Source organism: Nicotiana tomentosiformis, chromosome 2 (genome assembly GCF_000390325.3).
Source record: "Nicotiana tomentosiformis chromosome 2, ASM39032v3, whole genome shotgun sequence".
Classification (NCBI taxonomy): Eukaryota; Viridiplantae; Streptophyta; class Magnoliopsida; order Solanales; family Solanaceae; genus Nicotiana; species Nicotiana tomentosiformis.
Window position 1 is genome coordinate 125436501 of NC_090813.1, and position 72089 is coordinate 125508589.

Sequence of the window (72089 nt, forward strand, 5' to 3'; positions counted from 1 at the left end):
GCGTTCGGCCCGCTCCACCAGAAGAGAAGGATATTTTATAAGCATTTGACTTAAACATTATTTATGATTTATATCCAAGGTAATATAAATTTCATTAACTACCTCTCAAAATTTCTCTAACAAGTTCTAATATAATTTAGGCATTTTAATTTAACAAGTATAGTGCAAAATTCCAAGTAGTTCATGAATTGGGTCCTAAAACTACCCCGAACAATAGCATAATAGTAGCTACGCACGGACTCTCGTCACCTCGTACGTACGTAGCACCCACAATTAGGAACAAATATTTATTTACAATACCTAGGGGTAAATTTCCTCTTACAAGGTTAGACAAGAGGGGTGTTAAAGCCTCAATTGGTGCCAAAAACTCCGAAACTAGCCAAATGTTATATAATTAAATCAATAAATACTCAAAATTTTATAATTTATCTATTAGAGTAATTACTCAACCCAAATTGGTAAAACTCTTAAAATTCACCCCGGGCCCACATGCTCGGATTCCGAAAATATTCGGAGGAAATCGTCACCTATAACCTCAAGAACTCAAATAATTTTTATCCCATTCCATAACCATTTTCGTGGTTAAAATCTCATCTTTATCAAAACCTAGGTTTTTCATCTAAACCCTTGATTTCTATAATTTACATGTTATAATCTACCCATAATCTATGTATTTAACTCACAATAGGTAAAATTAACTTACCTCCAAGTTGCTAGGTGAACACCCCTCTCAAGAAACTCCAAAATCGCCCAAGAATGGAGAAAATGGGCAAAAATGGTTGAGCCTCGTTCTTTTAAAACATTCTGCCCAGCAGCATTTCCGCACCTGCGAGGAGCCCTCCGCTTCTGCGGTGGCCAACGACCCCTCCTCTTTCCTCTTCTGCAAGCAAGGCGTTGCACCTGCGGTTCCGCTTCCGTGGCTCGTGGCTCGCTTCTGCGAGCTCGCACCTGAGGCTGGCCAAGCGCAGGTGCGATTGCAGTAGAAGCTGGAAGCTTCAGCTCCTGCTCCTAAGTCCAAACTTTGTCCGAGCCTCTTTCGATTAACTCCCGAAGCACCGGGGCCCCGCCCAAACATACCAACAGGTTTTAAATCATAAAACGGACTAGCTCGAACCCTCGGAATGCGTAAAACAATTCAAAACTAAGAATCATACCCCAAACCAAATTGATTCGACTTAGAAATTTTAAATTCTTCAAACGTGCTCTGAATGCTCTGAAAAATATCGGAATGACAGTAAATTTTGCATGCAAATCTTAAATCACCATACGGATTCCCAAGCCCGGAATTCCGAATGGACCTCAATTACTCAAAAACTTACTCCAAACCAAATTTAAATAACTTTAAAACCTTCAAATAGTCAGCTTTCACTGTTAAGCGCCGAAATGCTCCCGGGTTGTCCAAAACCCGATTCGAACATATGCCCTAGTCCAAAATCATCATTAAAACCTATTGGAACCGTAAAATCCTGATTCCTGAGTCATTTTCTCAAAATATTGACCGAAGTCAAATTTAGCCTTTTTAAAGCCAACTAAGGAACCAAGTGTTCCGATTTCAACCCGAACCCTTCTAATTCCTGAACTAACCATCCCCGCAAGTCATAAAACAGTAAAATCACATATGGGGAGGCTTATCTAGGGGAACGGGGTTCTAGAAGGCAAACGACCGGTTGGGTCGTTACATTCTCCGCCTCTTAAATAAACGTTCGTCCTCGAACGGGTTTAGAATCATACCTGGAGTGCTGAATAAGTGTGGATATCGGCTCCACATGTCCTCCTCGGCCTCCCAAGTCGCTTCCTCGACTGGTTGGCCCCTCCACGGAACTTTTACCGCAGAAATATTCTTGGACCTCAACTAGCAAACCTGCCTGTCCACAATGGCAACTGGTTCCTCTTCATAACCCAGGCTCTCATCTAGCTGAACCGTGCTGAAGTCTAACACATGTGACAGGTCGGCATGATACTTCTGGAGCATAGATACATGAAAAATCGAATGAACTCCTGGTAGACTAGGAGGCAAAGCAAGCTCGTATGCAACCTCCCCCAACTCGTCTCAACACCTCAGATTGGCCTATAAACCTTGGGCTCAACTTACCCTTCTTCCCGAATCTCATGATTCCCTTCATCAGCGAAACCTTCAAGAGAACTTTCTCACCCACCATAAATGATAAATCATGCGCCTTCTGATCTGCGTAACTCTTCTGTCTGGACTGTGCTGTACGAAGCCGCTCCTGAATCAACTTCACCTTTTCCAAGGCATCCTTCACCAAATCCGTACCATATAACTTAGCCTCGCCAGGATCAAACCATCCAATAGGAGAACGACATCGCCGGCCATATAAAGCGTCAAATGGAGCCATCTCGATGCTGGATTGGTAACTGTTGTTATAAGCAAACTCGGCCAAATTCAAGAAACGATCCCACTGACCTCCGAAGTCAATCACACATGCCCTGAGCATATCCTCCAAGATCTGAACTGTCCGCTCTGACTGCCTGTCGATCTGCAGATGGAAAGTTGTGCTGAGATCTATACGGCTCCCCAATTCACTCTGTACTGCTCTCCAGAAATGTGAAGTAAACTGAGGGCCCCTATCTGATATGATGGAAATTGGCACACCATGCAACCGAACTATCTCCTGAATATAAATCTGGGCCAATCTCTCTGAAGTATACGTAGTCATAACCGGAATGAAGTGCGCCGACTTGGTCAACCTGTCGATAATGACCCAAACTGCATCAAACTTGCGCAAGGTCTGCGGCAACCCAACTATGAAGTCCATAGTAATGCGCTCCCATTTCCACTCCGGTATAGTCATCTGCTGAAGTAGGCCACCTGGACTCTGGTGCTCATACTTAACCTGCTGCAATTTAGGCACTTAGCTACATACTCAACTATGTCCTTCATCCGCCGCCACCAATAATGTTGTCTCAGGTCACGATACATCTTCGTAGCACCTGGATGAATAGAATACCGAGAACTATGTGCCTCCTCTAGAATTTATTCCCTCAGCCCATCCACATTAGGAACACATAGACGGTTCTGGAGTCGTAGAACACCATATTTGCCAATAGTAACTTCCTTGGCAACACCCCGTAGTACCGTCTCTCGAAGAACCAACAAGTATAGATCATCAAACTGGCGAGCCTTGATCCGCTCAAATAGTGAAGACTGGTCAACAACACATGCAAAAACTTGGCTGGGCTCTGAAATATCCAGCCTTACAAGTCTGTTAGCCAAGGACTGAATGTCCAAATCCAATGGCCTCTCCTCTGCTAAAATGAAGGCCAAACTACCCATACTCTCCGCCTTTCTACTCAAGGCGTCTGCAACTACATTTGCTTTGCCCGGATGATAAAGGATAGTAATATCATAATCTTTTAGTAACTCAAGCCATCTGCGCTACCTCATATTTAGACCCCTCTGCTTGAACAAATGTTGCAAGATGCGATGATCCGTGAAAACCTCACTGGACACTCCATAAAGATAATGCCTCCAAATTTTTAGAGCGTGAACAATCGCAGCCAACTCCAAATCATGCACCGGATAATGCTTCTCGTGGGGCTTCAGCTGACGAGAAGCATATGCAATAACTCGCCCCTCATGCATCAATACACAACCCATGCCAACGCGTGAAGCATCGCAATACACCGTATACATCCCCGAACTGGAAGGCAACACTAACATTGGTGTTGAAGTCAATGTTGTCTTGAGCTTTTTAAAGCTCACCTCACAATCATCGGACCATCGGAATGGAGCACACTTCTGGGTCAATCTGGTCAAATGTGCTGCAATAGATAAAAATCCCTCCACAAAACGACGATAATAACCTGCTAACTTGAGGAAACTCCTGATCTCGGTCGCCGAAGTGGGACGATGCAAATTCTAAACTGCCTCGATCTTTTTGGGATAAACTTTAATACCCTCGCTCGATACATTATGCCCCAAAAATGCTACAGAATCTAGCCAGAACTCACACTTGGAGAACTTAGCATATAGCCTTTGTTCTCGCAAAGTCTGAAGCACCACTCTCAAATGTTGCTTGTGCTCCTCCATGCTACGCGAGTAGATCAAAATGTCATCAATGAAAACAATGACAAATGAGTCAATATATGGCCTGAACACCCTGTTCATCAAATCCATAAACACCGTCGGGGCGTTAGTCAAACCTAAGGACATCACCAGAAACTTATAATGACCATATCTAGTCTAGAAAGCAGTCTTCGGAACATCCGAATCCTGAATCTTCAACTAATGATACCCCGATTTCAAGTCGATCTTAGAGAACACCCTAGCACCCTGTAACTGGTCAAATAGATCATCAATACGCGGCAACGGGTACTTGTTCTTAATGGTAACTTTGTTCAATTGGCAATAATCAATACATATCCTAATAGTTCCATCCTTATTCTTCACAAATAATACCGGTGCACCCCAAGACGATACACTCGGTCTGACAAACCCTTTGGCTAGTAACTCCTCAAGCTGCTCTTTTAACTCCTTTAACTCTTTCGGAGTCATGTGATACGGCGGGATAGATATAGGTTGGGTATTTGGAGCCAAATTAATACAGAAATCAACATCACGATCTGGTGGCATGCCTGGAAGATCACAAGAAACACATTAGAGAAATCCCGGACTACGGGCACTGAATCAATCTCCGGAGTCTTTGCAGTAGTGTCCCGAACATAGGCCAGATAAGCCAAACAACCCTTCTCGGCCATGTGTCGAGCCTTCAGAAAGGAAATAACCTGATTAGATGCAATGACAGACGAACCCTTCCACTCTAACCTAGGCAACTCTGGAATCACCAACGTGACAGTCTTGGCATGGCAATCTAGGATAGCATGGTACAGAGATAACCAGTCCATGCCCAGGATAATCTCAAAGTCAGTCATCTCAAGCAGTAGAAGATCTGCTCTAGTCTCATAACCACAAAATATAACAATGCAGGACCGGTAGATCCGATTCACAACAACAGAATTGCCCACATGAGTGGACACATAAACAGGAGTATCCAAGGACTCACGAGAAACACCCAAGAAATGAGCAAATAGAGATGACACATAGGAATACGTAGACCCTGGATCAAATAATACTGAGTCATTTATGTCGCAGACAGAAATAATACCTGTGATCGCGGCATATGAGGCCTCTGCATTTGGTCTGGCCGGAAAAGCATAGAACCTAGCTGGAGCGCCACCTGATTGGCCTCCATCTGGCTGGCCTCCACCTCTAGGACGGCCCCTTCCCTCCGCCTCTAGGTGATCGTACGGTCGGTGGGACAATTGGTGTTATAATCATGGGTTGCTGACCCTGCTGCACTGGCCTACCCCGAAGCCTGGGGCAGAATCTCCGCATATGATAGAAATACCCGCACTCGAAACAACCCCTCGGTAAGATGGACTGCTGACCTGAAGTTTGGCCCTGATGACCTGAATACCCACTGGAAGAACCCTGAATAGCTGGTGGGCGGTAAGAACTCTCCGGCATAGCACTGAAATAAGGTCGCACTGGAGCACCCCGAGGAGGCGGTGGTGCTGGGTATGGGGGGCTGCTGGACTGACCTCTCACGAACTGACCTCTACCCCTAGACGAGGCACCTCTGAACTCTCCAGAATATCTAAACCGCTTATCTCTCATAACCTGCTCTCGGCTACGCTGACGCACACCCTCAATCCTCTAGGCTATCTCCATAACTAGCTCATAAAAAGTCCTCATCTCAACCTCTCGAGCCATAGTGACCTGAATACCAGTGTGAAAACCCGCAACAAACCTCCATACTCTCTATGCATCAGTAGGTAATATCATAAGTGCATGGCGAGACAACTCAGAGAACCTTTCCTCATAATCGGTCACTGACATCTGACCCTGCTAGAGCTGCTCGAGCTGAAACTACAACTCTTCCCTCTAGGAGGGTGGAATATACCTATCCAGGAAGATACGGGTGAACCTGTCCCAAGTCATGGGAGGAGAATCTGTTGGTCTGCCAAGAAGATAGGACTGACACCATCTACGGGCCCTGCCCTCCAACTGAAAGGTAGTAAAGTCTACCCTATGGGACTCTAATATCCTCATGTTGTGCAGTCTGTCCCTGCACCAATCAACGAAGTCCTGGGTATCCTCATGTCGATCACCCCGAAAGATAGGAGGATGAAGCCTGGTCCATCTATCCAATAGATTCTACGACTCGCCAGGCACAGCTGGTCTGGGCTCAGGGGTAGCTGCTGCCACTGGCTGGGCTCTGCTAACGGGTAGTGCACCCTGGGTCTGATATACTACAGCTGCATGCCCATAAGCCTATGCGGTAGGTGTTTGTGCTCCCCCTCCCGCCTGAGATATGGCTAGGTCTGTCGAAAATAAACCGGCCTGAGTCATAGTATCCATGAACCGCAACATACGGCCCATAACCTCCTGAAATCCCGGTGCGGACGTGAAATCCACCACAGCTGGCTCTGCGGCAGTCACCTCGCCCTGCTCCTCAATAATAGGATCCTCTGCTGGACCTACTGGTGGCATAGCTGGAGTAACCCTGGGACATACTCGTCCCCTACTACGGGCAGTAGCCCTCTCTCGGCCTCTGCATCGGCCTCTAACAACAGGGGGAGTAGCTCTTCCCTGGTCTGGAACCTCCGTAGAGCGCGTTCTCACCATCTGTGAGAGAATAAAAGAAAGAAACTTAGTACTACATCAATTGCACGATAGGAGATGAAGAAAGGTAGTTTCCTAACGCCTTATAGCATTTCGAAGATAAGTACAGAGGTCTCTGTACTGATCCACAAGACTCTATTAGGCCTGCTCATAACTTGTGAGACCTACGTGAACCTAGTACTCTGATACCATGTTGTCACGATCCAATTTCACCTATAGGTCGTGATGGCGTCCAACATCACTGCTAGGCAAGCCAACTAGTGAATTAAACATATATTTCCTCCTTTAATAAAATTTTGAGTAATTAAACTTTCCTTACTTGCAAGATTAAAGAAAAATAGAAAGTTTAAATAGATAAAAACGAAAATAATAATTTCAAGACCACAATTCTACTAGTGTATGTGCCAAGACCCGGTGTCACAAGTATTTGAGCATCTAGCAGATTATACAAAATTTCCAAGTATTGTCTGAACATAATAGATAGAACACAAATACAGAGAGAGAGAGAGAGAGAGAGAGAGAGAGAGAGAGAGAGAGAGAGACTCTAGGGTTGCATAACGACTGAGGAAGCAGCTCACCACTAGGCCTCGGGATATCGGGGGTGCGCGCCGGAAGGACCACCTGAATCACCTATCTCAGATCCTGCACAAAAAGTGCAGCAAGTGTAGCATGAGTACGTAAACAACATGTACCCAGTAAGTATCAAGTCTAATCTCGAAGAAGTAGTGACGAGAGGTCGACTTGGACACTCATTATGGGTCATAATATTAAGATAAATACTTTTAAATAAACATGGTTTATGTAAATAACAATAATTTCCTTACCAAGAAAAAATAAATAATTCTTTCATAATTAATAATTCCCAATAATTCATTTATCTTCACAAGCTGCAATAAGATGTCAAAGCATCGTGTAATATTTTTATTATTAAGCACGATTTATGCCGAGGTCATACGGCCCAATCCAGAGTGACGTGTACACTACCGAGGGACGCGCGGCACGATCCATAGATGCTCTACTGCCGAGGCGTTCGGCCCGCTCCACCAGAAGAGAAGGATATTTTATAAGCATTTGACTTAAACGTTATTAATGATTTATATCCAAGGTAATATAAATTTCATTAACTACCTCTCAAAATTTCTCTAACAAGTTCTAATATAATTTAGGCATTTTAATTTAACAAGTATAGTGCAAAATTCCAAGTAGTTCATGAATTGGGTCCTAAAACTACCCCGAACAATAGCATAATAGTAGCTACGCACGGACTCTCGTCACCTCGTACGTACGTAGCCCTCACAATTAGGAACAAATATTTATTTACAATACCTAGGGGTAAATTTCCTCTTACAAGGTTAGGCAAGAGGGGTGTTAAAGCCTCAATTGGTGCCGAAAACTCCGAAACTAGCCAAATGTTATATAATTAAATCAATAAATACTCAAAATTTTATAATTTATCTATTAGAGTAATTACCCAACCCAAATTGGTAAAACTCTTAAAATTCACCCTGGGCCCATGTGCTCGGATTCTGGAAATATTCGGAGGAAATCGTCACCCATAACCTCAAGAACTCAAATATAAAAATTTTATCCCATTCCATAACCATTTTCGTGGTTAAAATCTCATCTTTATCAAAACCTAGGTTTTTCATCTAAACCCTTGATTTTTATAATTTACATGTTATAATCTACCCATAATCTATGTATTTAACTCACAATAGGTAAAATTAACTTACCTCCAAGTTGCTAGGTGAACACCCCTCTCAAGAAACTCTAAAATCGCCCAAGAATGGAGAAAATGGGCGAAAATGGCTGAGCCTCGTTCTTTTAAAACATTCTACCCAGTAGCATTTCCGCACCTGCGAGGAGCCCTCCACTTCTGCGGCTCTTCTAGCGCATCTGCGAGCTCGCTTCTACGGCTCGAGGTGTGCATCTGCGCGCATAGCCAGCTGCCCCATTTCCGTACCTGCGGACTCCTTCGCCGTAGAAGCGGGTTCGCTTCTGCGGACACTTCTTCACTTTTGCGGTGGCCAACGACCCCTCCTCTTTCCTCTTCTGCAAGCAAGGCATCATACCTGCGGTTCCGCTTCCGCAGCTCGTGGCTCGCTTCTGCGAGCTCGCACCTGAGGCTGGCCAAGCGCAGGTGCAATTGCAGTAGAAGCTGGAAGCTTCAGCTCCTGCTCCTAAGTCCAAACTTTGTCTGAGCCTCTTTCGATTAACTCCCGAAGCACCGGGGCCCCGCCCGAACATACCAACAGATTTTAAATCATAAAACGGACTAGTTCGAACCCTCGGAACGCATAAAACAATATAAAACTAAGAATCATACCCCAAACCAAATTGATTCGACTTAGAAATTTCAAATTCTTCAAACGTGCTCTGAATGCTCCGAAACATATCGGAATGACACTAAATTTTGCGTGCAAATCTTAAATCACCATACGGAACTATTCCCAAGCCCGGAATTCCGAACGGACCTCAATTACTCAAAAACTTACTCCAAACCAAATTTAAATAACTTTAAAACCTTCAAATAGTCAGCTCTCACTGTTAAGCGCCAAAATGCTTTCGGGTTGTCCAAAACCCGATTCGAACATACGCCCTAATCCAAAATCATCATTAAAACCTATTGGAACCGTAAAATCCTGATTCCGTAGTCATTTTCTCAAAATATTGACCGAAGTCAAACTTAGCCCTTTTAAAGCCAACTAAGGAATCAAGTATTTCGATTTCAATCCGAACCCTTCCAATTCCTGAACTAACCATCCCCGCAAGTCATAAAATAGTAAAAGCATATACGTGGAGTCTTATCTAGGGGAACAGGGTTTTAGAAGGCAAAACGATCGATTGGGTCGTTACAGAAAGAGTTCATGGCCTCTTGAGAAATATTCCAATCAGATTTGATACTTAGTAATCTAACTGCAACAGACAGCTCAGAGTGCGGACTTCCTTCATGTAGTGGACGACTAGCTTCCTCTAATTGTTCATAAAATTGTTTTGCATCATCATTAGGAGTTTATTCAACATTTTCATTGGGCTCACCCCCGGAGTGCATCCCAAAAGCATCCGCAACCATATCCTGAATTCTAGAATCATGATTTCTACTCTCCGCCAACCTACTACTTTCACCAACAACCATGTTATGAAATATTTTACGGCTACCATCGATCTCTCCATGATTAGTCCACACAAAGTAATTCTCTATAAACCCATTCCTATAAAGATGAAGCTTAACTTCCTCTAGTTTTTTAAAACTTCACACATTCACACTTAACACAAGGGCACCTAATTACTCCTTCAATTTGGTATGATGAAAGTGACATTGCATGTCTAATAAAGTCATCAACTCCTTCTACAAAATCCTCCCGCAATCCCCGCCGATTAGGATAATTCCTATTATACATCCAAGTATGATGTTCCATCTATACGAATAAAACAAATTGAGATATTTCCATAAGTATTACAACTACTTAATTTATTCTATAATTATAAATTAATTAAATTATTTTTAGTTAATTAAGATAATTAATTTTTAATAATTACACCCAAAATGTTCAACAATTATCCCTAAAAGTTCAATTCACATCCAAAAAGTTCAACCATTACCCCTAAAAGTTCAATTCATTTCCTAAAAGTTTAACCCATATACCCTAAACAATTCAGTTAATACCCTAAACAATTCAATTAACCTCACACAACATAAGCTCTATCCGAAAAGTTCAACACTTACCCCTAAAAATTTAATTCAAACCCTAAAAGTTCAATTCACAAGAATAAATCCTAAAAATACAATTCAATTCAAAGTTAAACATTCAATTCCTAACAAAACTACTCAGGTCAATACAAACTTAAACATTGAATTTACACCCTAGGTAATCAATTCAATTTTAACATGACCTAAACCCTAGATTTCAATAAAATTCAAATTTAAACAATCAATTTAAACAATAATTAACTAATTCATAACGAAATAACAAAATATTAAAATTATACAAACAATGTAAGTTCAAATCGAAACCTGGAATTTTTAGGAGGTGGAGGGGGAGCGGCAGTGGAGGCCGTAGCAACGGGCAGCGGCGGCGGCGACAGGGGGGCGACGTGGGGTGGGAAATAGGATTTGTGTGAGGGAAATAGAGAAGAAGTGGGGGAAGGGTGTTGTGTGTGTGTGTGTGTAAGGGAGAAGAGAGTGGGGAGTTAGAAAATTTTGAGAAGAGAGTAAGAGAAATGAGGGGGAAATCCCGTATTTGGGATCTGGAATTAGAATTACCGTCCAACTTTGGTCGGTAAAGTTGGTCGGTACACTAAGTGACCACGCGTTGACTGTGTTTGACCATTAACCAACCAACTTTGGTCGGTTATTTTTAAAAAAAAAAAAACTAAATTATTTTTTTGTGTTTTTATTTCTTAAAATATTACAAACTATAAAAAAAATTATTATAAACTATAAGCATTTATTTAATTCACATATATATATATATATATATATATATATATATATATATATATATATATATATATATATATATATATATATATTTACTATAAATAATTATAAATTATAAGCATAATCTTTATAAATAATTATATTAACTAATTACTTTTAATAAATTATAAGCATATATTTTATTCACACATATATATAATTAATCAATCATAATAAAAAAAATAAAGGTATATATATGAGACGTTTATTTTATTCGAATTCCACATTTCGTCTTATATATTCATTCATTTTATAACTAATTACAAATCACATAGATTAATAAATATCGGTCAAGACGTTTTACCTTTTGTATTCATCTATCTAAGTTAATTTTCCAAGTTATAATTAAGTATATGAGTAATTTCACACACACAAACACACACACACACATACATTATATTGTAATTGATGATCAATCACATACATTACTACGTACGAAAACTTTATCAATTGATGAATTGATAAACCAATATTATTCTATTTTAAATATGTTTAGTCGATTGTTATATTATTAACTCGTTTACTTAATGCTAATAACTTATTTTATTTCTTTAATTTGTGATCCATATATACATGTCAAAGATGTTTAGTATTAATTCTTCTATATTTCATTCATTCATCACTAATAATGCATGACATGGATTAATCGATATAGGTCGAGACGTTTTATTTTTAATATTCATCGATATAGGTCGAGACGTTTTATTTTTAATATTCATCGATGCATCTAAGTAAGTTATAAATCGATGAATCAATTTACAAATAGATATATTTGATGATGATCAATTATATATACTAATTAGATTATTGCTTCTTCACAAGTCTATCCCCAAAAGAACCCGACCATTGATCAATTATATATACTAATTAGATTATTGCTTCTTCACAAGTCTATCCCCAAAAGAACCCGACCATGTGGCCCTAGCGCTTCATGTTCTTAGATGTGGCTATACCTATATATACACACACACACACACACACACACACACACACACACACACACACACACACACACTCTCTTCGTAGTACTACTTTAATTATATATAGTTTGTTATAGTATATGTTAGTGTATTTATTATTTGTATTACAAAATAAAGTGTTAACGGATTATATTTATATTATTTAGATAGCAAATATTAATGTGATTCAAAAGTTTGACCATGTTTGACCTATGAACCGACCGAAGTTGGTCGGTTATTTTCCAGAAATTACATCTACCGACCAAAGTTGGTCGGTAAAATCTTTCCCTGCAATAACCGACCGACTTTGGTCGATAAATTTAACTATAAATTTTATAAAATATTTTAAATAATAATATAATTATTAAAATTTAAAATGTGGGTCCACATTACCGATCGATGTTGGTAATCAAAAATGTGTTTTGACTAAGCAAGTCTAACCATTGTGGTCAAATGTTTGACTAATATACCGACTAATTTCGGTCAGTATGTAATTTTAAAAAATATAAAATATTTTTTTGGTAGTTTTCGTCCATTGTGGACGGTATTTTGGTCGCTTTTGTGGACCGACCAACGTTGGTCGGTTTTCCTGGATTTCTAGTATTGTTCTAGATACGAGCAGAATGATTTAGTAGTAATAAATCTTGTATGTTGAGTGTAAAAATGAAGTGAAACATGATCTTTACAAACAGATTTGGCGACAAATACTTTCACAAACAGGTGAGTTGGAATTCACAACAGATAGGACTACTGACATGCTGAAATTTGCAACATCTTAATGAAATAGAGTGGAGAGTGTGGGGCTTATATTGAAGAAAACAAAAAGAAAAAGAAGAAAAATGGGATGGGAGGTGCCTAACTTTGTTGAAGAAAAATGGGATGGGAGGTGCCTAACTTTGTTGAAAAATTATAGGACTAAATCAACAACAAGCCATCTTCTTTGTAGTAGTTGGACGGCATCTCTTACTATAAATAGAGGCCTCCATTCTTCATTTCAATTACACACAAAAAAAACTAAGCAGAAAGAAAAGCAGTGAGAGTAATCCACAGATTATTGTTTGTGAGATAAATAGTGAGTGGTAGTAATATTATAGTGAGGTGTTTAAAATAAAGAGTGTTATTTCTTTCAAAATTATAGTAGTCTTTTGACACTACCAAGTTGTAATATTATAGCAGTATTATATTGCTCCGTTCGGGTATTGTATTTTACCCAATAAAAGATTTGGTGTTATTGTTACTCTCTTGTGTTATTATTTGCCGTGAATATTATTCTTGGGCGGGATTATTATTTTTTCAACAACGTGGTATCAGAGCCATGGCGAATAATGGTCCGCTATCTTTTCAGTACCCCCGTCTCACAAAAGATGATTATGAAAAATGGTGTCTACGTATGAAAGTCATTCTTGGCTCCCAGGATGTGTGGAAAATCGTAGATAGAGAGTATGTAAAACCCGATAATTGAAAGCTCTGCCTCAAAATGAAAAGGATGTCTTGGCAAAGACAAGGAAGAAGGATCAACAAGCCCTCACGCTCATCCACCAATGGTTGGATGATGCCATGTTTGAGAAGGTGGTAGATACTACCACCTCAAAGGAAGCTTGGGGGATTTTACAAAATTCTCTTCAAGGAGTTGACAAGGTGAGGAAGGTAAAACTTCAAACTTAAGGGCTGATTTTGAAGTTTTAAATATGAAAGAATCCGAATGCATTTCGGATTATTATTCAAAAGTAAAGGCTGTTGTAAATCAACTAAGAAGATACGGGGAGGACATAGAAGATGTCCGTGTGATAGAAAAGATCCTTCGCACTTTAACACCTAAATTTAATTTTGTGGTGTGTGCTATTGAAAAGTCTAAAGATTTAGACACTATGATGGTAGAGCAATTAGAGGGCTCTTTACATGCCCACGAAGAAAAGATCAAAAGGAGACAAGAAGTGTCATTGGAGCAACTTCTTAAAATTCGGGCATCCTTCAAAGATTATAGAGATGAAAAGAGCAATCAAGGGAATGGACGGGGACGAGGACATGGCGGTCATGGAAAAGGAAGAAGTAGTGGTAACAACTTCAACAATGAAGTTAAAACCCACCAGATATTCAGAGGTCATGGTCGTGGACATATAAGAGGAAGAGGAAGAGGACGTGGCTACTACCAAAAAAATAATGGAAAAAGGTATCACAAATCAAAAATTGAGTGTTATAATTGTCATAAATTTGGCCATTACTCTTGGGAATGTCGTAGCAATGTTGAAGAAAAAGCTAACCTTGTTGACGACAAGAAAGAAGAAGTTGCGTCAACGTTGTTGATGGCACTCAAGGAAGAAGACAGGGATGATTGCAGCTCGTGGTATTTGGACAATGGCGCAAGCAATCATATATGTGGATGCAAAGAGAAGTTTGTGGAGATCAATAAAACGGTGAGAGGTAATGTGTCCTTTGGAGATACATCAAAGATTCAAATCGAAGGGATAGGTACAATTCTGATCTCATGTAAAGATGGTAGTCACAAGCTAATTCAAGATGTTTATTATGTGCCAAAATTAAAAAAGTAATATTTTGATTTTGGGCCAACTTCTTGAAAAGGAATATGACATCCACATGAAAAATATGCATCTTTGGCTTATAGATTCAAGTGAAATTCTAATTGCTAAAGTGCATATGACAAAGAATAGATTATGTTCTCTTAATCTTAAGACAATTGATGCAAAGTGTTTGAAGGCTAATGTGCAAGATAAATCACGGTGTTCGCACATGCGATTTGGGCACTTGAATTTTGAAGCACTCAAATCAATGGGAGAAAAGAACATGGTGCATGTGATACCATCAATCAACCATCCCAATCAATTGTGCGAAGCTTGTCTTCTTGGAAAACATGCAAGGAGGAGTTTTCCAAAGGAGGCCATGTCAAGATCAACTAAACCACTTCAGCTTGTTCATACTGATGTGTGTGAACTAATCAATCCACCTTCCTTTGGTAAAAAAGTTATATCTTGTGTAGTTTATTTGAACAACGGGTCTCCAACAAGGAATGTTAGAGATCAAACCCCTCAAGAAGCATGGAGTGGAAGAAAGCCAAGTATCAAGCACTTGAGAATCTTTGGAAGCATAGCTTATGCTCATGTGCCACATCAAGGGAGAGCGAAGCTTGATGATCGAAGTGTCAAGTATGTGTTTGTTGGCTATGATATGAGTTCAAAAGGCTATAAGTTATACAAGCCAAGTAGCGGAAAGATGGTGGTGGGTGGTAAGTCGTGATGTTGAATTTGATGAAGAATTGACATGGAATTGGGAAGCTCAGGAAAAAACTTCATATGATTTTCTTCCATATTTTGGTGATGAAAAAGAACCAGAGACCGTGAAACTTGTGCAAGATACAACTCCACCTCCTTCTCCAACCAATGTTGCATCTCCTTCTTCTCAACAAATTTCAAATGAGCAACCGCAAAGGACAAGGAGCATTCATGAGCTCAATGATGGCACGAAAGAAGTTATTAATTTTGATTTTTTATATTGTCTCTTTGCTGATAGTGAACCAATGAACTTTGATGAAGCTGTTACAGACAAAAGGTTGAGACAAGCTATGGAGGAGGAGATCGAGTCAATAGAGAAGAACAACACTTGGGAGTTAACAACTCTTCCCAAGGGTCATCGCACAATTGGATTAAAATGGGTATACAAGACAAAGAAGAATGATGATGGAGATGTGGAGAGATACAAGGCACGACTTGTGGCTAAAGGCTACAAGCAAAGGCAAGACATTGACTATGAAGAAGTCTATGCACCTGTTGCCCGCATGGAGACGATTCGTTTGCTGATCTCTTTGGCGGTGCAAATGAAGTGAAAGATCAATCAACTAGATGTCAAGTCAGCCTTCTTGAATGGCTATCTTGAAGAAGAAGTCTATGTTGAACAACCATTGGGTTTCGTGGTCAAAAACCATGAAGATGAAGTGTTGCGGTTGAAGAAAGCTTTATATGGATTAAAGCAAGCCCCGCGAGCATGGAATAGTTGCATCGACAAGTATTTTCAAGACAATGGGTTTACTCGTTGTCTCCATGAATATGCTCTTTATCTTAAAGTTCATACTAATGGAGATATATTACTTGTTTGTCTTTATGTTGATGATCTTATTTTCACCGGTAATAACCTAAGTTTGTTTGAAGCTTTCTGGAAAGATATGTCCCATGAGTTTGAGATGACAGGCGTAGGGCTCATGTTATACTGCATGGGCCTAGAAGTAAACCAGATGGATGATGGAATTTTTATCTCTCAAGAAAGCTATACGAAGTAGATCTTGAAGAAGTTCAATATGCTCGATTGCAACCCTGTGAACACACCGATGGAAAGTGGGACAAAATTATCCAAGTTTGATAAAGGAGAAAATGTGGATCCCATATTTTTCAAAAGTCTTGTGGAAAGTTTGAGGTACTTGACTTGTACCAGGCCAGATATACTCTTTGCAGTTGGAGTAGTAAGCTGCTTCATAGAAGCTCCTACCTCCACCCATTTGAAAGTCACTAGAAGAATTCTTCGTTACCTAAAAGTTACGATTGACTTTGGGCTATTTTATTCTTCTTCTAGTGATTTCAACCTTATGAGATTTTGTGATAGTGATTATGCGGGAGATATTGATGATAGAAAAAGTACAATTAGTTTTGTGTTTTTCTTGGGTGATTCTGTTATTTTTTGGAGTTCAAAGAAACAATCCATAGTTACTCTCTCGACTTGTGAAGCCGAATATATAGCAGCAACATCATGTACCTGTCATACTATTTGACTAAGAAGATTATTGAAGGAGCTCAATTTGTCACAAATTGAAGCTACAGAGATTTGTATTGATAACAAATATGCATAAGCACTCGCCAAGAATCCGGTGTATCATGATCGAAGCAAGCATATAGATACAAGATATCACTTCATCAGAGAGTGCATCGCCTAGAAAGAAGTCAAGCTCAAATATGTAAAGTCTCATGATCAGGTTGCAGATATCTTTATAAAGCCTCTTAAGTTTGAGGATTTTCAGAGATTGAGATCAAGTCTTGAAATGAAAAAAAAAAATCAAAATTAAGGGAGAGATTTGTGGGGCTCATATTGAAGAAAACAAAAAGAAAAAGAAGAAAATGGGATGGGATGTGCCTAACTTTATTGAAGAAAAATGGGATGGAAGGTGCCTAACTTTGTTGAAAAATTATATGACTAAATCAACAAGAAGCCATCTTCTTTGTAGTAGTTGGACAGCATCTCTTACTATAAATAGAGGCCTCCATTCTTCATTTCAATTACACCAAAAAACGAGAGAAGCTAAGCAAAAAGAAAAGCAGTGAGAGTAATCCACAAATTGTTGTACGTGAGATAAATAGTGAGTGTAGTAATATTATAGTGAGGTGTTTAAAATAAAGAGTGTTATTTCTTTCAAAATTGTAGTAGTCTTTTGACACTACGAAATTGTAATATTATAGTAGTATTATATTGCTCCGCTCGGATATTGTATTTTACCCAATAAAAGATTTGGTGTTGTTATTACTCTCTTGTGTTATTATTTGCCGTGGATATTATTCCTGGGCCGGATTATTATTTTTCCCAACAGAGAGCATACTTTTCCGCGAAGCTATTCTTTCAGCTAAATATGGCACATCTATTGACAATACTTCCTAGCCATGAACTACAGTGAAAGATGAAATACATATGTGGATTTTGTGAGTTATTCAAACTTTCATTGCCTAGCTCAAAACACCCATCAAGATGGAAAGACTTGAATTGTATCGATCCTGTCAATGGAATCAGCATAGACGTCTTTAGGCATTACACTGCAAGTTCCGATATGGTTTCTCAGCTTTTTGGCTAAAAAATAATTAACTGGATAGTTTCATTTCCTATAGTTGCCTGATCTACAATCTATTTTTCTTTGACAGAGGTCCCTGTATTTATGTGTGGGTTAGCTATTGCAGTACTTGGATCCTCGTGTCATGCACCAACTGTGTTCTTGGCCAACTTCATTGCTACTCCAGTTGAGTTGAGGTACTGAACAGAGGGGCTTTGACTAGAAGTCTAGAATAGTTCTTATTTTTCTACAACCCCCCCCCCCCCCCACCCCCCACCCCCCAAAGTTTAAGTAGTTTGTTCCAAATCCATTTTAACGATTGAACAAATATCACCTGACCCTGAATTATGAGATATGGATTCCTATTACTTCCCTCCCTTTCAATTTATGTGGTAGTATTTGATGAAACACAATTTTTAAATTAAAGTGACATTTTGCATGAAAAGGTTTGGATAAGTGCCTTGCCACTTTGTCATGATTAAAAGGCTACTTTTATCCGATAAATAGCTCTTATCATTACATTTAACTGCTTTTCTGTTATTCTCCTTTTCTGACTAGCTGGGTTGTTATTTAAATTTTGATGTTCATGATCCCTCTCTCCTCTATGTTAGAGGAAGGTTTGTTTAATCCTGAGGAAACTTTCACATTGCTGAAATAATTTCTTAGCCAGTGCCTAGCATGACTCAACCAATTTGTATATCTGCTCATAAATAAATAATGTAGTAATATTGTCTTTTCTCTCAACATAATATTTATTTACCTTTTCCCTTATATTTTCCAATAGTCATTACGGGTAAAATTGAAAATTTAAAAGTTAAAATATCTCCAAATATAAAAAAGTATCATTCTTTTTTAAACAAACTAATGGAATAGAGGGAGTATATCTTTTAATATTTGGTTCTGCCAGAGCGAAGTTCTTGTTGCTCAGACTTCTTTTCACCATTTTCTGAGTAGATAGACACGAAGAGTTCTGTTGCATTTAAGAGATTAAGGAATAAAATAAGTCAATGCATATGTATCTGCACTGTCACACATTTTGCTTCTGTTTCACTATGCCTCATGTTTGAATAGAGCATCTGCAAATATCTGTTTGCTGTTCTTCTTTTATATACTCCGTAAAAATGCAAGACGTTCTTTTCATGTATATGAATTTTCTACCCATGTGAGCAACCACATAAATTGCAGGAGAGATTTTTGTCTTTTCTGTTTATAAAACTTGATGTGGCAATGAAGCAATTTCAGCTCTTAACTATCAAACAGAATACAAATCTAAGCATTCAACTTAAGGAAACAAAAAATATGAGCATTGACATTCTTATGTAGGTTCTTTTGTATGCTCCTTGTACATGGAGTTAGTACCTGTTTGTCAATAAAATTTGCATGACAAAGAAGTAATGGGGACAAAATGCACAGACCTTATTATTTGGCTTGGGCGGAGGGATCATTATTCCTGCCTGTGATGTTTACAAGGGGTATGATCAACTTCTGTTCTCAAAAGTCTGAACCTGTGATGACTTCTTCAGCAGGATGTTCTTGGCGGATTCCGTTATCTCTTCTCTTCTTTTTAGATAAGGCAGGAAAAAGATGTTCTTCTTCTGCTGATTTACAATTTCTGAACTTATGAACTATTTTACAGTTGTTGGGCTGGCTTGTTGCTACACCATCCTGGCAGGGCTTTATGTACTGTTTTTACCATGTTTCACATTGTTGGTTTGTAAATTCAGTAGCGGTCAACCAATCAAAATCAATAGTATTTCTTCAAGTCTGAAGAAGATTGTTTCTTCAAGCCCAAAAAAGGCTGTTCAACCCCTTACAGAAGTCAGGGTTAAAGTGAGGAATGTATAATGTTCTTTGAAACTAATGTATTAGCTTCTCTTTAGTAGTTCTTGTAATGGAACATCAAGAATTCGGGCATTTCTGTACATGTATCAAGTTTAAAATTCCAGTCTCAGAGGAATTGGCATTGAAAACTGTTACCAGTGATATTGAAATTATGGTGTCTATTTTGGTTATCCTACTACAGTAAGCAAGTATTTTCTGTAAATTTAGCAATATATTTAACGAGCATTTCTTGCAATCTATATAATATTTAAAACTACCCTCTATAGCCCCTCAAAATTTTAATAGCCCATATTTTTTTTAACTTACATGAAATGGCCCTTCGGCCCAAACATTTTATATTTAATAGCCCGATATGTCTATTTTGTATATTTTTTGTATAATGATAGTGTATTTTGTATATTTTTTGTATAGTGACAGTCTATTGTATATAAATTATACAGTGACAGACTATTTTGTATATTTTTTGTATAGTGACAGTCTATTTTGTATATATGTTGTATAGTGACAGTCTATTTATTATATTTTTTATAGTAAGAGTCTATTTTCCATACTTCTATGCTAAGTATTGACTTTAAACACTGTTCAAACTTAAACGTATCTTTTTCTTTTTTGACTCTTCAAAAATCTAACCCAATCACAGAAATACCCAAATAATCTCCATAACATTGGACCTTCAAGAATCGATCAGCAACCAAACAGGCGTATCCTTAAACGCAAAACAAAAGAAGCCACAATCAAACTCAACGCAAAACACAAGAAGTCACATCGTCTATTCCACTATGCACTATAAATCCTCTTTTTTCTTTTGGGTAAAGTGGGATTGGAGAATGAGCTTCGACTAATAATGAAGAATCACAGTACATCTCCCGCAGAATTACAATGTTAACTAAAGGGGACAACAACATGGTCTTTTTCCTTCGTTGATCCAATAGTGTTGGGTCTAATCGCAACGAGTTCAAATGGTCCGACCCGTGACCAGTTGCTCGTTTTCCTCAAATCCAAATCTGCCGATGAACTCAACTCTCTTTCTTCTCAGCTTGTTGATGTTGTGGCTAGCCACTAGAATTACTTTTGGGTTATAAAATGTATATTGCAATTTTGGGCTACCGGGTGATATATGTTTGGGCCGATGGGTTATAAATGAATTTTGCTCAAAAAAGATATGTCAAGAAACTATAATGTTTCGCAACTTCTTTTTACCTGTTTTGAATTTGTTAAAGAAAGAATTACTACATGAAAATACAGTTGACCCAACATTATAACCAATGTTGGCCCATAATTATAAATCTTAACCTACTTCGTATATATCTTGAAAGCAGGGGCGGACCCATGTGGAGAGGTAAGGGGTCACTGGTATCCTATAGGCTCGGAAAAAACCATGTATATATTACTGTATATACGTCGAGGACTCCTATAATAATTTAATTGTGCCCCCAAAACAACAAAATGCCCCTTGGTTGCACTGGTTCCGCAGGCTGCTTAGTTCCATTCTCTCACTGTCAGACCCAGGATTGAGACCCAACACCAGCATTACTTCACCATTTCTTTCTTTTTGCCTTTTTTTAATTGAACGACCAGCATTACTTCACCATTTCTTTCTTTTTTTTCCTTTTTTAATTGAACGACAGTTTAGTACTCCATATTTAGTAATCAACTTGGCTTATTTATTTTTTAATTCAAACCTTAATTTAGTACTAGTACATAGAAGTCACTTAGTTTAATTTTTTTCTTTTAAAATCTCTCCATCTAAGCTCCAAAACTCAACTTCTCTTCACGATTAGTTATTTGTATCTTCTACACAAAATACTCAAAAAATCTATTGTAGATACATCTTTCTAGACTTTGAAAAGTTAATAAAGAGACAAAAATAATGATTAAAGACAGTAGGAAAGGGGGATAAAATATTTCATTAACTAGTTTTATTAGTCAATAATCTTTATCTCTAACTAATTTTTATTATTATTTCATTTAGAAAAAATAAAAACAACTAAAACCCTTCTCCCTTCAACGGTTTAGTACTAGTACATAGAAGTCACTTAGTTTAATTTTTTTCTTTTAAAATCTCTCCATCTAAGCTCCAAAACTCAACTTCTCTTCACGATTAGTTCTTTGTATCTTCCACACAAAATACTCAAAACTCTATGGGAGATACATCTTTCTAGACTTTGAAAAGTTAATAAAGAGACACAAAAATAATGATTAAAGACAGTAGAAAAAGGGGATAAAATATTTCATTAACTAGTTTCATTAGTCAATAATCTTTATATTTAATCAATTTTTATTATTATTTCATTTAGAAAAAATAGAGACAACTAAAACTTTCTCCCTTCAATATTTACTTAGGCAAAGTAGCAAGTATTCATTTATTCTGGGACTTCGATTGAGGCTTTTTGGATTGCTTACAGACTTTTATTAGTCATGATTTTAAGTTTTTTTATGTTTTTGAACATTCTTTCAGCCACGAACTCATAATTACTAAGTATTCAAAGAGTTGCACGCCAAACTTTATTGTAACTAATGTTATTTTCATATTTACGTTAAAGATAATAAGGCCCCGCGACGTTCAAATCCTGGGTCCGCCTCTGCTTGAAAGTGCTTCCGCTGGCGTTGATAGAAAATTCAATTTTCGATCGATGAGTGTCAAAATTTGGACTTGAAGTTTTTCGAAATCATGATTGTTTGTTGGATGAATACATCTGGGTTTTGTACTACAATTGGTCTATTGTTGTGGCGAGACTCAGAACACTATTGAAGGATACTCGAAGTTCAACTCAGATCTGGATAACCTTACTCTAAAACGACTAGGTGAAGTTAAAAATTATTGAAAAAGCTTGTAGTAACTTGAATCAAGAGTGCTAAGTTGATTGGCATAGCTACGCCGAGTTGCTACGGCCGGCATTTACCGACAAACTTCAAACAAGACTGACATTTATGTGTAGGAAAAACCTTAATACCACTAGATTATAAAGCTTTGGTTTTAGGCTGGCATTAGGTATTAATTTTCAAACAAGACTGCAATTCGAATTTGATCTAAAATAGGTTAAGAAACCTTTCTTTGTTGTCAATTTGATGTCAACCTCTTTATTTTCTAAGTAAGATTTACATATTCAGAATTTCATTAAAAAAAAAAAGTTCTATCTATTCTAAAAAGACTTATGGACGAGAATTGTATTATCTAATTTTTTTCTTAATCGGATATTGATTTCTTAATTATAGATTCACCAACTCCATTACAACACGATAAATCTTGTCTAGATGGATCAAATCCAAGGCAGTATACTATTGCTCAGTATCAAAAGGGGGTCGAATTCTGTATTCATATATTTTGGAAAAAACACCTCCTTATCATAAGTGGTATTTTCAGACCATGGCTAAAAAGACTTTTGGGTTTTTGATGGAAGAAGGGTATGTTTATTTTGCTATTGCGGACGAGGGTCTTGGTAACGGTGAAGTTGTTCGGTTTCTAGAGCAATTGAGGGACGAATTCAGAAAGGTAGCTAGAAAGGGTTCTGGCCGGAGTATGTCGAATCTGAACTCACTTTGCTTACAAGAACAACTAGTTCCTGTTATTCGACATTTGATTACTTCGTTGGAGCATGTATCTGAATGGCCAGCAGATACTCCTCCACAGCACGGTGGCAACAATGCCAATGAACAATTTGAGGGGAGTGGATCTTCGACTAGTAGACAAGACAAGAAGAAAATGATGGTGCAAGAGTTCTTCCTCCGATCCACCTATGGTACAAAAGGAGTTTGGCTTGGTGAGGACTAGATCAGGCTCTCAAAACTAAGGAGGTGGTAAGGATTGTTCTTGCCATTGATGCTGCGGTATGTCTTGTGCTGTTTGTGATTTGGTTAGTTATATGTCAAGGTACAAAGTGCCTTCCCCGAGGTCATTGTTCAAAGTTTTGAAACTACTCCAGCCACATTACTGAAGAAGATGGATAATGAATTTCACAGCTTCTATGCGTATGTCAGAGTATAAATTTCTTTGCACTTTATATAGGATTGCATCAGTATAAATTGCTGTAGGAAATCTATAAGCACACGGGATTCATTTGGTTGAGCCTAGTGAAACTTTTTCCTGGTAGAAAGAATGTAATTTTACCTATTGGTATCTAGGAAAATGAAGATTGACTGTTAGTAGAGTTAGGTAAAAAAATTTGAACTTACTTGAGCAACTCTTCTGTAAGAAAACATCCCTAGGCTTTTCACCTTTTTTAAGATCCAAGCTTGAACTTGTTGTGCACTCACATAGTGTTAATCTTGCTCCTATGAATAAAAGTAGTATTCATGATTAGACTGATGTCATTGCCCATTTGTCACTGCAATACCTCATAGGTTCGCTGCAATTATTTTGGGCTAATAATAGAGAGATGGAGCATTCCGCAGTACATGAAATCCAACACAGGTGGAAAATCTGATTCCAAGATGGATTTCGAAACCACTGACCATACTCTACATTCAGGACCTGCGCTGACTTGATGTTATTCAAGAGTTACCAGTTGTGCTTTAAGGAAAAAATTTTACGAGATAATCCAATGTAAGCTAGAGGTATCAATTATGTGCTTGTAATCTTGGTTAATAGCCTGAGTATCATATACATCTCCTTTGATGTCCTAGGATGGGGAACTGCTCCAAATTTAACTGGACTAAGGATTGAATGTACTGTCCATTAAATCAATTAATTGACAGAAGCTTCAAAAAAAAAAAAGTCATCCGATTATGCCAGGCAACATTGATTTGCTGTCAGGTGATGATTTTGGCATTCGTCAATTACAGGAATTGTCTCAAAGGAACCATTTGCATGACGAATCAATGATCTTCAGACCTTGTCCCTTGAGAATTTTTGCAAACTTATTATAGATGATTTCAAAGTCAAAAATAAATCTGTCATCTCTCTGGTTGGCAACGGAGATACAGAGTGATATAGTACTAATGCACATTAATGTTAACAGTTTTCTCGGAAAAGATAACAAACTCAGGATACACCAGCTCTGTGAATATGAAAAAAGAATAGTTACAACAGCTGTCAAATTCCAAGACTTAGCTTGTCCACCCTGATGCGAATTAGCTCACACTTAAGGATAGATTACTCTTGCGAACTTAGCAGAATAACCAATAAGGGGAACAGATCATCAGCAACTAGGCAAATATTTAGTTGTCGGTGTAACTTGAATTGTGAACCTGAGAGAGCAAAAAGGTAGCTTAAGTACACAAAAAACAACAGCATATGGCTTATAAAGGGTATCATGGAGACCCACAGCCTATTTTGTGGCTAATGAAATGGGCAGCTCCCTATATAAAGGATTGCAAATTTAACACTTAAAGCTCTAGTTAATACTAAACACTTTTAGTACTTATACGTCAAAAAGAAGACCGAATGTACATGTACCAAGGAGAAGTATCCACATTAACTATTATCCGACTTAACTAAGTCTCAAAGACCTAACCTCTTCAAAAGCTGATTAGTGTTTGCTTCAACCACACCCAGCAGTTTTTGCATCTAGACTTTATTCCTGAGCAACTCCTCAGGCAAAACAACCCTGAAAACAGCATAATGGTGATTCAAGCTCCTCTCCCCTTGCAATCTGTGAACACTTCCTAGTGCACCAGCATTGGAATTTGGGAAGGAAAAAAATATCCGTCTAACTCTTTGATGGACAAGAGCCATTGCACACCTAATACAGCAAGACAACAGGATAGTGAAGTTGAGATCAGTTAAATATCTACAAATATGAACTTGTATGCTAACTTCCAGAATACCATCTGAGATTAGGTTTTGATCAAATTTCCATATGATACTCCCCATGAATGCTCAAGGAAGAAGCCCTATCCTGAAAAATATTGATTGGACCTACTTCCTCTATAGTATAAAGATATTATTTTTCTTGTTTCAGGGTAAAACTCTACTCTCTGCTTTTGGTGTGTTTTCAAAAACCTATCCCCCTCTTATCTGAGTGAGCCAAGTGTTTGTCCTTCATTCTCTGTCTGGCACCTCTATAATCTTTTGGAATGACTGGCATACTCTCTCAATTAAGAATTTAACCAAAGCTACCACCAACCAACAGTTCACCGCAGAATTCAACAAGCACAGACCTTTGATGGGTGGAACTACCCAATTGAAGCTAAGCAAGAAAAAAAAACTAGTAAAACAGCAGTTAAATCATGTGAACTTACATTGCACATGGCTCCCAAGCCAGGTAAATGTCACATCCAGTGCATAGATAAGGTCTGACTGATTCAGAACTATGGTCATTACTTTGGAAGTCAGAGTCCGTGATCTGAAAAGGCATATTATGATATATTGTTCATCAAAAAGTTGACATGTGATTCAAGAGAGAAAAAAAAATTATATGTTTTGGAAATGACAAAAAAGGAAATTATTGATGACAAAGGATGAATAGAAATCATTTTTCTAACATAACAGCTAAAGAGACAATATGGTAAAAGCTTTTTTCTTTTTTGAAAAATCAAGTTCATTTCATTGCTAACGCGTCATGATAGTGTCAAAAGTAAATATAACGCGAGCGATATCATCTCTTGGAAAAAATATTTGATATCATCACTCTTGAAATTATTTGAGTTGTCTAAAATCCTCAAGAAACAACAGTAGACAAAAAATGTTAGCAGGGCCCTAGGCGCCGCAAGAGCAGTATTTCTTCCTGTAGAAGGAAGGGAGAATTTAGCAGACACAGCTGCTGGGAATCAAGCAGTCAACATATTATTGAAGTGATATAACAAAGACAAAGGATAAAAGGCATGTCGCTTAAATCTGTTGGACTTACCTTCTGTCTTTTCGAAGGAGACAGTGTGCAATCCTCCTTGATAGAGTCCTCCCCATTAAGTTTGTAGTCAGGAAAAAGTTGTCTATCCCTGGCAGAAGAATGCTCGATAACTACAATAGCAGCATGACGCAAAGGATGCCAGCAACCAGAGTTTGGACTTAACGATTGCACAGCCCATCGCCAAGGATGTAGACAAGCAACATTACTAATTACACGTTCAAATTCACCAATTGAACTGTCCAAAAGTGATGTTTGCTGGTTTTCCAAGTTAGAGGAATTGAGGTTTTCGGGATAGTCAGAGCAGCTACCTTCCTTGCTGACCTCATTTGCAGGACTTGCTGAGGATATTACCTGGTCACAAGCACTTGCAATCACCTGCTTAGTTGAAGGATCTACAATAACAGCAGCATTGACCACCTGCAGAGAAAGTTCAAGTAAAAGTAAATACTGCACGTATGAGACATGTTTACAAGAGCATACTTCCTTTCTAAATGACTGGAAACAATATAAACATAGCCTTCACAGTTATTAAGGACCGAATAATAGAAAATTGGCAAAAACATACACTGCCACAATCAGACATCAGCCATACAATCAGAAACCATCAGCCTAAGGCTGGGTGAAAACTAAAAGATTACAGAGGTAGAAGGGTTAACCATATATTAATAACTATTACCTGCAAACTCATACAGTACATCGAAACTTGGAAGGATAACTGCATGCTTTTTTTATAACCGAAAAATTCCCGAAGGCCAATGGTGTGTAGGCCGAAACTCGCTAGATGGGCCGGCCCCTCTACCCTTCTCTACTTAAATACCAGGCTTCTGTTTGTGGCAGGGTTCAAATCCGTGACATGTGTCTAATCCACATATCACGCGTTGTGCTCTTACCACAAGACCAAATATCTGGGAACGAAGGATAGCTGCATGCTTATGTCAAGATAAACTAAAACTTTCGCATTTGTCCCAAAGTATGTGAAAAGATTTTCTTTTAGCTCGTGTTAGATAAGGACATGCATTCTCTGAATTACAAGCACTTCATTTGCAATATTGATTCATCGACCAACTTTAGACAATTGTCTTAATTTGCAAATCAGGTGTATCCAGGAGTAACTTGGACCCAACCTTATGCATTTCCTCTCCTTGAAGCACCTGCTTTCTCTCGGACTAGTGCACGATCTACTTTACTTCGGCACTCATCATACCTTCCTTCCTCCTAAGAAAGCCATATGTTTACCATATCCTCTAGCTAATTTACCCATATCCAACTGGCCAAACCGTCATTCTTCCGTCTCATGGGTCTTACGCCTCTTGAAAAATGGCACTACCCAGTTACCCAAATAGCCCTGCCAGTTCGAAATCATCCTCTTGAGGCAGTCTCACAAACATAAGTTTGACAGGATGGTATAACTTCCCCTCAACGGGGAAACCCCCTTGAGCAAAAGAGGGAAATGACCGTAGGCGCACGAGAGCAAGGATTCACGTTGCATGAAACACTTCTTCTCAAACATTCAAAACCCAAAAGCATTGAATGTAAGATGAAGTAGGGTAATGCCTTCATCTACACTCTAGACAAGGCCAAAATCCCTCCTACAGCAAGTTCAGTAAGTCCATTTCTATTATTTAACGAGGAGCACAATAATATAAAAGCAACTCAAAAGGCAAACAACTTCTAGTCCAGCTGATCCGGCGGACCAAAATACATCCTATTGAAGCCTAATATCACAAATATAAACATGATTGAGTAATAAATTTACCTTCATGAAAATCTTCGTACGACGTATACAAAACTATGTAAAATTTGCAGAAGAGAAGGGAGAACAGCAAGATGGAAAATAAAAAGAGAGAGGATAACTAGTGGTGCAAAGAAAAACTTATTTATCTCTCCTCTTCCTTCCCTTTTCTACAGCTAAATCAAACAAGGGTAAAGAAAACTTTATAATCCTCTCTCCCTTTCTCTTCCTTTTACTAGTTCCGAATTGTGGTCTAGTTCCTAAACATTCGGAGCCTTTCGGGATACTCAAGACTTTGTTCTTCTCTTCACTTTCCTAGTTGCCAAACAAAGCATTCATCATTCTCATTTTCAGATATAAACATTGCCACTGCTTCCATTCATTTATGCTTGAAATTTTCTTCTAAATGAAGTAGCTGGTAGAACAGTAGAATCAAGAATGCATAAGGAAATTAGAAATATAAACCACATGGTCTATTTGCCTTGAACTATTGAAACTATTTCTGGTTGTCTAAAAAAGTGATCATTAGTAATTTGATTAAGATAATCACTTTTTTATTGGTAAAATTAAGATGATTGCTTTTTTTAATAAGGAAGATAATCGCTTTAATTAAGTAATAGCGGCTAAATAGCTCTAAAATATGATTTCTTTTAATCAATTGGAAAACACTAATTGGGATTAAAGGCATTGATCCAATCCAAACAAAAGGACCCTGAATCTATTTGTCTTTTTCTTGGGTAGACGGGAAATAGACACCAGCATATGTATAGGAAAAATGTTGGAATAAGTATTGGAGAAAATGGTAAATAGGTACCTGACCAACACAAGATGTGGCCAAATCAATGGCATGTCTCATGAAGCTGAAAACTGATTGTGACTCCTCTTCAGTAAATCCAGTTATGCCACTGATGTTGCTGTAATTGGGGGGGGGGAAAGAAAAAAGGTCAGGTCAGTTGCAAATTAAGCTAGCCCTACTGCCTTAGGAGATGCACACATGGGCAGAATTCTCCCCTTTTTCTTTCCACTTACTAGGTTGGCGGATGATAGGAAGAAGGCCAGAGCTTGCACTGTTCACCCCATTCCTCTTTTGATGTTGCAGCATATTTGCATACCTGCAAAAAGCTGATTTAAATGCAGAAATATAGAGTTTTTGCAGCTAAAGGAACATAATACATTTAAGATAAAAGATAACAAGCAATAAGTAAATTGGAACAACGAAAACACCAACATAAAAGTTGTGTTTACACATTATATAAGCAAAGAATCTAGAGTATTTCTTCCCTTTGTTGTAACTATGAACACTTTAGATTCACTCCCGTCAGTACAAAAGATATGAATAAAGCAACATCTTGAAGAGTTTTGCAAAATATCAGATAAATTTATCCATCAGTAAAAAATGAAAGTCTTCCTTTTTAGAGGAAACTAAATTTCCACATGACTAATCAATACCAATATTGATATTAGAAATTTCAAGAACTTGAAAAACAGATTGAAAGAGAACGTTGACTCAATTCCACATTGTCCTCATTATATGCCACGCCACTTGCTTTCTAGACAAAGATTGTCTATTTTACCACAATTTCTAAGAATTTGCCAATATTTGGAAACAATTTTTAACTTTCATCAATCCCTTGCATTTTAATTTCCTAGTTATGTGAATCTCTATATCTTACTTCCGAAAAACGATTATATCGTGTTAAATCACAAACACAGGGGTTCATTTTCAATGAGGAAGTCAGATATCCTAAAAACATGAACATATCGGAACTTGAAAATTAAAGTGTCACATACAGAAATAGAGTTAGCGCTAAATATTCATTTTTTTCTAGAATTACAGAGGCAAATTAACAAATTTGACATGCCACAGGAATATAAGAATCAGACTATATTTTTAGTCCACTTAAGCACATTGGTTTCACTAGAGAAATGCAGTCTAACTACGTAGTATCTAGGCTTTCTAGCCATCGCTCGAGTATCATGTAATCATTGTTCAGGTCGACAGAGGACAATGGTGTTATGTAACTACTTATATCAAACATCAACTAAATTTTGGAACTATAAGATAAAAAGATGACCCACTTTTGCAATGAAAGTACTCAACTGGTATGATTTGACAAGCTCGAGAATCTCATATGGCATGGCATCCACCTCGCCATCATTTTCAACAGCCATAGATAAAAGCAAACATAATTGAAGTTTTCCTGTAAAATGAAAAACAAAAAGACCCTACCGTCACCACAATATATTCACCGTCTTTAGGCCAACAGGAGAAGCCATCTATACTGGCATAAAAATTTAGTATTTGAAAAACCAAACACAGATGCAGAAGCTTATTACGCTTCCTTCAATAATAACAATGCAAACCCAGCAGCAAGCAATATAAGCTTAATATCTTTAATGGACTTCTCTAAAACATATCCCTCATTTAGCTAATTATCGGAAAGGATAAGCTTGACAAATTCAACCATGGGAAACGGCACAATACAATACATAAGATGCAGAATAGAGAAGAGTTTTAGTGATAAGCAGCCTATAAACAGTAAATAAGCTCAGGATGAGATAGTAAATGACCTCCATCAATGCACTTCTTTTGCACGCGCTTCACATGCCGTAAATTTTCCAATGGTGCAATTTGATTTAACTTCCTGATTAAAGTAAAATGCGAACTTTCTCTGAGGACTCTAAAAATCAATTAACCAAATAAAAGGGAGGACATGAAATTCAAACCTGACTAGAGTATTGGCATCTTTAGGTTCAATCACAGCAGCATAAACTTTTACTTTAAGAAGAAAAAAAAGAGGGATTAGAATTAAAGCATTAAGAAAATGGGAGCGTTACAATTTGCTATAAGAAAAAGAAAAAAAAAGGAATTTGAAGAATGTGAAAAAACCAGTGGGTTGGAGGTGAGGCAAAAAGGGTGGCTTTTCAGGTATGTGTATGATTTGTGGAGTTACACTCTCTGTATTTGCAAGTATATCTTCATCCTTATTCTTCATTCTTGTCGTTGTATAACTTCTAAAAGTGTTGTCTTTGCTGCAATACGGGTACCGCCGGTGGCTCTGTTCATAAAAAGAGGTCTGGCGTTCGGCGCTTGTTACTGTTTAAAGGAGCAATGAAGTGAGGTTTCTTGTAAGCTTTGAATTACTTTGGAGTAAATATTTACGGGTTGTAATGTGCACAGTACAGTGTGACTTAGGAGTGTTTAGACAAAACTTTCAAAAGAAAGTTGGTATATAGGGTTTGTATAATGTGTGGCTAAAGGGGTGTCCATGTTTTTGAGAAAACCGACCAAATCGGTGAAATCGAACCGTACCAAATGGATTATTAGGTTCCTTTTAATAAAATCTAATAGAGTATGTTTCAGTATATATTTTATGATTTTTACCTTCCTATACTATATATGAAATTTTATTACCCATCCTAATCAAGTTTTAACTCAATTACATGGCATATACAACTTAGCAATTATATACAATTAGTATTAATGAGTATCCCTTTATATTAGAAATTGAATAGGGAAATATTTATTTCCCATCCCTGCTCTCTCTCTCTCTCTCCGTCTCTCTTTCTCTCTCTCCTTATTTATTCTTTCTCCAATTTTCTCCCTTAGTTTTCTCTGCTTTTTAAAATCCTCTCTTTTTTCATGGAATTCATCAATGAATTTCAATTGTTTCAATATAGTGTTTTAACTTAGCAATTTCCTTTCATGTTGCACAATAGGTGTTTGAATTGAAATTCTCAATCAATAAATTTTGAAGGTAATTGATTATCCACCATTGACAGCCGTTAAAAAGCTTAAAAGCTTTGAATTCGAATTTGGGTTTTCAAAAACTATTAGATTGGGTGTTGTTACAAACAATTGAAAATCTTCTTTGGAGTTTATATCTCAATTTTGAGGGTGTTTGGTGAAGATTAGACTTAATTTTGGAATTTTAGTTGAATTTCAGATTGAAACTCGAAAAAGTCCGAGGAGAAGGAGAAGGAGAAATTATATTAAAGTTGTATGTAAATTGTATTTAAATTGTATTCTGTTGTAATTACATATTTTTTTATTTTCATATTGTATGAAAGTTGAAAAATACTTGTACAATGTATGAATCGTTGTATGAAATTTGTATTTAAGTTAGAAATACTATTTTTTTACATAAAGTTATTGATATGTATCAAAATTGTATTAAGAGAGAGAGTTTTGATTAGAATTTCGTAGAGGAAGAACACACCACTTACAAAATATATACAAATCATATACAAAAATATATACAAAAGACATTATATAAAATTTGTATGAAAATTAAGTTGTATGATTTAACTGAGTAGAAATGATGTATGAAAGTTGTAGATAAGCTGTAAATAAGTTGTATGCTATATAATTAGTTGTATGAAATTTATTTTTAGTTTGTATGTTGTTGTAGATATTCAAATTTGCATTAAATTTGCACGAATTTTATTTTTTATTTGTATGTTGATGTACGAAATTGACAACCTCTCCATGTTGTGATGGAATTGGAAATGAGGTGAAGCAAAGTAATGGATTTATTTCAACTAAATGCTCTGTGCAAAAAGCAACACAAATACCTAGTAAAAGCTAGAGATAGAAATGGAAGGGCAGTCAGTTTGTCGGATAAGCATGGTTCTGAATTATTACATGTTAGAAATCTTTTATGTGTTGTCGCTTCTATACCGCTTTTAATTATTTTAAACAATTATGAAATTTATTTAAACAAGTCGTGGTGTCACGCACTCGTTTTTTGTACATATTGTGAACCACGTCACGTGAAACGCACCCGCAATTTACAACATGTTTATTATTATCATTCGAAGTTATGGTCAAGTCGCGTGAAACGCGCACTTGAGGGGATTTACGTATCGCGACCATGCCACGGGAACCGTACCCATGGCCACAATGATTTATTATTTGCGCCTAAAGCAAACTACGGTGTTCAAGTAATTTTGCTGGATTTAAGATTGTAGCAAGTCCAAGAGTTTATGGACATGCGTTTATTGAAATAAAAGAGCTTATTGCTTTCGAAATGATTGTTTGCGTCTATTACTAATTCATTTGATACAAAAGTTTGACTTTTCTTTATTTAATTTCAATATGGCCTAAGTCTTACACCTACTGTCCAGACATACACATATGTATATATAATATACTAGTTCTAGAATACGTGCATTGCACGTGAATTCTACGTCTATCAATAAGAAAGTGTATAGAATATAAAATAAAAATGAATTATGTATAGTCGCAATTGATATCGAGGTAAATGCGACATTCATTTAAATAGAAAAGTCAGTGTTACTACATTATGCAATAGCTAAATTTAAAGTAACTTACTGCATGCAAAGATGAAGACTTTAGGTAAGTTCATAATATAGTATTTACAATTTTATATATTTATAAATAATACTTAATATGTTATGTTGTTGTATCAGATCTAATATCTCTTTACAAACAATATTTATTGGTGTATGTTCATTTTTTTGCCACTTCAACTGTAGTTATAATCAATAAATCCTTATTCATGAAATTGATATACCCTTGAAAGTGCAACATATGAGAAAACATGTTGCAGAAAGTACAATCCAACATTAGGATCGTTTGACCATGTAGTTTATTTTATTATATACTTTATTTGTTGTCATCCAAAAGCATAATTGTGTCAGAGATGATTTATATATATATATATATATATATATATATATATATATATATATATATATATATATGTCAAATAGTTCTTAATGTGATTTCTATAATAATGCTTATTATTGGAAGGAATATTTGTTTGCTGATACATGCTTAGTATTTTAGCCGAATGTTAGTGAAATATTTTTTTTTTACAATATATTCACGACTTGAAAATTCACAAATTCTCGATCTATTTCTTTTACCTATGTGGAGTCTCTTATTAGTTGAACTGGTAGTGTATCAAGGTCATACAAAGTCTACTAAAGCTACTCACCCAACCCATCAGCCTGTTAGAAAAGTAGAAGAAATTTTTAGTATGCATAAAAAATGCATCTCAATTACTAAGTATAAAATTAGGGAATTCACGAAGATAAATAATTTTCAAATAAGAACAAATGTAAAATTATTAAGTGCTCAATATGAATTCCTAATCGTACTCGTTCTAGATATGAGTTTATTAGAATAATAGAAAATTTGTCTTCTAAATAAGAGTTCGGAATTATCATGTAATTGATGAATGCATAATTCAATTATCAGCAACTCGCAATAGCATTATCAGGTTTCCTTCTCTTGGTTTTTATCAAATTTCTTTTGTCTCTTGTCTAGTGAAAGCACAGTAATTGTCCCTGCTACCAAAAGTGGTAAATGAAATCTATTTTGAAATTTTATACATATATCCATCATCAACGCCTAAAAGTAGTTCAAGTTCCTACCAAAAGTTTGAATTAAGTTCAGGATCATACCAAAAATTTGAAATCTTTTAGATAGTTTTGCACAAGGACAATATGAACTGCTTTCTTCTTTCTACTTTTATTTGCTTTGTCGGCAAGTTATTGTTGTAGCTTCCTCCATTGCAATAAATTTTCAAAACTATGTTGATTAATCAAGATGGATTAAAGACCAACATAAAAGAATAATATAATATTAAAATCCATTAAACATAATTAAAGAATAACTACATATAAAAATTAATCAAGCTTTTGCATTTACGGAAAAAATCTTCTGCACTCATTATTCTTTAATGAAATATAAACTTGTTTGCATCAATCTGCAATTTATGCAATTTACAACATAAAAGAAAAATATAATATTAAAATATCATCGAACCTAGTTAAAGAAGAACTATATATCAAAATTAATCAAGCTTGTGCAATCACGAAAAAATAATCTTCTTCGACCATGAAATATTACTAACCTGTTTGCATCAATCTGCCATTTATGCGGTTTGCAACACTAATTGAAACTTATGAATACCTACACACAAAAAAGATACACGTAAAAGTCTTAAACCAAAAAAAAAAAAAAATTAAAGAATCCTAAACATAAAAAAAGCCACACATAAAGGATCCTATCCTAAAAAAAGAGAAGAGAAAACTAAAGACTCCTAATAAACCTAAATATACAGCACCAATGTATTCGGCTGTTAAAACTAAAAGACTCCTAAACCTAAATACAACTTCATAAATAGTCGACAGTTTTTGGTTTTTCCCAAAAACAAAAATTTAGTACTAATTACAATTGCAATTATATCCAACTTAAAACACACCTACTAAGGATAAAAAAGGCGAATAATATTTCGATAGGGGCTTCGTACTTTTAATATAGTATAGATAGATATAGATATAGATCCATGTCCCATTATTGACTAGCTGTAATTTTAAAGGCAGCTCCACTATCACAAAATAATTTTCAAACAAGTACCCTTCTGTCACTACTATTATCTTTACATTTCAACTAACAAACAAAAGAGGGGAACAAAAAAATCAAATCATAAATTATTAAAGCATTTCCTAAACAACTATGCACAGTATTCGAAACTTCAAATCCAAAGACACCGAAGTTTCAAACCAAAAGAAACATACCAGCACATACAAGATTATTAATACGGCCACAATTGATTCAAGCATAATCTCAAAGCTAGTACAAAATAAACTGTAAGATGAAGATCCAACTTTAGGAGTGTAAGAAATGGACTACCAAATAAATATATTTTTAACATTAAGCATCAGTTAAGGAAAAAATAAAGAATCGCAACAAAGAGAGGAATAAGAATGACCTTTTAGAGCAACTATTTTTTAGATTAAAGGGAGCAGAACCTCCATGGAAGGTATACAACCAACGATCTACAGCTGAGAGATCCAAAGGAATTAACCAAATAAAGGCCTTGAAAATGAAAGGAAGGAGCTCAGCTATAGTTGGAGTGCAATGACAGCTAATTTCAGCTCCAAACAACTCTTAGAACGCCCAGAAATTGAAGATTAAACACCTCACTTCCAAGCAAGATTCAAACACAGATTTGCTTTCCTTTCTTCAATGAAAATTTCTCCAGGTCTTTGCTATTTTAGTTTTCTTCCCTTTTTTTTTAGATTTCAGAGGAGGATTTTTTTTTTTAATTTCAGCCGTTTTAGTGTGTGTGAGCATATGTAGAAGTGTGGGTGAATTGAGAGTCTGTTACGAGAATGAAGCTTCTGCCCGTAAGAATCAATGAGAATGCCGAGAGAGCTTCCAAAAGAGAGTGAGTGTGCTGGCTCTCTATTTCGTGTGTGTACATCAAAATGTGTTCCCCTTTTCAGATCTATCTTCCGTCTGTTAGGGTTAGAGAATTAATGGTCTGTGCTAAAATATTTGGGCTGGTGCGAGACAAATGGGCTACTCGAAATTGCTTTGGCCCAATTTCAATATAAGACCCAACAAACAGCCTTTCTTTTTCTTGTCTTAATATTTTCTAAATTAACCAATCTAATCTAATTCTAATTAAAACTAACTTTGCAAAATTAACCTAATTATCTATTTTCCTAATTGATCAATTATTTAACTAATTAACTCATTAATTAAAACTAAAATGCAAAACAAGGCAAAACAAACTAATGTATTTTTGTATTTAATAATGCAATCAATCATAAACTAATGTTAATAATGCAAGTAAAAATCTAAGAATACAAAAGGCAAAAGAGAAAATATTTTTTTTATCATTTTCATGATTTGAAATGCTACTAAAATATGCTAAAAGTGTAAATAAATGCCAAAAAACTAAAAATAAAATTCTTAAAATTCTACAAAAGTAATTAAACTATTTTTGACTTTTTTTATGAGCGATTTTATACGTCGGGCAAAAATTACGTGCTCTTACCAGTATAGATAGCTTCTCCCGTTGGCCTAAAGACGGTGAATATATTGTGGTGACGGTAGGGTCTTTTTGTTTTTCATTTTACGGGAAAACTTCAATTATGTTTGCTTTTATCAATGGCCGTTGAAAATGATGGGGAAGTGGATGCCATGCCATATGAGATTCTCGAGCTTGTCAAATCATACTAGTTGAGTACTTTAATTACAAAAGTGGGTCATCCTTTTATCTTATAGTTCCAGAATTTAGTTGATGTTTGATATCACGTCTCGAGCCATGGTCGAAAGAACAGGAAAATGATTTGAGTTGGTCCTCCATCAAGTTAGCGGTAGAAATTTCTTTGTGTGGGGCTTTGTTGCCCTTTGCAAGTAGAATTGGAGTTCATCAATATTTCTGCTACTGGGTTGTTGATGCTCTCCTAGTGTAGACCAAATTAAATAATCTTTAACACCATCATTATCCCCCATAACACCGGATGCAGATGTAGAAACTGAGCTTGAAGGAATATTTGCATTTGTATTTACAATAGAAAAGGCATCAACTATGCTAGCATAATAATTATATAAAGCTTGTAAATATTTGTGTAGATCATAAATGCAAGTATCAATATCAGGAATTTCAGTTGGTCTAATATCCATATAAGCCTATAAAGCAATGATTAATTAGCGACAAGTAGCCATTTTGATGAAAGGGTTTAAAATAACACAAATTAGGTATATATGGGGAATATGATAGAATTTTTTTTTAAATTTATATAACATAGATTCAACAATAGAACTATATCTTTCTTTCTTCTTGAAATTATGGAGTAAAAGAGAAATTCCAGCTATATTGTCATGACCCAACCTCGGGGAGCGCGACCGGCGCTCAACCGAGTGAACCCGGTCGAGCAAGCCTAGTAAACCTTTCCTACCCGACTCATTCATGATCCAAAAAGGGAATGCGTTACCATTTGTAAAATAGGGGAGAGATCAGTTATATAAATATATAAACTTTGCTAGTTCATTTTTCATTATATGCATTATGCCATAGTTAAGTTTTCAAAATACAACTCGATCCAACGACTATCCCAATATACATACATGACCCACAAAAACGTCTACGGAGCCTCTAAGGATACAAAAGAGCAACATGACAACGCCGGCAACAAGGCCCCGACTATACCTCAAAATGTGAAAACTTATACAAAAGAAGGACTACATGACCCCTGGGAGAAATGGGGCTCACCAAAACTGTTGTGAGGAGAAAAAGAGAGCACCACTATCTGCGATCGGTACTATCTGCGATGGAACCACCTACATCCATTCAAAGATGTAGCGCCCCCGGCAAAAGGGACGTTAGTACTGTCGAATAGTACTAGTATGTAAGGCAAACACTAATCTTAGTAGAATGAACAGTAAAACAAAGAGAAGGCAGTCATAATAATCAATAAGTACTTCATAGAAATACAAAGAAAACACCAAGTAAGGATCACATAGTTTCCAATTCAATCTTTCCATCTTTTTAGATTAATAATATTTAGTGCCAAGCCACAACTCACAATGCCACCGATCATTTGCCGCTCATAGAATTTGCTTATAACAACAGCTTCCATGCCAGTATTCAGATGGTGCCATTTGAGGCCTTGTATGGTAGGATATGTAGATCGCCGATTGGGTGGTTTGAGGTTGGAGAAGCTGAACTAATAGGACTAGACCTTGTGTATCAGGCTATGGAAAAGGTTAAGATCATAAAAGAGCAGTTGAAAACTGCTCAGAGTCGTCAAAAATCCTACTCGAATGTTCGTCGTAGAGACTTAGAGTTCAAAGAAGATGATTGGGTGTTCTTGAAGATATCTCCCATGAAGAGCATCATGCTGTTTGGAAAGAAAGGGAAATTAAGTCTGAGGTATGTCGGGTCGTATAAAATCATTCAAAGGATAAGTCAAGTGGCGTACAAGCTTGAACTACCACCTGAGATGTCATTAGTACACCCGATATTCCATGTGTCCATATTGAAGAAGGTAGTTGGAGATCCGTCCGCTATTATGCCCGTTGAGACTATTGAGGTTAGTGACGAATTGTCATATGAAGAAATTTCGGTTGCTATTCTTGATAGGCAGGTCCGGAAATTGAAAAACAAAGAAATTGCATCCGTGAAGGTGTTATGGCAAAACCAACAAGTCGAAGAAGCTACTTGGGAAGCCGAGAATGAAATGACAGAAAAGTACCCTCATTTGTTTGAATAGCCATGTAATAGTTTTATGAAGTTGTTTCCCCTAAAGTTTGTATCGCTTGTTCGGCTAATATAAAGACACTCCTTTCTAGTTATATGTTCCCCGTGAGGCTTCGGTTGGTGTTATTTTGCATTCTGTTGTGTTATTTAATTCTATATATGTTGCTAAGGTGTGTTTCGGGGGATCTCTGGCAGGTGGATAGCACTAAATACAAAGGAAACTCTGGCAAAATTTTCAGAAAGTTAGAAAGTAAGGCAAATTTGGGGCTGATGGTATGTGGCATGACTAAAACTGTGTTAAGTGAACCTTGGTCTTCATTCGAGGCCTCTGATCTCGCAATTGCGAGATCAGGCTTCGCAAATGCGAATTAAGCAGGCATGGCAATTGCGAGGTATCTATCGCAATTGCGAAGAAGGCTTGGGCCAACATGTTCTCGCAATTGCGAGATTTTCTTCACAATTGTGATGGGAGTCTGGGAAGGGCAGGTTCGCAAATGCGAACATCTACTCGCATCTGCGAGGTTCAATGGTCGCAAATGCGACACTTTCCTCGCATTTGCGAAGGCAGCGAGATTATGAAGGGCATCGCAATTGCGAGTGTTCCTTCGCATTTGCGAAGCTCAAGTCGCAATTGCGACACCTGCAGCTGAGTAAAAGGGACTTAAACGAGATTTTTCATTCATTCTTCAATTTTTCGAACCCTAAACCTCAAGAGGCGATTTTTGGGCAATTTTTACGGAAAAACATTGGGTTAAGTGTTCCTTATTTATATTGATTATATTTCATGATTTCATACTCATTTATATCATGAATACGTGAATTCAAGGAAGAAAAATCAGTTGTTTATAAATTCTTCTAAAAATAAAAATTTAAGATTTGAAGGTCCATTTGATATCAGAATTGGATAATTTTTATATGGTTGAACTCGTCTCGGAATGGGTGTTCGGATTTCGTAAGTTTTTCCGAGATTTGAGACGTGGGTCCCACTGCCGAATATTTTAATAAATTTCGGATTTTATTCGAAAAATTAGTAAATTCATATGGAATTAATTCCTATGATTCGTATTGAGTATATTGAATTATTTGTGAATAGATTTGAAGCTTTCACATGCAAATTTAAAAGGAAAAATTGTGGTTGAGTAATTGGTTGGAATTTACAAAGCGAGGTAAGTGTCGTGGTTAACCTTGACTTGAGGGAATAGAACCTTTAAGTTCTTTGTTATGTAAAATGCATGTGAACGACCTATAGGTGAGGCGACGAGTGTCTATACGTCGTCAAATTAATTGTTTGTGTATTTACTTGAAAAATCATAAATTATTTTAAATTATGAATTAATTATTATAATAATTATTTCTCTCCTATTCTTTGTCAAATATTAATTCTTGAATTCCTGCATTAATTGTTACATGCTATTTGAATTATGTGCCTTAATTATTATTTGACATTTAGCATATTAAATATTAAACTACATATTTTCTCTCTGATTTATATAATAATTTGTTATTTGCCTTTGTTTGTTTCGTAATTAAATCATAATTATTGTATGCTTGTTGTCTTATAATTTTATATTATTTGTTGTATTTATTAGGGAAATTCTCCTATAAGAATTGGTAAATGAATATGTTGGAGGAGCAGGTTGCACGCCGCAACACACTTGATTAAAATGAATATATTGGAGGAGCGGGTTGCACGCCGCAACAGAACTGAATGTGAATATACTGTGAGAGCGGGTTGCACGCTGCAACAGAACTGAATGTGAATATATTGTGAGAGCGGGTTGCATGCTGTAACAGAATTGAATGTGAATATATTGTGAGAGAGGGTTACACACTGCAACAGAATTGATGGAAATGATAATTGGTTATGACTGCTGAGTTAGCTTCAATTATTATAAACGAGTTACCTGATTTATTTTTATTATTGTTGTTGTTACTAATATTGCGTACAGGTAATGTAAGTGACCCGCCTTAGCCTCGTCACTACTTTGTCGAGGTTAGGCTCAGCACTTACCAGTATATGGGGTCGGTTGTACTGATACTACACTCTGCACTTCTTGTGTAGATTTTAGAGTTGGTCCCAGTGGCGTACCATAGACTTGCTCGGATTTCAGCTACTCAGAGGAGACTCGAGGTATAACTGCACGACGTTCGTAGTTCTGAAGTCCCCGTCTACTTTACTTTAGTTGTGTATTTGTTTCCAGACAGCTTTATTTTATTCAGACCTTTATTTGTATTTATTATAGAAGCTCGTGCACTTGTGACACCAATTCTGGGATGGTATTTAGACACCGTTGTTTTTATGGATTAATCACTATATTTCAGACCTTACTTTCGCGTTTATTTATTTGTTATTAATAAATTTAAAGATTATTTAAAAATTGGTTAATATCATTCTAACGTTGGATTGCCTAGCAAGTAAAATGTTAGGCGCCATCACGGTCCGAAGGTGGGAATTTCGGGTCGTGACAGCTGGTATTAAAGCACTAGGTTACATAGGTCTCACGAGTCACGAGCAAGCTTAATAGAGTCTGAAGGATCGGTACGGAGATGTCTGTACTTATCTCTCAGAGGCTATGAAGTTTAGGAACAATATCACTTCTTTCTTATTCTGTCGTGCGATTTTATTTTATCATCGATGATTGAACCATTCTACTCTTATTCTTTCGCAGACGGTGAGAACACGTAATACCTCTACCGATGGACAGGGACTAGAACCCCCGGTGGCAACTATGGCTAGGGGTAGAGGTCGAGGCCGAGTTCGTGCTAGAGGCCGAGGTAGAGCTCAGTTCGGAGCTCGAGCAGCTGCACCTGTTGAAGAACCTCAGGTGGACCCTCAGAAGGAGGTTCCAGTTCAGAATGTACCAGTTGGACTAGTTCAGGTCCCGAAAGGATTCATAGCCACTCCAGTACTTCAGGACGCTCTAGTCCATTTGGTAAGTCTTATGGAGGGCGTGGCCTAGAATGGTACATTTCCAGTGGCACCAACCATCTCACAGGCTGGGGGAGGAGCACAAACTCCCCTACTCCCGCTCTGGAGCAGATGGCTCCCCAGAATCAGGCACCAGCAGCCCCGCTAATTGGGGTAGTTCAGCTAGTTGTTGCGGCACAGATCGGTGATATGCCCGCCATGTCTTTTGAGGCTTTATTGAGACTGGATAAGTTTACCAAGCTCTTTCAAATTCACTTCAGTGGTACACCTTCTGAGGACCCACAAGATTATCTTGAACGCTGCCATGAGGTGCTGCGGAACATGGGTATAGTTGAGACCAATGGGGTTGATTTTGCTGTATTTCAGATGACTGGTTCCGCCAAGAGGTGGTGGAGACATTATACATTGACCCGACCAGTCGGATCGCCTGCACTTACATGGGAGCAGTTCTCTCAGCTATTTCTGGAAAAGTTCCTCCCTATCACAGTGAGAGAGGAATTCCGCAAGCAATTTGAGCGTCAACAGCAGGGCAGTATGACTGTTACTTAGTATGAGTCCCTTTTTGTGGATTTGGCCCGTCATGCTCTCCTTTTACTACATACGGAGGGAGAGAGAGTGAGGAGATTTATTGACGGACTCACTCAACCTATCAGACTTCAGATGGCCAAGGAGACCGGAAGTGAGATTTCTTGTCAGGCGGCTGCTAATGTCGCAAGGAGGATCGAGATGGTTCTTGCACAGGAGAGAGGGCAGAGGTCCGATAAAAGGCCTCGTCAGTTCGATGGTTTCAGTGGTGCCTCATCTAGAGGCAGAGGTAATTTTGGTAGGGGTCATCCTCCTAGACCGTTTCATTCAACACTTAATGTATCTCCCGTTGCTTCAGGGAGTCACGGTCCTATTATGCATTACTCTGGGCAGTCAACATTTAGTGCACATTCAGCTCCTATTAGTGCACCACCACTCCAGAGTTACTACAGTGGTTATCCGGCCCATTTGGGTCAGCTTCAGCTTCAGCAGCCACGACATCAGGATATGTGTTATGAGTATGGAAACATTGGTCACATTAGGAGGTATTGGCCTAGACTGGCGAGTAATAGATCTCGGCAAGATTCTTGTACCATCATACCAGCATCGGTTGCTTCACCGCCTGCTCAGCCAGCTAGAGGTAGGGGTCAGGCAGCTGGAGGGGGAGGTCAGGCTATTAGAGGTGGAGGTCAAACCATTTAGAGGTGGAGGCCAGCCAGTTAGAGGTCGTCCCAGAGACGCAGTTCAGAGTGGTGGGGTCTAGCCCCGATTTTATGCTTTTCTAGCTAGGCCTGAGGCCGAGTCATCTGATGTTGTGATCACATGTATTATTCTAGTTTGCCATAGAGATGCTTCAGTTCTATTTGATCCAGGATCTACTTATTCCTATGTGTCCTCCTATATTGCTTCATATTTGGTTGTGCCTTGTGATTCTCTGAGTGCTTCTGTTTTTATATCTACACGGGTGGGAGACTCTGTTGTAGTAGATCATGTCTATCGTTCGTGTGTGGTTACTATTGGTAATCTTGAGACTAGTGTGGATCTTCTACTTCTTGATATGGTAAATTTTGATGCCATCTTGGATATGGATTGGTTGTCCCCTTATCATGCTATATTGGATTGTCATGCCAAGACAGTGACCATAGCTATGCCGGGGTTACCTCGGTTAGAGTGTAAAGGAACTCCTGGTCATACTGCCAGCAGGGTTATTTCTTATATGAAAGCTCGGCGTTGGTAGAGAAAGGGTGTTTAGCCTATTTGGCTTATATTCATGATCCCAGTGTGGATGTCCATTCTATGGACTCAGTACTAGTTATTCGTGAATTTTCAGAAGTATTTCCTGCAGATTTGCCGGAGATGCCACCCGACTGAGATATTGACTTCTGTATTGATTTGGCTCTGGGCACTCAGCCCATTTCTATTCCACCATACCATATGGCCCCGCCGGAGTTGAAAGAATTGAAAGAGCAGTTACAAGACTTGCTTGATCATGGATTCATTAGACCCAGTGTCTCGCCCTGGGATGCACCAGTATTATTTGTAAAGAAGAAAGATGGCTCTATGCGGATGTGTATAGATTATCGGCAGTTGAACAAAGCCACTATCAAAAACAAATATCCGCTGCCAAGAATTGATGACTTATTTGATCAACTTCAGGCTGCCAAGGTATTTTTGAAGATCGATTTGAGGTATGGTTACCATCAGTTGAAGATTAGGGCATCTGATGTCCCTAAAACAGCTTTTCGAACTCGGTATGGGCATTACGAATTCCTAGTGATGTCATTTGGGTTGACAAATGCCCCAGTAGTATTTATGGATTTGATGAATCGGGTATTCAAGCCTTATTTGGATTCTTTTGCGGTTGTATTCATTGATGATATCTTGATTTACTCTATCAGTCGAGAGGAACATGAGCAGCATCTTCGAAGTGTGCTTCACACCTTGAAGAATAATAAGTTATATGCCAAGTTTTCAAAATGTGAGTTTTGGTTAGACTCAGTTGCCTTTTTGGGGCATGTTGTATCGGCAGAAGGCATAAAGGTGGATCCTAAGAAGATTGAGGCTGTTCAGAATTGGCCTAGACCTACTTCAGTTACAGAGATCCAGAGTTTTCTGGGTTTAGCAGGTTATTATCATCGGTTCGTGGAAGGGTTTTCATCTATAGCAAGCCCATTGACCAGATTGATCCAGAAAGGTGTCCCATTCAGATGGTCAGACGAGTGTGAGTTGAGCTTTCAGAAGCTCAAGACCGCTTTAACTACGACGCCAATGTTGGTATTACCCACAGGTTCATGATCGTATACGGTATATTGTGACGCATCTCACATTGGGTTTGGTACAGTATTAATGCAAGATGGCAAGGTAATTGTATATGCATCGCGGCAGTTGAAAGTTCACGAGAAGAATTATCCTGTTCATGACTTAGAATTGGCATCTATTGTTCATGCGCTGAAGATTTGGAGGCATTACCTCTACGGTGTCTCGTGTGAGGTATTTACTGATCATCGTAGCCTTCAGTATCTGTTCAAACAAATGGATCTTAATTTGAGGCAGAGAAGATGGTTGGAGTTGTTGAAAGACTATGATATCACCATTTTGTATCACCCCGGAAAGGCCAATGTGGTGGCTGATACTTTGAGTAGAAAGGCTGTGAGTGTGTGCAGTCTTGCGTATATTCCGGTTGGTGAGAGGCCATTAGCTACAGATGTTCAGACTTTAGATAATTAGTTCGTGAGGTTAGATGTTTCAGACCCTAGTCAGGTTCTAGCTTGCACAGTCGCTCGGTCTTCTTTATATGAGCGCATCAGATAGAGGCAGTATGATGATCCTCATTTACTTGTGCTTAAGGAAACAATGCGGCACGGTGATGCCAAACATGTTGCTGTGGGGGAAGATGGGGTTCTGCGAATGCAGGGTCGTATTTATGTGCCTAATGTGGATGAGTTTCGTGAATTAATTCTTGAAGAAGCACAAAGTTCCAGGTATTCTATTCATCCAGGTACCGCCAAAATATATCAAGATTTACGGCAACATTATTGGAGGAGGAGAATAAAAAAGGATATAGTTGCATATGTAGCTCGGTGTCTGAATTGTCATCATGTTAAGTACGAGCATCAGAGACCTGGTGGTTTGCTTCAGAAGTTAGAAATTCCTGAGTGGAAGTGGGAGCGTATCACTATGGATTTTGTTGTTGGGCTCCCACAGACTCAGAGAAAATTTGACGCAGTTTGGGTCATTATGGACAGGTTGACCAAGTGAGCACATTTTATTCCAGTGGCAGTTACCTATTCTTCAGAGAGGTTAGCTGAAATTTACATTCGTGAGATTGTCCGCCTTCACGGTTGTCACGCCCCGAACCTAGGAGCGAGACAAGACCTGGTGCCTCACCTAACTTGGCGTACCAAATTGTGACTAAGGGACTCTGAACAAATAATGTCATACTTTGGCCATGGGGCCACCTTGCAAGACAAAAAATATAAAACTGAATGGAAACTAGCGCTAACTAAACATTAATATAAAGCTAGGCTGAAAAGGCCGTCATAGCTACTACAACTGACAAACCACCAAATTATACATACCAGGCCTACAAACCCAACATACTGCACTAACCAACAGGATATGTCTACAAGCCTCTACTGATAGATGTACTATGATCGGAACAGGGCCCCGACCTACCCATAACATATATACAGATATACATAAGATGTACACAAAAACTCTAGACCTGGCAACTCCGAAAGACGTGGAGCTTACCGATCAGGCTGAACTCGGGAAACACCTACTGAGGAGGTCTACCCGTCTGTCTGTCTGAACCTGCACGCATGAAATGCAGCGCCCCCAGAAAAGGGTCGTCAGTACGAAATAATGTATCGAGTATGTAAGGCAATAAAATAACTGAAAGCTGAAACTGAACTGATAATATGATAACTGAAATTAACTGGGAGTCAAAGATGGTCTGGAGATATACTTACCTGCTGATACTGACTCAACCCTCTCAATATATTAAGGAAAATAAATGTCCGGCCCTATAAGGCTCGGTACGTGTAAATGCTCGGCCGTAATAGGCTCGCTCATAGGCGCTCGGCCATACTGGGCTCTGTATCTCGGCCATCCTGGGCTCGCTCATAGGCGCTCGGCCACAGTAGGCTCGGTATATATAACTTACCATCTGATCAGAGGTTGCCCAATAGGGGCCTGCCCACCGATTATAGCTCGATGGTGGTGAAAATAGTGTAATACTGTATATATATATATAGACCCTCTGCTCTCTTGACTGAATAAAGACAAAACTAAACTGAATATGAAGTCCCGATAAGGAATAATTTTGTAACTTATGAGACTAGAATAATGTGAATGAATTCATGAATACGAACTTCTCTTTATGTCTCATTATTAACACATGTAGCTACGAGATCATGCCAAAATGAAGGAAGGGCTTAGCCTTAACATACCTTATCACAATATTTCTAATCACCAAGTTGAACTCACCTCTTCGCACCTTAATCTACAAGAATGATAATAATACTATCGTTAAGTTACGAAAGGTAAAACTATCGCACAACGAACGACAAACTTATTTTGTAATAAAACGGGCAGCATCTCCCCTATAATCCTTACTTCCTCCAAATTCAAGCTAACATCAACAATACAAGAACAGAACAATAACAACATATATACATCATTTTCCAGCCCTATATACGCTATCAAATACTACAAAACAGCCCAACACACCCCAATCTCTTCATACACAAAACGACCACCGTAGTAGTGTCAAACGACCCGGAAATGTTATGACGAACGACCAGCCAACCACCCTACATTTATATGGTGTTTCTACACCCCCTTCATCCTCCAAAACTCCACAAAACAGTAGTAAAACACGCAGCCCAACAGCAACACAAAATAGTCCACAAAACAGTCCGCTACAAGTGAATAACTCGAACTCACGGCTTCCGATCACCGTCCCGTGAGTTCTTACAAGTATAGAACGACTTACCATGAATTTATAGCAGAAAAAATGGATGAAAGAGATCAGTAAACTCACCTTATTTGTTGGATAACTTAGCTCCTATCTTGGTTCTTCAAACTCTAGGTTTTACCTCCAATTAGAACTTGAAAGGGAGAGAAAATCAATTAGGGTTTGTGGGAAATATTTGGGAGGATTCTTTGCAGAGCTTATGTATGGTTATTATGCTCTATTTTAAGTCTAATATATGAAGAAAATAGGCCTTTAAAAGGCCTCTTTGGACGACCCTAAATGGCCCATTTTTGGGCTTTCATTTAAGCAAGTAGGTGACACACCTACTTGTCACCTAGCAGCTTGCGCAGTATCGCACAAATGCCCATATCTTTCTACTCCAATGTCGTATTGACAAACGGTTTAATGGGTTGGAAAATAGACTCATAGATCTTTAATTTTATGGGTGGAACACCCCATAAATCTAAGTATATTGGGAGAAAATCGTAGTTACATTTGACCCAAAGTTTCAGTAAAACTTATGAATGTAACTTGTGATGACTTTCATCGACTTTTATTCCACAACTCGCTTGACTTCAAAACATAACACACGGATGTCATACGACTAATATAAATCATAACATAATCTCCTTATCATGTTAATCACCCTAGTCTCACCCCAAAGGTACATGTTATAACATTTCCAACTTGTCGACTTTCGACGAAATATTGTTTTATTTAATTGTTTTAGCTTCTGAACTGTCCAACCCTCTTTGTACTTGTTGTTCATGATCTTCAATATTTGTAACTTCAGAGGTAACATGATTAACTTACTTTATATACTTTTAAATATTATCTCATTTTTGGTCCTACATTAGTTTGCTTACGATGCATTTTTGGGAACATTCGTCCTCGAATGTTTACTCTTAGAGACTTTGGAAAATTTTGCCAAAGTATCCTTCGTACACTAGGTTAAAACCAACCTGCACGTAGCCAGAAACATACTATGCATGCCACATATGGCCAATCTTTATAAATAGCAGCAATTTGCCTCACCGACCGTAAATCATAAATATTGAAAGTGAAAAATAAAAGCTTACCTGATGACCTGCTAGCCTACATAGAGCTATGTTGTAGCGTCCCATCTCGAACCATATCTTCAGTTTGAAATAGGTGGGGGTATTTAGACTTTATTTCTTCCTCCGATTCCCACGTCATCTCTTCTACATTCTTGCTCCTCCATAAAACCTTCACGGAAGCTACCTCCTTATTTCGTAGCTTGCGGATTTGTCGGTCTAGGATGGCAACTAGAATTTCCTCATATGACAAGTCCTCTGTAATCTGTACATCATCCGTGGGCACCACTCGGGTAGGATCGCCAATGCACTTTCGTAGCATAGATACGTGAAAAACCGGATGGACAGACTCCAATTCTGAGGGCAACTCTAACTCATAAGCTACTTGGCCCACTCTCCGAATGATCCTATAAGGCCCAATATACCGTGGGCTAAGCTTGCCTTTCTTGCCAAACCTCATCACGCCCTTCATAGGTGATACCTTTAAGAATACCCAGTCATTAATCCTGAACTCTAAGTCTCATCGCTGCACGTCAGAATATGACTTCTGAGGACTCTGAGCTGTCAACAGTCGCTCCCGGATAATCTTTACTTTCTCTATGGCCTGCTGAACCAGGTCTGGCCCATGTAACCCAGATTCTCCAACATCAAACCACCCTATAGGAGATCTGCACTTACGCCCATACAAAGCCTCGTACGGAGCCATCTGGATACTGGAGTGGTAACTGTTATTATATGCAAACTCGATAAGAGGTAGATGTTCATCCCAACTTCTTTTAAAATCCAACACACATACTCGTAACATATCCTCGAGCGTCTGAATTGTGCGCTCGGCTTGTCCATCAGTCTGTGGATGAAAAGCTGTGCTGAGATTCACCTGAGTCCCTAGACCTCTCTGAAATGACCTCCAAAAATGTGCTGTAAACTGAGCCCCACGGTCAGATATAATAGAAACCGGTACTCCGTGTAGCCGCACTATCTCCTTAATATATAACTTTGCATAATCTTCTGCTGTATATGTAGATCTGACCGGTAGGAAGTGAGCTGATTTCGTGAGCCTATCGACTATCACCCATATGGAATCGAACTTACGATTAGAACGAGGTAAACCCATGATAAAGTCCATGTTTATCGCCTCCCATTTCCATGTCGGGATCTCTATAGTCTGCATTAGCCCTCCGGGCTTCTGGTGCTCTACCTTCACTTGCTAGCAACTAGTACATTGGGCGACAAACTCAGCAATGTTCTTCTTCATATCGTTCCACCAGTACATATCCTTAATGTCATGATACATCTTCGTCGATCCAGGATGGATGGAATACCATGAATAATGTGCCTCTGACATAATCTTGTCTCGTAGCCCTGCTACATCTGGAACACACAAACGACCCCTGTATCTGAGAACCCCATCTCCCTTGAGCTCTAACAATGGCTTCTTCTGTTGCGGAACTCGCTCTCTCAACTCGACCAACTCTGGGTCCTCGTACTGACTTCACCTATGAGGGATGATTTTTACAGTGTTTTGGAGTACAACTCCACCATCCTCAGAATCTACTAACCGAACCCCCAACGAAGCCAATTGATGAATCTCTCTAGCTAATTGTCTTTTCTTGGCTCTACATGTGCTAAGCTACCCATAGATCGGTGACTTAAGGCATCTGCTACAATATTAGCTTTCCCTGGATGGTAGAGAATGTTAACATCGTAATCTTTCAATAACTCAAGCCATCACCTCTGTCGCAAATTCAACTCTTTCTGCTTGAAGATATATTGTAGGCTTTTATGATCAGTAAATACATCAACATGAACACCATATAAATAATGCCGCCATATCTTAAGTGCATGGACAACCGCAGCTAACTCGAGGTCGTGGGTCGGATAATTCCTCTCGTGCTTCCTCAACTGCCTTGAAGCATACGCAATTACCTTCCCATGTTGCATCAGGACACATCCTAACCCGACACCTGATGCATCACAATACACGGCATAACCCTCTAGACCCTCTGGAAGTGTTAGAACTGGAGCTGAGGTCAACCTGTTCTTAAGCTCTTGGAAACTCCGCTCGCAAGCCTCTGTCCATTGAAACTTAGTTTCTTTCTGTGTCAACTTCGTCAATGGTGCCGAAAGGGAAGAAAAACCCTCTACGAACCTCCGATAGTATCCTGCTAAGCCTAGAAAGCTACGAACCTCTGTCGGAGTGGTAGGTCTAGGCCAAGATTTCACGGCCTCAATCTTCTGAGTGTCCACCTTTATCCCTTCATCTGATACAATATGCCCCAAGAATGCTACAGACTTCAACCAAAACTCACATTTAGAAAACTTAGCATACAACTTACGATCACGGAGGGTTTGGAGTACCGCTCGCAGGCGGTCCGCATGCTCATCCTCTGAACGGGAATAAACCAGAATATCATCAATAAATACTATCACGAACAGATCTAAAAATGGCCGGAATAGGCTATTCATCAAGTCCATAAATACAGTGGGTGCATTAGTCAACCCGAAGGACATGACAAGGAACTCGAAGTGGCCATATCGGGTCCTGAAGGCTGTCTTCGGAATATCTTTTTCCCGAACTCTGACCTGGTGGTACCCCGACCTCAAATCTATCTTTGAAAAGCATCTAGCCCCATGCAACTGATCAAACAAGTCATCGATCCTTGGAAGTGGATACTTATTCTTAATAGTTACCTTGTTCAGCTGCCTATAATCGATACACATCCTCAGCGAGCCGTCTTTCTTCCGCACAAATAGTACTGGTGCACCCCAAGGTGAGGTACTAGGCCTGATGTAACCTTTCTCCAGCATATCTTTTAACTGCTCCTTCAACTCCTTCAATTCGCCAGGTGCCATTCTATACGGAGGGACGGATATTGGTTGAGTTCCTGGAAGCAAATCGATGATAAAATCAATCTCTCGCTCTGGAGGAATACCTGGAAGCTCATCTGGAAACACATCTGCATACTCTTTGACTACGGAAATAGACTGAAGTGTAGGTATCTCAGCATCTGCATCTCTAACTCGCACAATATGATAAATGCACCCTTTTGCGATCATTTTCCTCGCCTTTAGATAGGAAATAAACCTACCTCTGGGTGTTGGTGTATTACCTACCCATTCAAGGACTGGCTCACCCGGAAAATGAAATCTGGCTGCCTTTGCTCGGCAATCAACTGTGGCATAGCAAGCTGCCAACCAGTCCATGCCCATGATAGCATCAAAATCCATCATCTCTAGCTCAACTAGGTCAGCTGAGGTCTGACGACTACAAATTATCACCGTACAACCTCGGTAAACCCGTCTAGCAATAATCGATTCTCCGACCGGTGTAGATACCGCAAAAGGATCACTTAGTATTTCAGGCACTATACCAAACTTCCTCGCGACAAATGGGGTAATATACGATAAAGTAGATCCTGGGTCTATCAAAGCATAAGCATCGTGAGAGCAAATGGTTAATATACCTGTCACAACGTCTGGTGAAGACTCCTGGTCCTGTCGACCCGCTAAAGCATAGATACGGTTCTGATTACCACTTGAACTGGAACCTCTACCTCTGCCTCGACCTCTACCAGCCGAAGACTGAGACTCGCGCCTTGAAGGATGCACGGACATAGATGATCCTGTTGCTGAACTCGCTGGTTGTGCCATTCCCCCAGAATCTCTATTTGGGCAATCTCGCATCATATGCCCCGGACGCCCACATGTATAACAAGTATCAGAACCTGCTCGGCATTGGCCCAAGTGTCCTCTACCACAGATGTCACACCATGGAGGAAATGACCATGTCTACGCAGAACCTCGCTGTCGCTGCAAACCCGACGCCCGTGAGCTCTCACCTGGTCCTGACTGAGTATAGCGGTCATACCCGTAACCCTGTAACTGAGGTGGCGGAGGCCTAGGTGGCCGTCTGAAGTACTGGGTCCTATAACTACCCTGAGATTGCTCCTGAGACCTGGGAAATCTCATCCTCTTACGTTGCCCTTGCTCAGCCCTCTCTGTACCCTGCTGCCGACGCCTACCCCTTTCTATATTCTGGGCGAATGCCTGAATCCGGGAGATATCCATACTATCCTGCAATGCAGCGGTGGCACATGCCTCGGTTAACTCTGGGGCTAACCCTGCTATAAACCTGTGAATCCTGTCCCGCATAGTAGCAACTATGGATGGTGCATATCTGGCCAATGAGTCAAAATGGAGACTATACTCTCGAACACTCATATTACCCTGCTTGAGGGCTAGAAACTGATCGACTCGAGCCTGTCGGATCTCCCGTGGTAAGTACTGGTCAAGGAAGGCATCTGAAAAATTCTCCCAAATAGCTGGAGGTGCATCACGTCCCTGGACCTCTCCCATCCCTCATACCAAAGGATGGCTATATCTCGGAGTCGAAAAGCTGCTAGCTCAACTGCCTCTTTCTCCGTGGCATGCATAACACGAAAGATCCTGTGAAGTTGATCTATGAAATCCTGCGGGTCCTCCCTCTGATCTGTCCCCGTGAACTCTGGGGGACTCAAAGCAATAAACTCTCGGACCCTTGAACTCCCAGACCCCTCAGAAGTTCCTGCACTAGCTGATGCCCTAGCCTGTTGCTGGGTAGCTACCAACTATGTCAACAAATGCACCGCACTTCTCAAGTCCTGATCTGATGGAAGTGGAGGGGGAACTGGATGTGCGGTTTCCCTAGGAATCTCCGTAGTTGGTGGAGGAGCCGGTAATGGCTGAGTAGGGGTCTCACCTTGAGCCTCAGACTGGGCCCCATCTACTGGGGGTACCCTGCTGGTCCCCTCACCTACTGCTGTATCTCTCCTCTGGCTAGCCGTAGTCTTCCTAGTCACCGTCATCTGTGCATGCAAACACCAACACATAAGTTTAATTCAAATTTCCTATAACTCAGTTCTGTAGCACGATTTAGATTTCAAAGAAGGGTAACCAACTCCTAAATGCCCTGTAGTGCCCTGCTTATATAATGTGGTGCACAACACATCTATAAACAAGACCCTACTAGACACGGCTTGTAGACTCCCTAGGACAGAACTGCTCTGATACCAAGTTTGTCACGCCCCGAACCTAGGAGCGATACAAGCACCTGGTGCCTCACCTAACCTGGCGTACCAAATTGCGACTAAGGGACTCTGAACACATAATGTCATACTTTGGCCATGGGGCCACCTTGCAAGACAATTTGCGAAGCAAAATATAAAACTGAATGGAAACTAGCGCTAACTAAACATCAATATAAAGCTAGGCTGAAAAGGCCGTCATAGCTACTACAGCTGACAAACCACCAAATTATACATACCAGGCCTACAAACCCAACATACTGCACTAACCAACAGGATATGTCTACAAGCCTCTACTGATAGATGTACTATGATCGGAACAGGGCCCCGACCTACCCATAACATATATACAGATATACATAAGATGTACACAACACTCTAGACCTGGCAACTCCGAAAGACGTGGAGCTTACCGATCAGGCTGAACTCGGGAAACACCTACTGAGGAGGTCTACCCGTCTGTCTGTCTGAACCTGCATGTATGAAATGCAACGCCCCCAGAAAAGGGTCGTCAGTATGAAATAATGTACCGAGTATGTAAGGCAATAAAATAACTGAAAGCTGAAACTGAACTGATAATATGATAACTGAAATTAACTGGGAGTCAAAGATGGTCTGGAGATATACTTACCTGCTGAGACTGACTCAGCTCTCTCAATATATTAAGGAAAATAAATGTCCGGCCCTATAAGGCTCGGTACGTGTAAATGCTCGGCCGTAGTAGGCTCGCTCATAGGCGCTCGGCCATACTGGGCTCTGTATCTCGGCTATCCTGGGCTCGCTCATAGGCGCTCGGCCACAGTAGGCTCGGTATATATAACTTACCATCTGATCAGAGGTTGCCCAATAGGGGCCTGCCCACCGATTATAGCTCGATGGTGGTGAAAATAGTGTAATACTGTATATATATATATATATATATATATATATATATATATAGACCCTCTGCTCTCTTATATATATATATATATATAGACCCTCTGCTCTCTTGACTGAATAAAGACAAAACTAAACTGAATATGAAGTCCCGATAAGGAATAATATTGTAACTTATGAGACTAGAATAATGTGAATGAATTCATGAATACGAACTTCTCTTTATGTCTCATTATTAACACATGTAGCTACGAGATCATGCCAAAATGAAGGAAGGGCTTAGCCTTAACATACCTTATCACAATCTTTCTAATCACCAAGTTGAACTCACCTCTTCGCACCTTAATCTACAAGAATGATAATAATACTATCGTTAAGTTACGAAAGGTAAAACTATCGCACAACGAACGACAAACTTATTTTGTAATAAAACGGGCAGCATCTCCCCTATAATCCTTACTTCCTCCAAATTCAAGCTAACACCAACAATACAAGAACAGAACAATAACAACATATATACATCATTTTCCAGCCCTATATACGCTATCAAATACTACAAAACAGCCCAACATACCCCAATCTCTTCATACACAAAACGACCACCGTAGTAGTGTCAAACGACCCGGAAATGTTATGACGAACGACCAGCCAACCACCCTACATTTATATGGTGTTTCTACACCCCCTTCATCCTCCAAAACTCCACAAAAAAGTAGTAAAACATGCAGCCCAACAGCAACACAAAACAGTCCACAAAACAGTCCGCTACAAGTGAATAACTCGAACTCACGGCTTCCGATCACCGTCCCGTGAGTTCTTACAAGTATAGAACGACTTACCATGAATTTATAGCAGAAAAAATGGATGAAAGAGATCAGTAAACTCACCTTATTTGTTGGATAACTTATCTCCTATCTTGGTTCTTCAAACTCTAGGTTTTACCTCCAATTAGAACTTAAAAGGGAGAGAAAATCAATTAGGGTTTGTGGGAAATATTTGGGAGGATTCTTTGCAGAGCTTATGTCTGGTTATTATGCTCTATTTTAAGTCTAATATATGAAGAAAATAGGCCTTTAAAAGGCCTCTTTGGACGACCCGAAATGGCCCATTTTTGGGCTTTCATTTAAGCAAGTAGGTGACACACCTACTTGTCACCTAGCAGCTTGCGCAGTATCGCACAAATGCCCATATCTTTCTACTCCAATGTCGTATTGACAAACGGTTTAATGCATTGGAAAATAGACTCATAGATCTTTAATTTGATGGGTGGAACACCCCATAACTCTAAGTATATTGGGAGAAAATCGCAGTTACATTTGACCTAAAGTTTCAGTAAAACTTATGAATGTAACTTGTGATGACTTTCATCGACTTTTGTTCCACAACTCGCTTGACTTCAAAACATAACACACGGATGTCATACGACTAATATAAATCATAACATAATCTCCTTATCATGTTAATCACCCTAGTCTCACCCCAAAGGTACATGTTATAACATTTCCAACTTGTCGACTTTCGACGAAACATTGTTTTATTTAATTGCTTTAGCTTCTGAACTGTCCAACCCTCTTTGTACTTGTTGTTCATGATCTTCAATATTTGTAACTTCAGAGGTAACATGATTAACTTACTTTATATACTTTTAAATATTATCTCATTTTTGGTCCTACATTAGTTTGCTTACGACACATTTTTACGTACGAAAATATAGGGTGTAACAATGGTGTGCCCGTGTCTATTATTTCAGATCGAGGTACGCAGTTTACCTCACATTTCTGGAGGGCTGTACAACGTGAGTTAGGCACGCGATTGAGTACAACATTTCATCTACATGCAGACGGACAGTCAGAGCGCACTATTTAGATATTGGAAGATATGCTCCGCGCTTGTGTTATAGACTTTGGAGGTTCTTGGGATCATTTCTTGCCACTTGTGGAGTTTGCTTATAATAATAACTACCAGTCGAGAATTCAGATGGCTCCATATGAGGCATTATACGGAAGGCGATGCCGATCGCCAGTTGGTTGGTTTGAACCGGGAGAGGCTCGGTTGTTGGGTACCGATTTGGTACAGGATGCCTTGGATAAGGTCAAGATTATTCAGGATCGACTTCATGCATCTCAGTCTAGGAAAAAGAGTTATGTCGACCGTACAGTTCGTGATATTGCATTCATGGTTGGAGAAAGAATATTGCTCCGGGTTTCACCTATGAAAGGTGTAATGAGGTTCGGAAAGAAGGGCAAGTTGAGCCCTAGGTATATTGGACCCTTTGAAATTCTTGAAAGGGTGGGTGAAGTAGCCTACATGCTTGCATTACCACCTAGTTTATCAGCGGTTCATCCGGTGTTCCATGTGTCTATGCTCCGGAAATATCATGGTAACCCATCCCACGTGTTAGATTTCAGCTCCGTCCAATTGGACAAGGATTTGACTTATGAGGAGGAGCCGGTAGCCATTCTAGACTGGCAGGTTCATCAGTTGAGGTCAAAGAGTTACCCTTCAGTTCGAGTGTAGTGGAGAGGTCAGCCTGTTGAGGCAGCTACTTGGGAGTCCGAGTCGGACATGCGGAGTAGATATCCCCATTTTTTTTTCTTGGAACTAATGTAATTTAGTTGCATTATTGAATAAAGAAGAAAGACACAAATAACAGAAACTACAATTTTTCCTATAATCTATCCCAGCTATTGAGGAACAAATTTCTTCCTTAATTTAGCAATCTCCTTATCATTTAATCCAAAAGCCTTTATCAAAAGCTCCTCTTTAATTCCTGTTCCAAAAATAGCAGATGGGATTTTCACCAATCCTGGATTTTGTCTGTTAAAACTTCCCAAAATAGTAGCTGGGGTATCACCAACATTCATTTGGAAGTGAACTAAACCTTTTGGAAACACCATCACTTCTCATTTCTCAAGAACCTTAGCAAAAACTCTGTTTCCTGAATCAACAAACCCCGAATAAATCTTCCCCTCGAGCACGAATGCAGTCTCAGTTGCCCGCGGATGAAAATGTGGCACGTTGATGCCATCAACGTCAAAATCAGCGCGCACAAATGATATGCCTAATGTGTTCAGTCCAGGAAAGACATTGGAACTCACTGGAATGGATGAAAATCATGTATGTTTAAAGTTCCCGGGATCTTTAATACAACTTAAATGGCTGCATCAGACAGTGGTTTGCCATGCTTCTGCTGTTGTCTTCTTGCAAGATAATGGCAAAAGAGTAGATATCCCCACTTTTTCGCCAGTTCAGATACTTTTCTATGTCCGTTCGAGGACTAACGTTTGTTTTAGAGGTGGAGATTGTGATGACCCAAAGGGTCATCTTGTGAATTAAGACTCTATTCCGGGCCCGTTAGCCTTAAAAATCTTATTTTCACTCACCTCAATTTGCGTGCATAATCCGGACGTAAATCCGAAAAGCCTTTATGTGGAAATTTATGAAGTAATAATTTTTGGGATTTAAAATTAATTTTTAGTTGACTTTGGTCAACATTTTGAGTAAACGGACTCGGATCCGTGTTCCGACATTCCCGGAAGGTTCGTAGTTAATATGGGACTTGGGCGTATGCCCAGAATCGAATTCCGAGGTCCCTAGCTCGAAAAATGAAACTTTGATGAAAATTGTAAGACTGAAATTCTATGGATTTAAAGAAATTGATTAATGTTTGATCTCGTTGGTATCGGGCCCGTATTTTGGTTTCGGAGCCTGGTACAGGTTTAATATAATATATAAGTCATGTCTGTGAAATTTGGTAGAAATCGGAGTTTATTTGATGTGATTCGGACCTCCAATTGAGAAGATATGAATTTTAAGTGTTTTTGAGAATTTCATTTGATTTGGTGCTAAATTCGTAGTTCTAGGTGTTATTTTGGATTTGATCGCGCGAGCAAGTCCGTATGATATTTTTAGACTTGTGGGCATGTTCGGTTTGGAGCCCCGAGGGCTTTGGTGAGTTTCGGATAGGCCACAAGATGTTTTGAACTTGAAAAATTTTGTTGGTATAACTGGACCTGTTGCAGGCCTCTGATCTCGCAATTGCGAGATCAGGCTTCGCAAATATGAAATAAACAGGCCTGGCAATTGCGAGGTATCTATCGCAATTGCGAAGAAGGCCTGAGCCAGCATGTTCTCGCAATTGCGATGGGAGTCTGGGAAGGGCAGGTTCGCAAATGCGAACATCTACTCGCATTTGCGAGGTTCAGAGGTCGCAAATGCGACACTTTCCTCGCATTTGCGAAGGCAGCGGGATTGTGAAGGGCATCGCAATTGCGAGCGTTCCTTCGCATTTGCGAAGCTCAGGTCGCAATTGCGACACCTGCAGCTGAGTAAAAGGGACTTAGACGGGATTTTTCATTCATTATTCAATTTTTCGAACCCTAAACCTCAAGAGGCAATTTTTGGGCGATTTTCACTGAAAAATATTGGATTAAGTGTTCCTTATCTATATTGATTATATTTCATGATTTCATACTCATTTATATCATGAATCCGTGAATTCATGAAAGAAAAATCAGATTTTTATAAATTCTTCCAGAAACGAAAATTTAAGATTTGAAGGTCCATTTGATATCGGAATTGGATAATTTTTTGTATGGTTGGACTCGTCTCAGAATGGGTGTTTAGATTTCGTAGGTTTTTTCGAGATTTGAGACGTGGGTCCCACTGTCGAATATTTTAATGAATTTCAGATTTTATCCGAAAAATTAGTAAATTCATATGGAATTAATTCCTATGATTCGTATTGAATATTTTGAATTGTTTGTGAATAGATTTGAAGCTTTCGGAGACAAATTTAAAAGGAAAATTTGTGGTTGAGTAATTGTTTGGAATTTGCAAAGCGAGGTCAGTGTCGTAGTTAACCTTGACTTTAGGGAATAGGACCTTTAAGTTATTTGTTATGTGAAATGCATGTGAACGACGTATAGGCGAGGCGACGAGTGTCTATACGTCGTCAAATTAATTGTTTGTGTATTTACTTAAAAAATCATAAATTATTTTAAATTATGAATTAATTGTTATAATAATTGTTTCTCTCCTATTCTTTGTCAAATATTAATTTTGAATTCCTGCATTAATTGTTATATGCTATTTGAATTATGTGCCTTAATTGTTATTTGACATTTAGCATATTAAATATTAAAATGCATATTTTCTCTCTGATTTCTATAATAATTTGCTATTTGCCTTTGTTTGTTTCGTAATTAAATCATAATTATTGTATGCTTGTTGTCTTATAATTTTATATTAATTGTTGCATTTATTGGGGAAATTCTTCTATAAGAATTGGTAAATGAATATGTTGGAGGAGCGGGTTGCATGCCGCAACAGACTTGATTAAAATGAATATATTGGAGGAGCGGGTTGCACGCCGCAACAGAACTGAATGTGAATATACTGTGAGAGCAGGTTGCACGCTGCAACAAAACTGAATGTGAATATATTGTGAGAGCGGGTTGCACGCTGCAACAGAATTGAATGTGAATATATTGTGAGAGCGGGTTGCACGCCACAACAGACTTATTAAAAGTCCATATTGGAGGATCGGGTTGAACGCCGCAACAAACTTATTAAAAGTCCATATTGGAGGATCAGGTTGCACGCCGCAACGGACTTATTTAAAAGTCGACATACATATATATATATATATATATATATATATATATATATATATATATATATATATATATATATATATATATATATTGGGGGATCGGGTTGCACACCGCAACAGACTTGATTAAAATGAATATATTGGAGGAGCGGGTTGCACGCCACAATAGAACTGAATGTGAATATACTGTGAGAGCGAGTTGCACGCTGCAACAGAACTGAATGTGAATATATTGTGAGAGCGGGTTGCACGCTGCAACAGAATTGAATGTGAATATATTGTGAGAGCGGGTTGCACGCTGCAACAGAATTGATGGAAATGATAATTGGTTATGACTGCTGAGTTGGCTTCAATTATTATAAACGAGTTACCTGATTTATTTCTATTATTGTTATTGTTACTAATATTCCGTACAGGTAATGTAAGTGACCCGCCTTAGCCTTGTCACTACTTCGTCTAGGTTAGGCTCATCACTTACCAATACATGGGGTCGGTTGTACTGATACTTCACTCTGCACTTCTTGTGCAGATTTTGGAGTTGGTCCCAGCGGCGTACCATAGACTTGCTCGGATTTCAGCTACTCAGAGGAGACTTGAGGTATAACTGCACGACGTTCGCAGTTCTGAAGTCCCCGTCTACTTTACTTTAGCTGTGTGTTTGTTTCCAGACAAACTTATTTTATTCAGACCTTTATTTGTATTTATTATAGAAGCTCGTGCACTTGTGACACCAATTTTGAGATGGTATTTAGACACCGTTATTTTATGGATTAATCACTATATTTCAGACCTTACTTCCGCGTTTATTTATTTGTTATTAATAAATTTAAAGATTGTTTAAAAATTGGTTAATATCATTCTAACGTTAGATTGCCTAGCAAGTGAAATGTTAGGCGCCATCACGGTCCGAAGGTGAAAATTTCGGACCGTGACAGTGTCACAAGCTGGTATGGAGATTTCAATTCCATTTTAATAGACTAATTGTTTGCCCTACACAGGATATATTCTCCAAAGTTTCAACTCTGAAAAGTTAGCTAATACACATACATTTTCTTCTTCGGTAGAATCTAAAAAGAGAACCTAGTTCATAGGAGAATGAGACTAGCACTACACAATAAACATATAGTCTCTCATCTATCCCACTTCGCCTCCATAAGTTGTGGAACCACCTTTGAGGGACGCTTTCTGAAGGCTGATTAGTGAAGCGATCCCATCCCACGATATGAGGCAGCGCAAACTACATTTAAAAGACCAATATCATAAATGGACAATGAGAACCACAGCCAAAAAGTTAAATGAAGCTGCAAACCATTAGAGAGACATTTGTAGAAGGCACGCATCAGAAAAGGACATTTTACTTGGTAAGAGTCCGTTTGGATGAGCTTATTTTAAGTGACTTTTAAGCCAAAATAACTTTTAAGCCATAAATTAGAAATTATAACTTTTGGCTTTTGGCTTGTTTTTGTCATTTTAGCTTAAAAACAAGTGCTTAAAAGCACTTTTTTACTCTATCCAAACACTACAAAATGGCTTAAAAGCACTTAAAATAAACCAATCCAAACGGGCTCTAAGGGGTGATTACTTTGTATAACAATGTGACTGCAAGTACACATATTGTAAGCAGTCAAATTAAGCAGATTAGAATCATTTAGAAAGGAGGCTAAAAATAGACAAAATCCATTTAGTATCCCAGAAATGTTTTTGTTTGGAAAACTTAATTTTCAAAACTTTCTCAAAAATTCTCAAAATAAAGGCATTCACTCCAATGAGCATCATATGAGGTTCATTTATTGCCCATCAAAAGATTGTATGCTTTTTCATTTTAGTGTATTAAATAAAAACGTTTTCTCTCACGGCTCCATTTATCTGATATAAAATGTTCATCCACCATCATCTATATATTTCACTAACGAACTCAGAGCTAGGACAATAAAAGGAAACAGAAGCATCTCAAAGTAATAGGAAACAGTGTGCTTAGGAAAAATAATCAAATGGGACATATTTTCTTTTACAAAAAAAGTATCTTAGTAGAACGTACACTGAAAGCTGTTCACATAACAGCAAACTCAGCAGTAGTAACAGGAACGGTAAACCGATCATTGGTTTTGAGATTATTGTTGACCACACCTGCATAAAGGAAAAAATCGAAATGCTGCATTAATTATGAGCACTAATAACATGTGCTGGCCGGCCAAGTTATGAAAGTAACGCACCAAGACGCCATACAGGAAAAAGGATGTAACATATGTATATCATTTCTTAAACATGTAGCTAAAACAGTTACTTTAAGGATACCATGGATCCTTAACACGGATAGCTACCCATTACAGAACAGATGGTGACACTTTGAAAGCATCTAATGGGTTGAAAGAAAAATTTAATAGAAAAGGTGCCCAGGCGCACATATAGATTGAGACTTACTCAATGAAACGAAATAACCACTGCCATCAGCATTTGGCTTAAATGACAAGCTCTTTCTTACTTGACCAGCATTGCTGTAACATTTAACTTTTGCTTAGATATACAGTAAGAGATAGGAAACTAAGGGAAACTACTAATGAGTAGGACGCAAGGATCCCGTCTAAAAGTGTGTAATTAATGTATATGTATATATATGATATATCTACTCAAGATAACCCTAAGCCAAGAACTGAATCAGCCAATCAACCTTGATAGCATTGAAGGATCATGGAAGAATTCACAAGAATCTCTGGTCCCGATACTTATCAATGATCCAACTTCTGTTGCTGATAAAGCAAACAACTGCAATATGTTGAATTATCTGTCAGTCAAGTCAGAGTTCAGATATGTGAACACGTACAAGTAGAGAAAGAGAAAGAGAGAGTGATGCAGCAAACATACAGATGGGTATTCATTTATAAGTAGCATACAGAAGGATATTTGAGAAAAGAAAAAAAGACGGATTTATAGATGACTAATATCTCTAAGGAAGATCAAGCAGCAATGCAACACTAACGAGAAATTACAAGCAAGCTTACTATAAACTGATAAGTTAGTGGCACATACAAGACCAATCAACCCAATGTCCTGCTATAAGAAGAAGAAAGGATGAGAGAAAGCATCACTTGAACATGACAATTCTATTTTTAAAACAGGTAACAAATATCATACATCCAGTTTGCAAAACGTGGGCAGTCTAGGTTCAGCAGAAAGTGCCGCCTTGCCTTTAAATACTGAGTAGGGAGCAAACACTCGACCTGTCAATTTTCCTGCTGTCAAGAGATAAGACAAAAAGATTCCAATAGCATCAACATCTAACATTACTACTTATTAATGAAATATCACATAGGGACTTCATAAATATCTGGAAAATTTCTCTATACCATCAGCCACAATATTCTGTCTAACAGTAGAAAAACCTGCAAGAGTGTTGATGGCATGCTGCCAGATGGAATCTCTGACACCCTCTCCAGGCAATCTCTTATGCAACAACTGATTCCTACTAAGCAGAGAGAAAAACTTCAGGTTAAAAAGTTTTCTTCTATTTCTTTTTAATCAGTAACATCATGTTAGAAAGTTTATCCTCACTCTGCATGCTAGCAGTTATTTTTCTGGGCCCTTAAGCCAATTGATCTGCTTTCTACAAATTTTCATGAGAATTTTATGTGCCTCATAATATAACTTTGAACTGGGGTCTTAAATAAATTTATACTTCCTCTGTTTCAATTTGTTTGAACCTTTTCGGACTACGAGGGTCAAATTGACTATTCTCGGTGTGAATTCAGGAATAAATTCTTTAAGTTTTCTGAAATAGATAAAAAATACTATAAGTCACAATAATTATCAATTTAAAATATTTAAAACCTATTTGAAAAAAACACGGTCAAAGAAAACTTTGCTTGACTCCTAAAATAGTAATAGATTCATTCTTTTTGAAACGAAAAAAGTATAGTTTAAGTATGGCCGGCTTCCTTGCTTCCACCAAGGCTTAGGCATATGGGAAGTGATCTCCTAGTGCTTTTTGTCTCAGCTAGAATTTTAAACCTAGACCTCATAATTCTCCTCTCACTTTATTGACCACTAGGTCACACCCTTGGTGCTTGGCTTTAACTTATATTTGGCGTCTATCTTTTTTTCTTTTAACCAGCATATTTGGCATCTAAACCAAAATGGGAAGTATATATACACCAAAGTTCGAGAGTAATCAACAGTGCACGGAGATTCAAGTTTGAGATTGGCTCCAATTTTTCCTAGTAAAATGGAAATGATCACAGCGTTTCAACTAGGAGTATGTACAAACCAATCATTCTTCCAAATCTATATTCATTGACTAAAGGTCAAGGGTATTTTCCATAACCCATGCTTGTAAAAGAAAACATATGCGTCCATTTTCGAATAAAGGGAAAAAGGAGAAATAAGATTGGAACTTGAGCATCGGATAACAAAAGGAAAAAAGAGCAGTTAGGGTTTAAGTAGGGGTTTTGTGTAATACATTTAGGAGAGTATCGTGAAAACAGAGAGTAGAGGTTTAAGCAGAGAACCTGGGGCGTAGGAATCCAGCGAGTTTCAATATCGCCATAGAAAAGGAGCGGAGAGCCTTCAATTTTCAAACACTGCTACCTTGTGCTTCTTACGCTTTCCTCGGACGAAATGCCCAAAAATAAAAGGTCGGTTTTATTTGTCAAATACAGGCCAAAGATTTTGTCTATATTTGGTAAAATCCCAAATCTTAAATCCCAAATTCCAAAATCAGCTCAATAGTTAATTTTGGGCAAAAATATCACTATTACATTATTTTAAAAATTACTCCAAATTTTTATATTTTATAAAAGAGCCCACCATTTATTATTTTGTAACGATATTAATTCGTCTTCTCGGTCACCTGATAGTGTATCATGTAGTTCATTATAAAAATGATAATTTTGTATTAAATTTATTTATGTTCAGGACTGTGGTTTGCGATAATATAATGAATGTTATTGATAATAGTACTGTTGGAAATTTGTGATAGTTTTTAGAACTTATGGGTATAAGTCATATTTCATGTTTTTCCAAACCAAACTTCACCCAAAACAGATATCCAAACACATTTTCATCTTCAAACCAAACTTCAACCAAATCAGATTTTTCAGAATAAATTTGGGAATCTATGGCCAAACGCAAGAACACTTCGAAATTCAAAATGGGTAATTTTGTATTGAAAAAAAAAAGAGATAATGTAAGAGTATATAATCTTTGAGTTTTTTTCTAAAATAAAAAGATAAAATACTAACAACTCATAAATTGGCTTTAATTTATAAAAATAATGTGACTCTAATATGATATATTTAGAGGAGTAGAAAATATGTTTCTAGACAAACGTGTAGAGTAACGGTGACAAAACAACAACAACAACAAAATAAATAAAAAATAATTATCCATCCTATTATGCATTAAAATCAGTTGGATAATGAACTGTTTAAAAATAAATCAAATATAGATAAAATTTATATTATCCACTAAAAAAATGGATACTTAATGGATAACCAATCAGTTTAATATTTATATTTGCAAAGATTCAAATTGGGGGTTCCTCAAATTTGGGAGAGTAGAAATTAGGGTTGTGCATTTGGATCGGATATCCGAAATCCGAACCGATCCGCTCAATTTCGGATTTCAAATATTTGGATATTTGGATCGGATTTCGGATTATGTTTATTAAAATTTTGGATATCCGGATCGGATTCGGATTGGTATAATTTTAACCCGATCCGATTTGAAATCCGAAATTATTAGGGCATGTATAAATACTAAAATTTAATTTCGGATAGCAAGTACTTCTTTTACATCTTCCTTCAAGTTATTACCTTTACAATTATTGGATTTAGCTACATTGGCACCATAGTACCCTCATAATTGCAGAAAATATGAATTTTTCTTGCTGTATTGCCTCTTCTACAAAGAAAATATAAGTATGAGTTTTGCAACTTAGAGGCATAACTACTCGAACCTCCAGAGAAATATTTTCTTAGAGATGCAATGCTGATAAAAGAGATAAAAAACAAAGAGATGTTTGTATTAGCACAGAACACAGAAGAAGCAGATAAGGCAGATACATTAGCCGATTAGATTAGCAATAGCCTTCATAATATGTATAATCCGAAATATTTATCCGATCCGATATTAATTCGGATTGCATTTTGTAGAATCCGAAATCCGAAATTTCAATTCCAAATGTGCTAAATCCGATCTAATCCATGCACATGCCTAGTAGAAATTCTCCCAAAAGTGATTACATTTAAGAAGTCATGGATGATATGAGTATTAATTTTATCCAGCAGTTAACCTATTTTTTATCTGTATTAAATACAGACGAATAAGATATTTTATTCGTTTTTGCATTACTCATTTTTTACCCGTCCATATCCAATCTGCTCATTTGCTACCCTTAGTATAGAGCGATGGGAAGAACAATACTTACTAATAGTTTTAATATTAATTTAGATTTGAAAAGAAATTTTGACTACCATAAAGTAAATTAAACTTTAAAAACTTTTTAGATTGCAAGTTGATAAACTGTTTTTATTATTATATCTAAAAATATGACTCTTGCTTTTCAACTATAGGGTTTTGAAGATCGAAAGGGTATAGGGAAGAGAGGTTGAACCTCGAGTTTTTACAAATAAAAATAATTTATATTTTTACGGTTGGATAAAATGGATAAATTAGTCTTTTTATATTAAAAAGAGGCTTTTTCAATGGTTCTTATATTTTTTGTTGGTGTTTATGACTTTTGGAGAAATAAATGAATAGTTTAATGACTTTTTTGTCCTAAAATAAAGAAAAATGACCTTGTTTGGTAAATTCATCAACCTAAGTGACCATTTGGAGAATTAACTCGCACTTCTCCATAGTCAACAACTGCAAAATTCCCTTATTTTTTGTTTGCTATATCATTGACCCTTTCCACATCAGAAACTAAGAGCACCTTATTGTTAAGGCATGCAAAGAATTTGGATCTCCAAGGTGATCAACTTTAGTTTCTTTACAAAATCATAAGTAAACTTGAATTAGAAAAGAGGCATGATAAATGATAAAGGGTGAAAAATGCATATTTTGAGTGTGTTTGTGTATTATTTTTTGTGTGAGTTGCAGGAGTTCACACAACTTTTAAAGTAAAAATATGTTCATTACGTGTTTATTATGTGTAGGAACGAACTTGCGCGGAAAATGAACAAATAGGAGAAAATTAGTGAAAGAAAAGTTGAAGAGTGAAATCTTGGATAAATCAGCAACTGGGAGCGGTCTCGGGAGCGCGTTTGGACGCGTTCCAGCTTCTCCAATCCGAATTAGGAGAAGCCAAACTCGCCCAACTCAATCCTACTTCATATAAATGATAGCTAGCCACCTTTTGAAGGGATAGAAGACTTTGGAGAGGCAAGAACACACTTGGAGTAAGGAGAAAGATTCAACTTCACATTTTTTTCCTCTTATCTTCCTATTTCCATTGTTATGAATTTTAGCCTTGTAATTGTGCAAATAATTATGAGTAGCTAAATTCTTATCTAGGATTTTGTAACACCCCAAAATTTTTAGACTAATATTTGCATTCTCAATTGACCATATTTATAATGAGGATAGATTTTACTTCGCACTTCCTAAACGTGAATTTGACGATATAGAAAAATTGCCTACTTTAGATTGTGTTAATATGTACAAAGAAGATGGTGTTGCTATATTTAACACTTAATATCAGTTTGATAAATTGTTATGAAATACATTAGATATTTAAAGTTTTGAGTAGCCACCCTTCTGTATTTATCCAAAGAAGAAAAAGTTTGGGCAGCCACCTTTTGTTCATCCTTATTCAAGTTGATACATATTATCCTTGTGAAGATATCCTTAACCACCTCTTCTAATTTCATTTTTTCCAGCAAAATAAAACCTCAAAAACTACTCTTCTCTCATAAAATTCTCCCACCAAGTCACCAACAAGATTTGTCTTGGTTGAGCCATAAGTTACTTCTCACCTTTGAGGTAAGTTTACCAAACCCGTTTTTGAACTGGAGCACTGTTAGTAGTTTTAGGATATCTCTTTGTATAAAAACTCCTTTTTAAGTGAGCCAAACTTTTCTGGAAAGATATTTCATAGCTCTATACTTTTGTTCAGGCCCCAAAATCTAGTTTGTCTTGTATTTACCCGAAAAGGGGTGATGAAGTACAGGGCAGGTGCTGCCCAGATTTTCAGTTTTACAAACTTTTCATATCCTACTATTATTATTTTGAGCATAACTTGTTGTCCAAAACTGATATGAGTCTGATTCAAGACTCTTTGGAACTCTAAGACATATATCTACAACTTTTATGAATACCATAAAGTCTATTTCTTTCATTTATATCTTCACAACTGAGTCACAACACAAGATAATGGTACTGTTCAGAATTTCAGTTTCAAAAGTTTAGGGTGATTTTCACCAATATCATATTTAGTTCAATATGTTGAAGTCACTGAACTTATATAGATATTTGATTATATATTTAAGGTATATATACTCTTATAAAATCTAAGGGGAAGTGTTTGAGGAAGTGGACGGATTTGGTTGGTCTATGGCATAGACGATTCGAACGTCCTCAAGTTGTGGTTCAACTGTTTTGTGATAAACCACCAAGGTTATTGTATAACCTTGAAGTTGTACTCTTTTTAGTTGCTGGAATGTACTGAAATAACTTGAGATTTTGTTTCCCCTGTCTTTAATTTATATCGTTGCATTCGTGTTATATCAAGTCTTGCAAGATATTCGCTAACTCGCCCACTTGTACGGATTGTTTGATCATTTTGCATCCTTGTTGGGACTTTGTCCTTCTTGTGGCAGTGACTTCATCACCTATATTGGCATGCCTCTTGATTCGGATTTTTTGGTATCTTGACTTTGGATTTGTAGTCCGTCTTAAATTATAAAACTTGTCCGTGTTAAATACGAACTAGAAAACCATTTTTAATATGGTTCTTGATTCTCTTGACTATTGGTTTCGACCCTACTCGATTTGGGACTTCGTTCCATCTTGGTATATGATTATTCTTAGTGTGATGGCATGGTATACATATTGGGCAAAAAATTAATATTTGGAAAATTCTCTTAGATCAATGTTATACGCTTTCTTGACACTTTAATCTTGAATATTGATATTGATATTTGAAAATACTTCAAGGTTTGATATTTGATACTTTTGATATATTTGTTTAATTTCTTTAAATTTATATTTTATTTGAGCTACCTATGATTGAAAAGGAAAATTGAAGAATTTAGTGGCTCCATGCCTAAAGTTTATATACCACTAAGCTTTATGCTTAGTGATAGTTATTTTCTATCATAGGCAATGTGCGATAAGAGATTTAAATAAGGCATTTTTGGAGTAAACTTTTCGGGAGCTTTTGTGGAGATCACATTTGCATATGCACCTAGGTTTTGTATAGTTTTGGGACTTGTACATGATCTATATGTCACACTTATGTATGTAATTTTGGAGGCTTGTTGGATCTCAAGACCATAAGCTTGTAACTTGAATTCAGTGACTTGTTTTGCTGTTTTAGGGTGTGTTAATAATTTAAGTCTTGTAATATGCTAAATTTACGCCTTGTCTTGTAAATATGTATAAAATAGAAGACTAATTTTTCTTTTATACCCATTAGTTTGAAATTTATGTACAATATGAACCTGCAGTGATGTTGAACGAAAAGTATAATTTTGTTAGGAAGTTGATTTAACGTGTTGATTATTCAAGAAGGGTTATATCACATTATCTTGATACTTTGACATTGTATTTCATTTATGAAATCTAACGAAGTGTATTTTGAAAAACAAAAATATTACACCTTGAAACCTTTATTGCATGGGCCTATTTCCGTTACTAAATTATTATGAATACCCTTTTTAGATTAATATCTTTTGAACGTTGTAAGTAGTAATTTAGCTTTGTTTCATAAGTAGCACCCTCCTAAAGGGGTTGTTACAGGTTTGATGGAACCTTTTGGAGGATAATTTTTCATTACGTTTAATATAAGTTTACCATTAGATTTTTTTTCTTGTTCAATTACGTGATTATTATTTTTGATTGAAGGACCCTCAATAGACTGTGCCTATTTAGTGTGTATTGCTTAGAAAAGGGTACACATTTATGTAGTTGTTGAATAATATCACTCCTAATGTATATGAGGAATCAATACATAGGGTTTAAAGGTGAGATTAGGAATAACGAAATCTTAGTGTGATCGTAGTGAGAGGTGAACTAGTGCCAACTAGCGTAGTTAGGAAGAATACGTCTAGTAAGTTATGGTAGTCGCTCGGAAGAGAATTACTGTAATGATACGATCAGTCATTTTGCTTTCTAGATCCCCATTCCCTTAATTAATACTTTCTATATGTGCCTTTACTATTTTATAACTTGCGGGGATGGTTGGTTCGGATTTGGAAGGGTTCAGGTTGAAATCGGAACGCTTTGTTCCTTAATAGTGGCCTAAGATGGCCAAGTTATGAGTCAAAATTATGAGTAAACGACCTCGGAACCGAGATTTGATGGTTCCAATAGGTTCTTATGATGATTTTGGACTTGGACGTGTTTTCGGATCGAGTTTCAGGTGATCCGGGAGCATTTCGGCGCTTAATGTTGAAAGTTGGCACATTGAAGGTTTTCAAGCTCTTTAAATTTAGTTTGAAGTAGACTTTGGTATAATCGAGGTCCGTTTGGAATTCCTAGCCTGTGAATAGGTCCATATGGTAATTTATGACTTGTACGCAAATTTGGCATCATTTCGAGTTGTCTAAGTATGATTCGACGCGTTTGGAGCTAATTGAAGAAGTTTGAAGTTCATAAGTTGATCAATTTAGTTTTGGGGTGCGATTCTTAGTTTCGATGTTGTTTTATGTGTTCCGAGGGTTCGAGCAGGTCCGTATTATATTTATGGACTTCGCGAATGCAGAGAAGGCCTCGCGTTCGCGATGAAGGAATTGGACTGGGGAGATTTTGTTCTTCGCGCTGCGAAAAAGAGCTTGCGATCGCGATGCTCTGGGCCGCTGGCCACTGGCCACCGCGTTCGCGTGAGATAGTTCACATTCGCGTAGAAGGCCTGGGCCTGGGGGCTGGGTAGGTCAAATTTCCTTCGTTTTCGCGAAAGGCTGGTCGCATTCACGAAAGGCGGGCTGCGTTCGCGAAGGTTTGTGGGGTCAGTGATTCACATTCATGTGGGTCTTCTCACGATCACGTAGAAGGTTTTCAAGGGCTTGGGCAATTTTGCCTTCACGATCGTGAGGGCTTATTTGCAATCGCGAAGAAGGCAGGCATGGGCATTGTTTTAATGAAAAACGGGACTTAGGACAAAAAGGCAGGTCTGGGCAGTGTTTTAATTAAAAACGGGACTTAGGTCATTTCTTTAATTTCACACATCTCTTGGTCGATTTTGGAGATTTTTAGAGAGGGATTTTCACCTAGCATCTTGAGGTAAGTGTATTCTACACGATATGAGTTTAATACATAGATTATGGGTAGATTTTATATAAAAATTGTAGGAATATTAGTATTTTGTTGAAAAACCTAGGTTTTGGTAAATATAGGATTAAACCACAAAAATGATTATGAAATTGAGTAGAAATTATATATTTATATTCGTGAGGTTATGTGTAACATTTAATTACAAAAATTTTCGGAATCCGGGCATGTGGGCCCGGAACCTTCCAAATTGGGTTGGGTAATTACTCTAGTATATGAACTTTTGAGCACACATTGATTAGTTTATACGACTTTTGATTAGCTTCGGATTGC

At 37.9% G+C, this 72089-nt stretch overlaps 3 protein-coding genes and 1 pseudogene across 7 annotated transcripts; 2 read left to right on the forward strand and 2 right to left on the reverse strand.

Annotated features, from left to right (window-relative positions):
- Nucleotides 1–13956: 13956 nt before the first annotated feature.
- Nucleotides 13957–15923, forward strand: LOC138905559 (uncharacterized). The gene is made up of 4 exons (XM_070194082.1): nucleotides 13957–14554; nucleotides 14709–14823; nucleotides 14962–15326; nucleotides 15427–15923. The coding sequence occupies exons 1-4, from the start codon at nucleotides 13957–13959 to the stop codon at nucleotides 15921–15923; spliced, it is 1575 nt and encodes a 524-aa protein (XP_070050183.1).
- A 498-nt stretch (nucleotides 15924–16421) lies between these two features.
- LOC117278852 (phytolongin Phyl1.1-like) lies at nucleotides 16422–24384 on the forward strand (annotated as a pseudogene).
- Nucleotides 24385–24584: 200 nt separating this feature from the next.
- On the reverse strand, nucleotides 24585–36536 carry LOC104104632 (tRNA-specific adenosine deaminase TAD3). Of its 4 annotated transcripts, none has more exons than XM_070196077.1 (13): nucleotides 36011–36536; nucleotides 35150–35208; nucleotides 34229–34241; nucleotides 31156–31362; nucleotides 30993–31044; nucleotides 30837–30910; nucleotides 30345–30466; nucleotides 29295–29377; nucleotides 29080–29179; nucleotides 26534–26950; nucleotides 25926–26029; nucleotides 25199–25426; nucleotides 24585–24932 (listed from the first exon to the last, which is right to left on the reverse strand). In XM_070196077.1, the coding sequence occupies exons 4-12, from the start codon at nucleotides 31259–31261 to the stop codon at nucleotides 25252–25254; spliced, it is 1233 nt and encodes a 410-aa protein (XP_070052178.1). In that variant the 5' UTR covers nucleotides 31262–31362; nucleotides 34229–34241; nucleotides 35150–35208; nucleotides 36011–36536; the 3' UTR covers nucleotides 24585–24932; nucleotides 25199–25251. The 4 variants fall into 4 exon arrangements, with proteins under 4 accessions (XP_070052178.1, XP_070052177.1, XP_009611066.1 ...); XM_070196076.1 differs by having other exon boundaries at nucleotides 34158–34241; XM_009612771.4 differs by lacking the exon at nucleotides 34229–34241.
- A 24744-nt stretch (nucleotides 36537–61280) lies between these two features.
- LOC104100394 (single-stranded DNA-binding protein WHY2, mitochondrial-like) lies at nucleotides 61281–64973 on the reverse strand. Of its 2 annotated transcripts, XM_018772171.3 has the most exons (8): nucleotides 64835–64973; nucleotides 63677–63795; nucleotides 63465–63565; nucleotides 63360–63383; nucleotides 63001–63095; nucleotides 62754–62827; nucleotides 62371–62459; nucleotides 61281–61569 (listed from the first exon to the last, which is right to left on the reverse strand). In XM_018772171.3, exons 1-7 carry the CDS (start codon nucleotides 64870–64872, stop codon nucleotides 62383–62385), a joined length of 528 nt encoding a protein of 175 aa, XP_018627687.1. In that variant the 5' UTR covers nucleotides 64873–64973; the 3' UTR covers nucleotides 61281–61569; nucleotides 62371–62382. The 2 variants fall into 2 exon arrangements, with proteins under 2 accessions (XP_018627687.1, XP_070052180.1); XM_070196079.1 differs by lacking the exon at nucleotides 63360–63383 and having other exon boundaries at nucleotides 63677–63792.
- Between the last annotated feature and the right edge of the window lie 7116 nt (nucleotides 64974–72089).

Coding starts and splice junctions, on each gene's coding strand:
- LOC138905559 (XM_070194082.1), top strand. CDS start 13,957: ATGGTAGAGCAATTAGAGGGCTCTTTACATGCCCACGAAGAAAAGATC. Junction 14,824..14,961: donor AATGTGCAAGATAAATCACG/GTGTTCGCACAT, acceptor AAAACATGCAAG/GAGGAGTTTTCCAAAGGAGG. Junction 15,327..15,426: donor CGGAAAGATGGTGGTGGGTG/GTAAGTCGTGAT, acceptor GTGATGAAAAAG/AACCAGAGACCGTGAAACTT.
- LOC104104632 (XM_009612771.4), bottom strand. Junction 30,467..30,836: donor AAAGAAGTGCATTGATGGAG/GTCATTTACTAT, acceptor TTCATTTTACAG/GAAAACTTCAATTATGTTTG. Junction 29,378..30,344: donor TGAGTACTTTCATTGCAAAA/GTGGGTCATCTT, acceptor AGCTTTTTGCAG/GTATGCAAATATGCTGCAAC.
- LOC104100394 (XM_018772171.3), bottom strand. CDS start 64,872: ATGGCGATATTGAAACTCGCTGGATTCCTACGCCCCAG. Junction 62,828..63,000: donor GATCCTTCAATGCTATCAAG/GTTGATTGGCTG, acceptor TAAATGTTACAG/CAATGCTGGTCAAGTAAGAA. Junction 62,460..62,753: donor TGGTTATTTCGTTTCATTGA/GTAAGTCTCAAT, acceptor TCCTTTATGCAG/GTGTGGTCAACAATAATCTC.